The 70,465-nt window shown below is 49.1% G+C and overlaps 2 protein-coding genes across 4 annotated transcripts in view; both read left to right on the top strand.

Moving 5' to 3' along the window:
- The window catches only part of LOC122922148, a 19,913-nt gene extending 4,097 nt beyond the window's left edge, over positions 1-15,816 (top strand). Inside the window, exons 2-9 of the mRNA XM_044272647.1 lie at positions 6,743-7,045; positions 11,327-11,383; positions 11,644-11,751; positions 12,559-12,606; positions 12,745-12,792; positions 13,695-13,740; positions 13,832-13,856; positions 15,397-15,816. Of these exons, the coding sequence (XP_044128582.1) occupies positions 6,743-7,045; positions 11,327-11,383; positions 11,644-11,751; positions 12,559-12,606; positions 12,745-12,792; positions 13,695-13,740; positions 13,832-13,856; positions 15,397-15,453 (692 nt within the window). The 3' untranslated portion in view covers positions 15,454-15,816. The remainder of the gene's footprint in view (positions 1-6,742; positions 7,046-11,326; positions 11,384-11,643; positions 11,752-12,558; positions 12,607-12,744; positions 12,793-13,694; positions 13,741-13,831; positions 13,857-15,396) is intronic.
- A 13,348-nt stretch (positions 15,817-29,164) lies between these two features.
- Positions 29,165-60,122, top strand: LOC122922146. Of its 3 annotated transcripts, XM_044272646.1 has the most exons (10): positions 29,165-29,253; positions 46,622-46,924; positions 50,917-50,970; positions 52,761-52,868; positions 54,256-54,303; positions 54,442-54,489; positions 55,024-55,069; positions 55,166-55,179; positions 56,396-56,436; positions 57,135-57,224. In XM_044272646.1, exons 1-8 carry the CDS (start codon positions 29,199-29,201, stop codon positions 55,176-55,178), a joined length of 675 nt encoding a protein of 224 aa, XP_044128581.1. In that variant the 5' UTR covers positions 29,165-29,198; the 3' UTR covers position 55,179; positions 56,396-56,436; positions 57,135-57,224. The 3 variants fall into 3 exon arrangements, with proteins under 3 accessions (XP_044128581.1, XP_044128579.1, XP_044128580.1); XM_044272644.1 differs by lacking the exon at positions 55,166-55,179 and having other exon boundaries at positions 57,135-60,122; XM_044272645.1 differs by lacking the exons at positions 29,165-29,253; positions 55,166-55,179 and adding an exon at positions 46,280-46,538 and having other exon boundaries at positions 57,135-60,122.
- The last annotated feature ends 10,343 nt before the right edge of the window (positions 60,123-70,465 follow it).

The raw sequence follows: 70,465 nt of genomic DNA on the forward strand, positions 1-70,465 counted from the left end.
CAAAAAAATAAAATATCTATTTCCTAATTTCCTTGGTTCTTTTCTGGCCCTTTGTTTACATGCAATAAAAACAATCTCTGCCCCTCCCCCTGCACTGCTAAGGGAGTGGCTACAAGAGCTGCCCTGAGTGACATGTCTGCCTGCTGGGAGACTCTGCAGCATGCTGTATGTGTAGGACTACAAGTCCCAGCTGTACAATGACACTTCTAAGGAAGTGGATACAAGAGCTGCCCTGAGTGACATGTCTGCCTGCTGGGAGACTCTGCAGCATGTTGTGTGTGTAGAACTACAAGTCCCAGCTGTATAATGACACTGCTAAGGGAGTGGATACAAGAGCTGCTCGGAGTGACACGTCTGCCTGCTGGGAGACTCTGCAGCATGGTGTATGTGTAGGACTACAAGTCCCAGCTGTATAATGACACTGCTAATATACAAAGGATCTTCCCTGTACCTTCTTGTGCAATGCTCTCTAGTCTGTCAGATCCTGTGCCCATAATTGTCACTGCTGAGGCTAGCCAGTATGTGCAGCTGAAGGGGTTAAGAATCTTAGGAGAGAGAGAGAAAGCAGATGGCAGTTAGGGGGGGGGGGGGGGAGCGTGGCCAGCACAGTGACGTCTCGTGTACAGGATTGTAAACGACCTTTATCAGAGCAGGGAGAGAAGCTGACATCACAGGTCATGTGACATCTGAGAAACCAGCCACTGGAGATAAAGTGAGGTAATTGGAAAGCTGTTACATTTGCCCAGTTAGGAACATAGAAAGAACATAAAAATAACTCGGACAACCCTTTTAAGGCTGAGGGGAACCTAGAGCAGAGGTATTAGAGGGGGGTGTAGAGCAGATGTACCACAGGGAGGAGGATCTGGAACAAAGGCACTTGAGGGAAGAGATACTAGAGGGGATCCTGCTGCGGTGGTACTAGGGTGAGCAGTACCTAGTAAAGGCACAACATGTAGGACCACCTTAGAGCAGAGCAACTATAGGTAAGAGGGCCTGAGGTAGAGGGCTATTTAGCAGAGGCATTAGAGGGAGGGGGGCCTGGAGCAGAGGCACTAAAAGGAGATGGAATTGGAGTAGAAAAGCTAGAGGGAAGGGGTCCTGTGTGTGCAGAGGTGCCAGAGGGAGGAGGACATGGAGTAGAGAGAAGGGAGCAGAGGTGCTAGAGAGAGAGGAGCATGCAACACTCAGTTTAGGGGAAAACTTGAAGCAGAAACACTAGAGGGAAATAGTACAAGGGTAGAGGCACTAGAGAGAACAGGACCTGAAGAAGAAGAACCAAAGGCAGGAGGACTGAGCAGAAGCACAAAAAAGGAAGGGTATCTGAGTTCAGGTTCTAGGGCAAGGGGACCTGCTGTAGGTACACTAGACAAAGGTAATCTTGCCGTACAGGCACTAAAAGGACACCATCCTGGAACAGAAGCACAAAACGGATGGGGACCTGGAGCAAAGTAACTCTAGAGCAGAGGCACTGGAGGCAGTGGAACTTGAAGCGGAGGCATGAGAACAATGGGTACCTAGAGCATAGGCGCTCGAGCAAGGTGGTGGTCTTTGGATAGAAACACTAGAGGGAGTAGGTCCTAGAATAGAACCAGGGCTGTGGAGGACTGAGCAGAAGCACAAAAAAAGGAAGGGTATCTGAGTTCAGGTTCTAGGGCAAGGGGACCTGCTGTAGGTACACTAGACAAAGGTAATCTTGCCGTACAGGCACTAAAAGGACACCGTCCTGGAACAGAAGCACAAAACGGATGGGGACCTAGAGCAAAGTAACTCTAGAGCAGAGTGTCACGGCCACGGTTATGGTCGTGACTCCTTGGGAGCCGCATACAGTTGCCCGCGGTTGTGGTTGTTGTGTCAACCGCAGCTGAGGCATAATGTAGTTGGCCTCAGTGCGGTTGCCGCGGACAACAGCTATGTGTGCGATTCCCGGGGAGTTGTGTGCGTGTGTGGATGCACTTTGTTTGTATGTCTGGTGTGCACTTGTTGTTGATTGGTGCGCACGTAAATCTTCCTTTCACTGTGGCTGCCCGTGGCAGCGTCTGGTATGTTGTACATGTGGTGGCAGTGTCCTGGCCTTCGGGCTGTCTTTCTGGACGGCTGCCACCCATGTCATTGCCAGCGGCAACAGCCACAGTGTGATCTGTTGGACACTTCCCCTGTCTGTGACTTTCCCTTCTGTGGTGCTGGAAGGGTTAACTCCCTTCCCAGTATGTGAGTGATGTCACTGGGTGTGTCTGACTGTGGGTGTGGCTTCTTGGCCTATAAAGCCTGAGTGTTTTGCATGGTTCAGTAGGTTGCTTCAGCCCTGCTAGCTGGAGCAGCCTCCTGTGTATTTGACCTGCCTGTGAGAGCCACCCCTGTGGTCATAAAAATTATTGTTCTTGTTGATGTCTTTATGTTGGTGAGGTTTTTTGTTCTTCTGTTGGGAGCTTTCTATGTTTTGGTGCAGCTAATGGTTCTGGATTCCTGTCTCTTGAGGGATCCAGTCAGCAAGGCTGTGGCAGGTTGGTAGAACTACTTAGTTCGCCTGCCATTTCCATTAGTCTGTTAGTGTTCCCCTTTTCCCAACAGCTTGGCCATTGAGACTCCTGCTCCTCTGTGCCAAGGAGGAGTAGGTCGTCTACCCAGCTCCTAGCGCAGGGATCTGCGGAGGGTAAGATAGGGCTCCGAGGTTCCTGCGCATGGGTCCTCCTACCTTAAAGGTCGGCCCATGCTGGTTAAGAGTTAGGGTCAGGTTAGGGATGCTTTGAGGAGGTGACCTGCTGCCTATCCTGTGCTCATGGCCGAGTAGCCACTACAACACCTGGCATCGCACGGCTGAGGGTTTCCCCCATCCGTGACACAGAGGCACTGGAGGCAGTGGAACTTGAAGCGGAGGCATGAGAACAATGGGTACCTAGAGCATAGGCGCTCGAGCAAGGTGGTGGTCTTTGGATAGAAACACTAGAGGGAGTAGGTCCTAGAATAGAACCAGGGCTGTGGAGTCGGTAGATAAATGCTCCGACTCCTCCGTATTTGGTACTTCCGACTTATTTAATATGCACATGTACTTTATACATTCCTTGAAGGAAAGAAAGGCAACATACATGTCATTACCACAGAACTGCTGGCTAGGAAGCTGCTGCCTTCTCCTTTGTGTGCTGATCTTCTGCTGAAGATAGGGCAGTGGGGGGATCCAGGAAGGGGCAGGGGAAGGGGCATTTATTGTAAAACATGATTTCCCTTGTAGAATCCCATAGTCATGTTTAAAAGGGTGATCCGAGTTGATTTTTTTGTTCTTTCTATGTTCCTAAGTAAATGTAACAGCTTTCCAATTAACTCCCTTTATCTGCAGTGGCTGGTTTCTCAGATTTCACTGAGGGTCACATGACCTGTGATGTCAGCTTCTCTCCCTGCTCTGATAAAGGTAATTTACAAGCCTGTACACGAGACGTCACTGTGCTGGCCACGCCCCCCTTTACTGCAGTCTGCTCTCTCTCCTAAGATTCTTAACCCCTTCAGCTGCACATACTGGCTAGCCTCAGCAGTGACAATTATGGGATCTGACAGACTAGAGAGAGCATTGCACAAGAAGGTAGGGGGAAGATCCTGTGTGTATTAGCAGTGTCATTATATAGGTGGGACTTGTAGTTCTACACTTACAAGTTGCTGTTGATTCTCCCAGCAGGCAGACATGTCACTCAGGGCAGCTCTTGTATCCACTCCCTTAGCAGAGCTGGGGGAGGGGCAGAGATTGTTTTTATTGCATGTAAACAAAGGGCCAGGGAAATTAGGAAATATATAAAAAAAATTTTGCATAAAACTTGCTTACCTCAGTTATATATCAGATTTTCAGTGCTATATTATTTTTTTTCATAACTCGGACAACCCCTTTAAGTCTCTGCTGCTTTGTATATAATGTTTCTCCAGGTCCCAATCTCTTTAGTGCCTCTGCACCACTGTCTAGTGTCCCTACCCCAGATCCCCTTCCCTACTATCTCTGCTTCAGGTCCTCTTCCTTCTCATGCCTCTACCCCAGGACCTCTAATCTCTAGCTCCCCTGTTCCAGGTTACAGAAAATACCCCTTATATTGTGCACAGTAAATCCCCTCCCCCCCCCCATTACCTTTAAGAACAAACCGCCATATCAAATCCTCAGATCAGACCCCATATTAAACCTCAGATCAGACCGTCTTTAGACCTCCATGTCAGACCCCTGCATCAGACCTCAGATCAGGCCTCTGTCAGACCTCCGATCAGATCCCCATGTGAGATTCCCCCCTCCCCCACCCCCTTTCAGACAGATCTCTAATCAGATCCCTGTTATAAATTCACTTACCACTCCTGCTTCGCCACTCCTTGCAGTCTCTCTTGCAGTCAGGCACCCTGGTCTTCACTGGGCCTCTGCTGCACTGTGACCTTACTGCGTACATCAGGTAATAGTGCACGCACTAATGGAAGTGCATCCTTTAACCCTTTCTCTACCAGCACCATACATGTACGGCGCTGGAGCAATGTCTAAAACATGGTGCTAACTCGCGCATGCAGCGAGCACCATGGCCAGCAGGTCTATGCTGTTTCAAACAGCAGAGGCCCATGACTAATGACCACGACTGGCAATAATGCCGATTGCGGTCATTACGGCCTTTTAGATGCCATGATAATGGCATCTAAACAGTGGAAAACCTGGAAGCGCACGCTTATGGATTATTTCCGGCATCCCTCTGCAGCCTATGGGGTTGCCAGCAATTCACTTTAATAGGCTGGGTCTCTCTGAAAAGACCCAGCGTACTAGAGCTGCAATTCTTATGTTGGCCATCATGAGAAATCAGCAACTCATGTATTACCAGAATGCTGTATGGAATATGGTAATATTGAATTAAAAAAAATGAGTGAATGTTTAGCCTCCTAGGCTGCCTGCAAAATCATAAAAATCATGGACATCACCACGTCCGAAAAACACTTATACTAGTAAAATATAAAAATATTTACCCTAAAAAATTTATAACGCCCAGTGTTAAAATAGTATAAATAAAAACTACAGATCATCCTGCAACAAAAATTAGCCCCCAAACAGCTCAGTAGACATAACCCTAAAGAAAATGATGGTGATGGGCAAAATATATATTTTTTTTTTTCAAAGTATTAACTTATTCTTACAGTATTTAGACATATATAGGGGGAGATTTATCAAACTCGTGCAAAGGAGAACTAGGTTAGTTGCCTATAGAAACCAATCAGATTTCACCTTTCATTTTCCAGAGGAGCTGTGAAAAATGAAAGGTGGAATCGGATTGGTCGCTTTGGGCAACTAAGCCAGTTCTACTTTACACCAGTTTGATAAATCTCCCCCATAAAACCTATACATATGTGGTATCGTACTCGTACTGACCCCATTTCATCTATTTCACTTAATGTTTGTGTGTGTCGTTAAAAGATAGCTACAGTGTCCCCCATAACAGTAACCTGCATAGCCCCCCACCCCTTAACACTGACCACTGACCCCCTCACAGTGCCCAGCCTTCCTAAAATGGGACCTCCAGAGCAGCCCATTCCCTTAACTTTGACCTTCACAGCAGCCTGCCCCTTTAACAGTGAGTTTCACAGTACCCCACTCCCTAGACAATGACCTTCTCAGGGGCCCGCTCCCTTAACAGTGACCTCTACAGCACCCCGCCCCTTAACACTTAGCTCCATAGGGGACCGTCCCCTTATCAGTGTCCTCCACTGTTCCCTGCCCCTTAAGTGACCTCACAGTACCCTGCTGCCTTAACAGTGACCTCCACAGCAGCTGCTATTTTAATATTGACGCCCGCCCCCTTGGCAGTGACCTCCGCGGTGCCCGCCCCCTTGGCAGTGACCTCCGCTGTGCCCGCCCCCTTGGCAGTGACCTCCGCGGTGCTCTGCCCCTTTAAGGCTAGGGCTACATGACGACGTGTCGCACAACAATTTTTATAATGATAGGCTATGGTGTCACACTGCGACATGCTGCGACTCGACAGTCGCAGAAAAATCCATCCAAGATGGATGCATGTAGCAGTGTCGTTGTGCCCTATGTGTCGTGCAGCCCTAGCCTAAAGCCGACCTACAGCAATGAAGAAAAATGGCTGGGTTGTTATGGAAACCTGGAGTAAAACTGTGTGTATGTGGAGACGAAGAGCCTACGAGCTTCTATTGGCTGATAAGGGTCATGTGACCGTGTGTATGGCAGTTGAGATATGAAGAGAGAGGCTTGTATTGGCTAATGCAGGTAATTTTTGGGGAATATCTCGGGAACGGTATGTCCTAGAGAGCTGAGACCCCCCTTCCCCCCACACAAGAGTTCTTTCCAGGTAGCAAGGGATGTGTATGCCAAGTTTTGTTGAAATCGATGGTTGCGTTCGCGGAACGAACATACATACATACATACATATACACATACATACATACATACATATACACATATATACAGTCCTTTTTTTATATTTTATAGAATTGCGTAGATCACCCAAGTGTTTTGACCAGCTGAGTGCCTTGACCCTAACCAAAGACGTGGGAAAAGTGGATGCCATGTGTAAAATGTGCCGTCTGGTTGTTTCTTTACTGTTTTGCTGGACACCTCTGGTCTTTACCGTGGAAAATAGCACTGTATGGGGCCTGGAGTTATCTATGGCAGAAGACCAAGTTGGCGGACAGAATTGGGAGGTGGTGGCTTTTCAGTAAAGTAGAGAATTACTGTTTTACTGTATGTAAGATCCCTTAACGAATACTTTCTGTTCTGTTGTAGTACAAGCTCCAACTCATAACATATGCGGGCATTTAAATTCCGACATCACGTTGTCTTTTGCATCTTTGGGTATCAAGAGTGAATTCAAGCTTACGTCCCCCAAAAAAGACATGCTGATTGCAAAGACTGAAAATGGCAAAGTGACTTTCATATTGAAGGACAAATACGAGCTTCGTGATAATGGGACGGAAGTGGTCATAGCAAATGTGAATGAAGATGATGCTGGAAGATACACAGTTGACATTACTTTAAATGAAGATGGTGAAATGAGAACTGAGACCTTTAACGTCACCATTTGTGGTGGTATGTTTTCCTGGTTATTGAGTTTAAAGGGCAAACCAAGGGCAAATGAACATTACAGAAAAACAAGTCACGTAGTGTGGATAGTGCTGACCGTACTACAGGGCGGCGGGGGATGTCAGACCCTGAAGATAAGACTCCAGATACCTGCTGTACTGACAGACGGTTTGGTCTCCTGGTTGACCATGTGGTCCCAGTTATGGCTGGGCTCCATTATCAGGTTGAAGCAGAGGCCTACATGAGGAACACCTTGTCTTGTAGGATATGCAAGAACTCTAAATAACCTTTCAGAAACAAATTAAATTGTCCCTGTAGAAGGTCAATGCAATAGGATTCTTTTACTTAAGATTGACCATCTATCATGGACATCAGATTCTACTATACCTAGAAATACAGACACCAGGACCCTGATCATCAGGGTGTGGACAATACTGGAAACCTAGTCCAGAGGATGGAGCCACTAGACCCCCAGGACATGGAATTTGTTCGTATAGTCATGTCTATTTCCATTGTCCACATAAGGATTAAAAACATCAATACAGGGGGTTCAGCTGGAATTGTTGTTCTATAATTCTCCAATTCCTTGTAATGCAGACATGTCTGTATTCTAAAAAATGGTGGTGTCTCAGGACCACCTCCTCCATACCCTTCTGTGCCAGCAAATGTGGGGGTGTCCTAGAGTTAGCAGGATAGTATAAGATTATGTTGGTGTATAGAGCACTGGAAGGTTTTAGGGGACCCTATGGATGTCTTGGTAGTGTATTGGGGTAGGGTTGGGCGATATCAAAAATATTCAGACGATAACATTATTAAGAAATTTATCGCGATAACTATATATATCGCGATAATTACCCGTTTAAAAGAAAAAAACACAAGGAGACATTATACTGTATGGGGGCCACAAGGAGACATTATACTGTATGGGGGCAGCCACAAGGAGACATTATACTGTATGGGGACCACAAGGAGACATTATATACTGTATGGGGACCACAAGGAGACATTATATACTGTATGGGGACCACAAGGAGACATTATATACTGTATGGGGACCACAAGGAGACATTATATACTGTATGGGCAGGCTGCGGGGCACAAGGAGACATTATATACTGTATGGGCAGGCTGCGGGGCACAAGGAGACATTATATACTGTATGGGCAGGCTGCGGGGCACAAGGAGACATATACTGTATGGGCAGGCTGCGGGGCACAAGGAGACATATACCGTATGGGCAGGCTGCGGGGCACAAGGAGACATTATATACTGTATGGGCAGGCTGCGGGGCACAAGGAGACATTATATACTGTATGGGCAGGCTGCGGGGCTCAAGGAGACATTATATACTGTATGGGCAGGCTGCGGGGCACAAGGAGACATTATATACTGTATGGGCAGGCTGCGGGGCACAAGGAGACATTATATACTGTATGGGCAGGCTGCGGGGCACAAGGAGACATTATATACCATATGAGCAGGCTGCTGGGCACAAGGAGACATTATATACTGTATGGGCAGGCTGCGGGGCACAAGGAGACATTATATACCGTATGGGCAGGCTGCGGGGCACAAGGAGACATATGCTGCAGGGCACAAGGAGACATATACTGTATGGGCAGGCTGCAGGGCACAAGGAGACATATACTGTATGGGCAGGCTGCAGGGCACAAGGAGACATATACTGTATGGGCAGGCTGCGGGGCACAAGGAGACATTATATACTGTATGGGCAGGCTGCGGGGCACAAGGAGACATATACTGTATGGGCAGGCTGCAGGGCACAAGGAGACATATACTGTATGGGCAGGCTGCGGGGCACAAGGAGACATATACTGTATGGGCAGGCTGCGGGGCACAAGGAGACATTATATACTGTATGGGCAGGCTGCAGGGCACAAGGAGACATATACTGTATGGGCAGGCTGCGGGGCACAAGGAGACATATACTGTATGGGCAGGCTGCGGGGCACAAGGAGACATTATATACCGTATGGGCAGGCTGCGGGGCACAAGGAGACATTATATACCGTATGGGCAGGCAGCGGGGCACAAGGAGACATTATATACCGTATGGGCAGGCTGCTGGGCACAAGGAGACATTATATACCGTATGGGCAGGCAGCGGGGCACAAGGAGACATCATATACTGTATGGGCAGGCTGCGGGGCACAAGGAGACATATACCGTATGGGCAGGCAGCGGGGCACAAGGAGACATTATATACCGTATGGGCAGGCTGCGGGGCACAAGGAGACATTATATACCGTATGGGCAGGCTGCGGGGCACAAGGAGACATTATATACCGTATGGGCAGGCAGCGGGGCACAAGGAGACATTATATACTGTATGAGCAGGCTGCGGGGCACAAGGAGACATTATATACCGTATGGGCAGGCTGCGGGGCACAAGGAGACATTATATACCGTATGGGCAGGCTGCGGGGCACAAGGAGACATTATATACTGTATGGGCAGGCTGCGGGGCACAAGGAGACATATACTGTATGGGCAGGCTGCGGGGCACAAGGAGACATATACTGTATGGGCAGGCTGCGGGGCACAAGGAGACATTATATACCGTATGGGCAGGCTGCGGGGCACAAAGAGACATTATATACTGTATGGGCAGGCTGCGGGGCACAAGGAGACATTATATACTGTATGAGCAGGCTGCGGGGCACAAGGAGACATTATATACCGTATGGGCAGGCAGCGGGGCACAAGGAGACATTATATACTGTATGGGACCTGGTAACATTATACTGTATGGGACAACAATTTGTAACCCCTCTGCCATCAGTATAATAATGTCTTGTGGCCCCCATACAGCAATGTCTTCTTGTTGCTCCGGTATGGGGGCAACAAGGAGACATTATAGTTTATCAACTGCCATCACCATGGGCCGCAGAAGACATAGACAGTACAACCTTTATTTCTGACACCCGGGCCGTTAGGGTCTCCTCTTCCCCCACCTTGGCTTGGACACGGACTGCTGCCTGACTTTGCGTGCCTCGCTCCTGTGCTCGGCCAGTGGGCGGAGACTTGAATATAGGAGCGAGGAGGATCCGGGGGGCGGCCGCTGCAGGAAGTAATATGTACGGTATGCATATGCACGATGCAGGGGCGGGCTGACACAAATTTAGGAGGGGTCAGCAAGCATATGACTGCCCCTATGATGTCACCAAATACCGTGGTTATTTGGAAACGGCGATATCGCCATATCGCTGTTTTATAATACCGCGGTGTATCGTTGACACCGGTTTACCGCTCAACCCTATATTGGGGACCCTATAGATGTCTTGGCTGAGTATTGGGGGCTCTGTGATTGGTAGCACAGTAGCATGAAAATGAGCGAAACTAAATGTATTTGCAGGCACATATGCACCAACTAAATACCATAGGGTAATCGAATGCGGGCAACAGGGTACTGCTGGCTATAGCTTCTGGCACCAGACAAAGTCTGGGGCTGATGTTTCCTCGCCATGACCTGTTCAGTAAACTGGAGGCCTCTATAGATAAGAGAATGATCCCTGTTGCTTCGTCTTTACACAAAGGGTCTACTGTCTTAAAGTATTTGATACATACCAAAATTGCACTATAGATGTGATATTCTGAAAGAAAATGGGCCGTATGAACAAGGGTCTGTTCACATCATGTTTTTGGTTGGCATTTAGAGCATCTCCCAACTTACACTTTAAACGTGTCCATAGGACTCCAGTAGTCAGGCTGCATTCAATAGACTGTTCTTCTGCCTGGTATACGTCAGATTACCACGAATGAGTAGATATGGGATAGTATGGTGGACTACACTATTTCATCTCTTGAAGGCCAAACAGCTGTTCCCAACGTTATATACAGTTTTAGGTTCTAGTCGCAATGTGTCTGCTGGGTTCTTGCAAAGTTTCCATTAGGAGGATTTCTCTATGGAAGCCTTGGGCATGTACAAATTAATGGATGCCTCCATGACCTATGCTAAAACAAAAATATTTTTTTAAATATCTACTGTAGTGTAACAAGGGTCGTCCTGATGGACACTGCTGAAGGAGGCTTAAAGACCACTTGTCATAATGGGGCCATTATTCACAGCGTAATGAGGGCCTATAGATACTTTTAACATATGCATCAGGGGCTATGGAAAACGTCCACTGCAGACACAGTGTAAAAAGAACCAGAGACAAAAGAACATGATTTGAACATAGCCTAAGATATGATGAAACCAAAAACTGGTCTGGATGTGGTGTGGTCATTTGGAGATGTTCCTCTGTAATCTCTAATTATTTCTAGGTGACCAAGATGATAAGTCTTCATTTTCAACTTCATCTTCTTCGGTTCCAAATACACGTAAGTCATCATGATCATCGATGATATAAAGTATAAATATAGATTATTCTCCCTTGAAAATTACTCTCCATGCCAATGAAGGCCAAAACTGGAAAATTAGATGTTTCCATACGTATAGCTAACTGGGTATCCTTGTTCTGAGGTGGTATTTAAAGGGTACAGTTGTGTCCATTAATACATTGGGGATATTGATGGTCTATTCTGACACAGAGTGTAAGATTTTTAGTAATTCTTCTAACGTCTGGTTTTACTCCTTACAGAAAGGACACATAGATGGATAATCATAGTCTCCTTCATATCGGTGTTGATATTATCTGTGGTGGTGTTGTGGAAGTGTTGGAAGTGGTCATCAGACTCAAGTGGACAAGGTACGTCCATCTCTGGATAAAAATATAATATCTTCTTACAGATGACATACTGTAATTACACATTGAATATAAGTTGCTTAGTCCTTAGTCAGTCCATGGCTTCACCACGGTATACACTCCAAAAGCAAGGGCTGCTGGATAATTTTACATTTTTGAAATATGGGGCAACTGGTATCCAACCTGGGGAGTTATTTTGCCATCCTCTGGATTAACACAGTATTAGAGGTTAGAACTGATGGACCTGTGTCTTTTTGAACTTTTGGAACTATGTAAGATACAGTCTACTCTTCATATATGTTCTCTTGGCATGTAGAGCAAGAGGCCTCTTACTTTTCCTTAATTGAATGCCCCAGTCCTTGGCATTAAGTACTTTGGTAACCAGTCCCTGCCCTCCAGAAGTTTAATACTACAGTTTAATGTGTCTGCAGTTCATGGCAACCAGTGGCCTTACCCTCAGGAGAAGAATCTGTTGGCTTTGCATTTGGCATTAGGCCTTGAGGATGCTGATTCTCCGTGCAGAGAGAGTCACAGCTGACATAGGGAGTCTTAGATGCCATGCAATGTTCCCTGGGAAAAAGGATATGCAGATTAGCTCTCCTCCAAGAGAAAGAAAGTGTGTCTTTGTGGAGCTTCTACTAGAGGTTGCTACCCCTATTGTCCCAGATTTTCACAGGCCTTGCAACATAACGAAGGATAGCAGCCAATCCAAGATTGGTGACTGATCCTCTTAGCTTCCGTCTTTATAGAAAGGGACTACTTTTCGAATAGTCTTCTACACGTATTATAGTAATCTGTTGTTATTTCCAGGTGATCCGAATAATGAAGACCACGTGAATTTTCCCATTCAAGAAACAGGTAAGTCAACTTTATCCCCTATAACCTAGCACTGTAATACAGATTATTCTCACCTCTCTTAGCTTCCGTATTTATAGAAAGGGACTCCTTTTCTAATAGTCTTCTACACATATTATAGTAATCTGTTGTTATTTCCAGGTGACCAGAATAATGAAGACCACGTGAATGTTCCCAGTCAAGAAACATGTAAGTCAACTTTATCCCCTATAACCTAGCACTGTAATACAGATTATTCTCACCTCCAAGTTATGGAGTATCAAGTGATTACACAGCTATAGTCAACTGGGTCTGTAAAGATCTGGGAGGGAAGACTTCAGACTCTTTTTGTGGCCATATCGACTGAGTGACCTAGAACATTGTTGAGGGAACTTTGATCTTCCATCAGGAAATGTCCATCAGTAGAAATGTAAAGAGGGATGCGGTAGACCATGAATGTGGGGTTTCTTGGGCCAACCAGAGAAAATTATTCTCTAGGCCCATGTCATCAATAAAGTTTAATATGTTTTTTTCTCACCTTTTTAGAGACCACTATGGTAGTATAACCTGGACCTTTCAGAGGTCCCTCTGGTTCTGGGGTGGTGCAGTCCAACCCTGTAGTGATGGGTTTATGTCAGTGAAACATACAGTACAATAATAAATTGGTAAAACCGGGTAAAAGTGCCATATTGTTACTGTTTATGCACTTTGAGAAAACTAGACTGTAAACTCATAGGCTAGAGTCCATAGATCATCCATGGTCCGTAGTCCTCTCAAGAACAGTGACCCACAAGGAAAGGGAAAGACCCAATCAATAAAGAAGTTGGCCATTTTGGGCGACCCCTTCCTATATGACAGGTCTCCTGAACATAAGCTGGTCATGGTTCTCTGCTCTGACTTATTGAGTTCCTGAGTGGTGAATCTCACAGGGTATTTAAACAGTAGTTAGATAGGCTTGGCAACTCTCATAATTCTGATCTTTGAAGGTTCTTGGTATCACTCCCATGTGGTTGAATTCCCATTGATGGTCAGGTCATTGGGACACAAGCCAAATCCCTATGATACATTTTATGAACATGATAAAAACTGTTGTTCTTCTGCTCTCTTCTTAGACACTGAAAAATCTTCATTTATCAATATCCATCAAGGAAAGTCTGAGTAAGAAACTTATCTTTGACACTTGTGCTTATTTATGTGATTGGTACAAATATTCAGTCGTTCTAAGGTCACTCTTATTGTCTCTTTATAGAGTCAAAGACCAAGAAGATGATGAGGTAAGTTGAATAAATATATTTACTATTGCTTTTTATGGCTGTTCTTTCTATTATAACTGCTAATACGAAGGTGGTTGGCCATTTTGGAGTTATAGAGCAGAGTCTGGATTATGGGGGGGGGAGGGGAGGTACTATATTCTCCTTGCCAAGTAGGTGTAAGGAATCTTACAGGCCAGACAATACTTCTCTGAGAAAAAGAAATATGTAAACTCACTATAATAACATTATGCAAGAAACTTTCTCTACCGTTGTTCAGCTGACGGTTACTCCTCCCGTTCTCGAACGTGGTCTCAAAAGAGCGAGGAGAGTTTGTTGGTGTCTTAACTTCCCTTGGAGCAAAATAATTGTGCATGTTGAAATCCAACAGCTTGATCCTTCTTTCTCCCAACATCTGCCGTCGATTCTCATTATATGATTGGCCGGTCCCAGATTAGGCCAACCTTTTTAAATATTCATTTATTGCAGAAAGGAGGATGAGGCTAGTTTCTTCAGTGTGAATTGCGGCAAGCTGTTCCAGCAGAGAATTTTGTGTCTGGCCGGATTCCAGCAGACAATGCTGTGGTTTGTGTCCGGTCTATTCCCGGCATTGTCTTCTGGACCATCCTTCCAGAGTTCACACTGCAGGTGCGAAACTAGCCTAAGATCTTCTTGATCATCAACCAAAGAGACCTAGCCTATTCTATAATGATACAAGTGCCTTTTAGGTGATTTGTAGTCCCTATTTACTATTGATTTTCTATCTTGTGTATTGTAGGAGCCTCATCATCAGTGTTTTTTGTTTTTGTTTTCTTTATTTTTCTCAGGGATCTAAGGTTAAAGATGAACCAAGTAATAATCTACTACATCCCGACTGTATATTAGACAATAGTTGGTAGTTACCCTGATAGGCCCAAATAGCCATCAGTATATCAAACTATTATTTATGGGCATGGTCCTGGAAGCTACAGATCTTGACAGAGTATATCTGTTTACACCTCCAACCATATACAGACAGCCTGGAGGACTCCTATTAATTCCCTAGATGAGTAGTTTAAAATGCGCCAATGAATGTGGTACTTGGTTGGTCTGACAGTGGGTGGAGGTTAAGATCTCAAGGCCTCATATGTTCAAGAACACATAACCCAAAGTCATAGAAACCAGCTGAGCTTTCTACCTACCATCCCCAAAGCGATGTGGACACTTTACTTTGTGCCGGGTGGCTGACGTTCTGGGTGCCCATTGGCATCTCCACTCAGATCCAGAATGTTATCACTTGACTATGTCTATGTGACTTTCTAATATCTCATTAAGGAAATAATACACTAAATAGTAAATAGGGAGAAGAGACAGCTATGACATCACACCAGCCCAAGCAGCAGACATGGGGGGGAGGTCATTTTATCCCATTATGTTTGACCAGGGAGACAGTTTGGTTTTTGTTCTGCTCAGTTGTTAGATTACTACAGTGATGTGGAGACAATACTCCATGGACCTTTAGCACCCATCTCTGGACATTTCTGTTTTGTACTTAAGTAATTGCATCTCTTTGTCTATTTTACAGCTCCGTATAGAATCAACTGGAACAGAGAAGATCATCGTGTCTTCCTCTCTTTATTAGGCTTTTTAGGATATGGATAATGTTTTTGCTGCCTAGGCCACTGGTTGAACCGTTTAAACAGTCCTAAGATTTCCCACAAGGCACATATTTTTAAAGACTTTGAGAATGAAAGTTTTTTTACTTTGCACCTTTGACTAAGTGGAAGAGCATACACAGATAACCATTTCAAAGATGTTCAAACTAGTTTAGTGCTCTCATTAAAGGGGTTGTCCGGGTGTGGAGCTTAACCCGGACATAGCCATAATTTCACCCAGGCAGCCCTCTCTGACATGAGCATCGAAGCAGTTCATTCTCTCCCTTGCCCTGCGCAGGATAGAGCAGAGCAAGGGCTCTTTTATTTACTATAACAAGGCTTCCGCCCGGCAGTGTATTCAGTGACATCACCGGCTCTGATGGGCGGGCTTTAGTGCTGCCCTAGCCGTTTTACATCAGTGCCGGTGACGTCACCGGGCTCACTGCTAGGTGAAAGCCTCCGCCTGGCAGCCCGAAGAAGAGCCCAGTACATCACCGATACTCCACAAAATTTCTGATTCAGCGCAGGGCAAAGGAGAGCATCGGAGCATGAACTGCTCCAATGCTCTTGTCAGGGGGCCTGCCTGGGTGAAAATGGGGGTATGTCCGGGGTCAGATCTGAACCCGGACAACCCCTTTAAGAGAAACTAAATAAGAGTATTGCAGGTGTGATACCTTTTAATGGCCAACAAAAATTGAAGTATTGATGTTACATGGCGAGCTTTCGAGACATCACCAGTCCCTTCATCCGGCGTACTACAAGAATATATGAAGAAACAGCAATCAATATATATACACAATAAAAAGAGAGACAAGGGGGAATGAATGGACCTTTGAAAAATAATAGAACAACATATCAAAGATCTTGAGAATGAGTCCTTAATTATATTACAGATAAAGTGTGTGAAAGTTTTATGAGCTCTGAAAGATATTCAAAGAAATCACGTGCCTCATCACATGTGCCTACTGAAACGGGAGCATCACAAATGATCCACCAGCTGCACATTTCTAAGACACAACTTCCTTCATCCTCCTTGGATATGATACTCAAGCTAAAAGTTGCCTCTTTATTAACTTTCATTAAAGTTTCTGTATAAAAGTATTTTTTAGGAGAAACCATTTCATCTAAGAAAGTTTCCCCTTGATTAGTGGATGAAGCCTTGATCAAATTTCAACTTGGAGCCATACTTGGGCAAAGCAATGGTGCCATCCTCGTACCGTGGTCTGAGATGACCATCGCTTGCATCACTGACTATTTTTTCATCCTACTTGGATATGATACTCAAGCTAAAAGCTGCCTCTTTTATTAACTTTAATTGAAGTTTCTGTATAAAAGTATTTTTTAGGAGAAACCATTTCCTCTAAGAATGTTTCCCCTTGATTAGTGGATGAAGCCTTGATCAAATTTCAATTTGGAGCCATACTTGGGCAAGGCAATGGTACCATCCTCATACCGTGGTCTGAGCTGGCCATCGCATGAAACATCACACTAGCAACAGAAGACGCTAAACTGGTCAACAAAGGAGACGGCGTGGAGCAAAATTGTAAATAATCGGCCAGTTTCAGATGAAATTTTCCAACCTGGCCAAACATGTTTTTAGTAGACAGAAGTCTCCCGTTGGCCATCAAGCTAGTTTTTCAAGCAATGGTCAGCTAAAATAGCCAAAGTCAGGTGTTTAGGCCAACGTTTGTCTCATGAATGGGCACCTAAGGAAGTCACTCAAATCATAAGGTGCCCATACAGCCCTTTTTTTGGCTGCTCGTTGTTTGAAAATGCGATCCGCCCATTAGTTGGAAAATGTGGACCATTGAACACTACATGTATATGGTATAACCGCTGGGATTTGTCTGCTCGTTTGCCATTGTGCTAAAAGACCAAGCAGTCTTGCCTTGTATGCTGTTGCATGAATGATCCTACAATGACAGTGGGGACATTCATCCAAGTAGTGTAGATGTCAACATTCATTGTAATGTCAAGAAAGGGGCTGATGGTTCTAGCGGGACAATCTTAGATGAGCTTTAGTTCAGACTAACTCAAGTTTGTTTTTTTTTTTGTTTTTTTTTTACATATCTGATAGCTTTTCTAGTTGTAAAGTCTAAAGCATTAACATAGTCTCTAAAGTAAGTGACCCCTTTCTAATGCCAGCTGTACATGGGATTGTCCTTAGCACAACCTCCATTGGTGCTGTTGTATCTGAGACACATGTTCATCTCAGGGCCAACCCATATTTATCTTTGTCCACCCAAAGTTGAATGATCTTCCCTGCGATGTGCCAAATTGATAAAATGCTGTTTTTATATTTGTATACGTATAAATCTATTTTTATATTTTTTTTAAATGAATAACTTATTATAAAATATTTATTTACTGGCCTCTGGCACTACACGGGTAATGATCAATTTTTTGGGTGTTGATAAGCTAGGTTTCTTGATGATGCGGTCATCAAGTTGTAGGGGAAATGATATGATTGAACGGTTTACACCAAAAGCTTGTCGATTTTCAGGCATTAGATGGAAGAACCTCACAGGAGGGCAGATATATTGCCAAAATATTATGATCCAGCTCCAGTGCCCTTCCATTCCCATGTCTTAAAATTGATGGCTTTAATAGTTAATGTCATGTCATCATATGTATTTATTGCAGGTCCTCCACATTGGGCATTTCAATTTTATTTCTATGCAACTGTTTATGGTTCACCAGTAGGTGGCAGCAAACATGGCAGAGCTACATTTGCAGAGAAGTCTCCCTCTAAGGGAGAGAAGAGACTAGGTAGTTAGAGGTCAGTGTGAGCCTACCCTTTTCCAAGGGAGGTTGTGCAGCAGGTTTGCATCCCTACTGGACCGGCCCTGCCTAAGACAGCTAGAGCACCTTCAGCTCTGCTGGAAATGGAGGCCACAGCCTGGAGCATCTGAAGCCAGGAGGTATACTTCCCTGGTACTACTTAAGAGACAGACTACAGAGAGAAGTTGCAGCACACAGCAAAGGAAAATATTTTATTTAAGCTTGTCAACACAGCAGAGCCAGGGAGCAACAGATGTAGCAGAGTTAAGTTTGTTTGCCTGCCAGTAAATGCTAACACTTGCTGGAAACCAAGAGAAAGCCTGTGAATTGTTTGGAGAAACGTTTATGCCAAGTAAAACTGCTTTGAACTTCATTGCAATGTCTGGACTCAATTATTTCTTCATCCCCTAAGTTAACTGCACCCTTTTTCTGCTACAACGCCTGGGGTCCAGTGTATCCAGGTAGGAGCACCGTGACACATGCACAAAACACGGCTGTGGCATCTAGGCAGTTAGACAGAAGGATGGGTGCCAATACAATGCCATGGCAGCCAATGGCCTAACAACCCCCCCCCCCCCCCAGCCTGTCATGACTGTATGCCTACTAGGCTGTGCCACAGACAGCCGATACAGCGACCTACTAGGTATATCGGTGCATTATAAAAGCCATGTACCCTAGTGGTACAAAAAAAAATAAAAAAATGTTAAACGGTCACTGAGCTTTCCGGTAAACTTTTGATATGTCATAGCCACTTATCAAAGGTGTTGATTGGTAGGGGTCTGAGTGCTGAGACCCCCACCAATCGCTACAACAAGGAGAGAGAAATGCTTCTTATTATTTATCCATCCAGACACTTTAGTAAAGTTTCTACACCCAAGAGATGTTTTCTAACCAGGGCTGCCAGGATTGGGCGAAATTTCTGTGATGGAAATTTTAAAAATGAGGACCTCCTCCCATTGCTGGATGATTTCATTGCTCAGCTCATAGTGGGTTTTTGTGTTGGGTTGTGTGGTGGCTCGAGTGGATAAACTGGATATCTAACAGTGAGATCCTTGGTTCAAATCTGACCACAGATGATATCTGTTGACTGTTAGTAGTAGTAATAATGGTTAGTTTGCAATGAAAATGTGTTTGGAGATAAAAAAATTTGGGGGGGGAAATTACTAAGTGTAGGGAGACCACAACACACAAACCTCTAGGTGAATAAAACCATTGGTTGAATTCAAACCCAGGGCAACATTACCCCAAAACACCAGTGCTAACTACTGAGCCACCGTTCAGCTTAACACTAGCAAGCATGCTGAGGTGAGTGTTGGCATGGACCTGCAACGAGAGGAGGCACCATTGTTTTTGTAATGACATCTCTAATCTTTTCAGTGTTTTCAACATGGTGGTTAGTGCTGGTGTATTACTAGTACTGTGATACTTGGTTCAAATCCCGACTCTTGCCTGAAGATTGTGTGTTCTCACTGGGTTTCTTCTTACACTTGACTATGGCAGTGTAATATCTTGCTGTTATATATGGGTCAGCAAAAATAATTTGCATTTCAACCTCCTCCCATTGCTGGACCATGTCATTGCTCACCTCCGAGTGGTCTCTTCTGTTGGGCAGTGTGGTGGCTCCAGCGGTTGGTGCTGGTGTCTTAGAGCAGTGAGGTCCTTGGTTCAAATCTGACCAAGGATGAGATTTGCATGGAGTGTGAGTTGTAGTAATTTGGTGAGAAATGGTGGTAATGTGTGAGATGGAGAAGTGGTGGTAATGTGTGTAGTGAGATGGAGAAAAGGGAATATGTTTGGATGTCAGCTGTGAGAGGAAAATAAATATGTTTGGACTGGATGTTGGTTGTGAGGTAGGATTTAAAAAAAAGCAAAATGTAACTTTTGGACTTATAATTTTTTTAAAAACTATATTGGATGTTCCTTGGTCTCCACTCAGGGAGACCACTATTAATTATACCTGCATAGCACAAAGAATACTTCCATTCATCTCTTACCACCAAGCTCAGGAAGTGTTGGATCCACATGCATGCTGGGTCCACTCTGCCTTTTACCATTTTTGGTGCCATAATGGCCTCCATTACAAGGGATGCAGGTACCAACATGCATGCCGAGCCCACTCTATACCTTTCCTTGTGCTAGACAGCTTCCAATGAATGTAGTGAGAGCAGGCCACAGCTTTATACTGAAACTAATTAAAATCAGCCTATGGGGCAGACAGGCTAATCAGGAGTGCACGACTCGCTGGAGTGCCACATTGTAAATCTGCAAAAAAAAGGGGGTTAGTCAGCTTCCTGAACTTTATGGCAGCCATTATGGCGCATTACAGGTAGTATTTAGTGTTAGGACCAGTCTTACAGAGATCGCCTTGACGTTTGGCAGACGGGCTCAGATGGTTTTGTACAAATGCATTTGCCAAGCATCTCACTTTATAAATAAGCGTAATATTAGAACTATAATTTTTGTGACTATGGCATTATTGTACTTGATCTGATTTGCAGGTTGCTGTTGCATTGTCTTTTTTTCTCTAGGTCTTTGCCATGGCGGCGTGCACCTGCGCATTGGGATGTGCTGACTAACCCCCTTTTTTTTGCAGATTTACCACCAAGCTGCATCTTTCATGAGAACACAGAACCTCCTTCAGATAACTCACCTCATCCACTTGATCGCGCAGCCGGGATCCTCTTCTTTGTTCTTCTTGAAGGACCTGCAAAAGGACCCTCACTGCTGTCATGTCAGCGCAGGTACTGCTGAATGAAGATAGAAGGACCTTCTATCTTCTGTAGGAAGGCGCAAGGGTCCGTCATTAACGGAAGGTATGTGTCACCGAGATTCCTGGCCTCGGTTAGGTAAGAGTCAGTAATTTCATGTGTCAGCGGCAGCTACTGCTGGCTGACATGGTTTTGCTATTTAATATGGCTGTAAAGCCGATCCGGGCCGGCTCTTACTGGGAGCAGCCAAAGTGCAGGGTGGGTGGCTGTCCCCCACGTTCCAGGCCGGGGTCTTGGTTTGGGCTCTAAAACACAGGCAGCACTGTCAGGTCGAGAGAATGTGCTCCTCTCTGACATTGAAGCTCTGTCAGTCTCTGTGTTGGGACCTGGGAGTTTGGGCCTGCGTAAAGGCCTGCTACCTTGTTGGCATGAGAGCAGGTGGTTTCTGCTATGTCCAAGGTCTTATGTGTTGCTGCATGGTGTGAACAAACACCAGACTCAAGGTGACTGTTTTCCTTGAAACTGATTTATTGTTGGCCTATCCTTATGTGTGAATAAACATCAAACTGTTTAAGTTAAAGACGTTGTCGCTGCCTCTATACTGCGTCCGCAAGCCTGTCTACCACAGCAAATCCCCACATTTGGTGTTGGATGTGGGAAAACGCAGTGAGGCAGGCCTGAAGGTCGAAAAGTTTTAGTTTTCCCCGACACAAGTGTATGTACTACATTTAGCCGGCAAGGTTATGACCCGTGTCCCCTGACAAAATGGAGGCGGTCGTGAAGGCCCTCGTGGAGGCTAACCTGCAGCAGCAGGAGGCTAACAAGCAGCAGGAAACTAACCAGCTGCTATTGTAACATGTGATGGCATTTCAAGCGGCAGGAGCATCCCTGAATGTCCACGATGCCCGGAAAGCTGTCCGTGCAGCAATCCCTCGGATGACGTTGAGACCTATCTGGCGGTGTTCGAAAAGGTGGCCATGAGGGAAAAGTTACCCCGAGAACAGTAGGCTGAGGTCGTTGCTCTTCTCCTGGGGTCTGGGCCCCAGAAAGTTTTTTTCGATCTCCCTGATGATCCATCGGCCGACTATCTGACCGTAAAAGGTAAGATCCTGGCGAGACTGGGGGTGGGTGAATGTGTTGGTCCGGGCCCAGCGAGTGCATCATTGTGAATTTAACCCGGCTGAACCCGCCAGACCGCAATATTATGAACTGTTACACTGTTTGCAAAAATAGCTGCAGCCTGACGTACTGACCCCCACTGCTATGCTGGACCGTCTCTTGGCGGATGTGTTCTGGAGGGTTTTGCCGTACCCCCTCCAGCACTGGATCGGCCAGGTGTCTCCGGGTAATGCCTTGGAGATGGTCGACCTAGTGGGGGGTTCTTTTGGGAAGGGGCCAGTCAAACCCCGGAAATCTCCACCCCAGACCCGGCGGTCAGTGCCAGCCAAACCCGCCCGGGACGTACCCCCTGTAGACCCAGCCCCAGTGGTCTGTTGGCAATGTCAGGAGCCTGGATACATAAGGGCCGACTGTCCCCATCGGGGTGAACCCATGGACACCAACTATGGCTACCACCACTCAATATATGCCAGGAAGTTGTGTGCCACAGGAACCTACGAGACTATAGACAATAGCCACCTGTGCCAAGTGGAAGTGGGGGACACTCTGGCAGTGGCTCTGCTGGATTCAGGGAGCCTGGTGTCCCTGGTAAGAGCTTCCCTGGCACGGCCCACCGAGTATACTGACCGAAAGGTCAGCGCAGTCTGGATCCATGGGGACTTAAAGGACTATCCCACCACCCTGGTCTCTCTATCTACGGTGGCCGGCAGTTGGACTCATGAGGTGGCTGTCACCACAAAATTACAGTATGAACTCATAAATGGGAGAGACTTACGCGTTTTATTCGGCACTATGGCCAGATAGGAAAGTTACTGATACCCGGGAGACAGACATAACCCTAGCAGAGTAGCCCGGCTCAAGGGAGAGACCAGAACCCTGGGAACCTGAGTCCGAAGTGCCAGCGGTAGGGGTGACTGCAATTTCGGTGGAAGAGGGGGAGATAACCCTGTTAAGTGTGATGGTGGGAGACATGGAGGACTTGCCGCCGGGTACGGAGTTGGCAGACCTCAACATCTTCGGAGATAATTTTGGTACAGCACCAGGACCTGACTCTATCCCGAGCCTGGAAGAATGTGGTAGTAGTTGAGGGTGAGCTGCAACAACCGGGGGCCGAGTCTATGTTCCCCGTTTTTTGGTTCAACAGGAGATGCTGTACTGGGTAAATCAACTACGGGGTGAGAATATTGAACAGCTGGTGGTGCCCAAGGCGTATCGGAAGCTCGTGTTGTAGTTAGCCCACCAACGTGTTCTTGGGGGGGCACCTAGGTCAGCCGAAAACGCAGGACCGGATTCTACAGAGGTTCTACTGGCCCAGTGTGTTCATAGAGGTAGAAGAGTATTGCAAGTCTTGCCCAACCTGCCAGATAACCAGCCCCCAGCCACTTTTCCATAGTCATCTGGTACCTCTTCCGATTATTGAGGTTTCAGAGGTCACCAACACATCTTGGTCATCCTCGACTACGCTACTCGGTACACCTCTTCATACATCAGCCAAACTCGTAGCTAAGGAGTTAATGGAGATGTTTTCTCGAGTGGGTCTGCCTGAGGAGGTTCTGACTGACCAGGGGACCCTGTTTATGTACAAGGTCATGGGGGTACTCTGTAAGTTGCTCCACATAAACCAGATACGGACGCCCGTGTATCATCCACAAACAGACGGCCTTAACATTAATATGTTAAAAAGAGCGTTGTCTAAGGATGGGAAGGACTGGGATCTTCTTCTGCCCTATCTCATGTTCGCAGTGAGAGAAGTGCCCCAGGCCTCTACTGGGTTCTTGCCCTTCGAACTGCTATATGGCAGACACCCTTGCGGTCGCCAAAGAGGTATGGGAACACCAACCCACACCGCACAAAAGTGTTGTTGAGTACATCACCCAGGTGCAAGGACGGATGGAAACAGTGGTTTCCATCCGTCCTTGGTTAGGGAGCGTATGGAGGCAGCACAGCGAGCCCAGAGTAGGGTCTATATTCGGCAGGCTCTGGTCCGGAACTTGTGATCGGGTGTTGCTTCTGGTACCGACCATAGACAGTAAGTTCCTAGCTAGGTGGCAGGGGCCCTACGAGGTACTTGAAAAAATTGGAGAGGTAGATTACAAGGTACACCAGCCATGGAGGCGAAAGCCGGAGCAGGTGCAGGACTTTGGTCTCCGCTCAAAAATCATGTTCTGAGCGGACACCGAACGAACCCCATTATAGTCTATGGTGTCTTTAGGCTCCGTTACGCTCAGTTAGGTCTCAGTTATCTGCAGAATCCGCCCTTTCCATGCTCCTGCTCCTCAACAGAGCTTGAGAACGGAAAGGAGAAAAGGTGATGTGAACGAGGCCTTACCAGTAGAATTCATGTCTGCTCTTCCAGATCTTGAAAAGCAAGAGAGTAAACTTTTTAGCAAAAAAATAATAATAATTTATTGTTAAAAAAAATTCTAAGGGGCTGCCCAGATTGACTGAGAGCTTGTAACAGTATTGCAAAATCAAAATCTATAATATATATGTATTATTTCACTAATAAACTGTGAGCAACTCAAACAGTCTCACTTTGAAGGTCCTGTAACAATAGCACCATAGCATGCGGTGATGGGGACAAGCCTCTCTAGCATCGTGGGTGACATTAGGGAGGCTCGTCACCGCCTGCTATTGGCTACAGCCCCCTGACGCCGGATGTTTTCATCCGTGGGACGGGGAGATGCAGCAGTGGCCGTGCGGGCTTCAGAAGTGACATAGATGCTGGGAAACTAGGTAAGTACATTGTGTGTGAGGGGTCCAGGCAAATTAGGAGGCATTTCAGGGGTGGGATAAGCCTTTTAACCACTTTCTGACCAGCGCCGTCTTCTAAGAGCAGAACGGGCACTATAGCCGTGGGGTGCCTGCTGTTTCTTATCGCTGGTTGCTGACATTTTACACTTCAGATGCCGTGGTCAATCCTGCTCAGGCTCCCCCGTGCAGCGATCGGTGGAGCCGGAGCTTGTGTGCAGGAGCCCGAACTTGTGTGCAGGAGCCCCGTCTTTGTGAATGGCAGGAGGCTGCTGCATAGTATTTCCTATGGAGCCCTTGCCTGTAATAGGGCTCCATAGGAAACTAGCAGTTTTCTCATAGACTCCAATGCTAGTGCATTGGAGTCTATGAGAATAGCAATCCAATGATTGCTCGTTATAGGTCCCCATGGGAATTATGAAAGTGTAAAAAAAAAAAGTGTTTTTTTAAATGAAATACAAAAATTCTAATCACCCCCTTTTTAAAATAAAAAGAACTTAAAAAAAATAAAAATAGAGATCATATGTATCGCCATGTGCGAAAACTCCTATACAATAAATGGCTGATTCAACGTTTTTGGTTCCTTCTTTTTCTACAAAAAATTTAATAAGAAAAGTTATCAAAAAGTCATACACACCCCAGAATGGTATCAATGGACAGTACAGATTGCCCTGCAAAAAATGAGCCCCCACACTGCTCCATAACATAATTACCAAAAAGTTATAGGGGGTCAAAATGTGGCGACGAAGAAATAAAACAGATTTTTTTTTTCAAGCTATTATTTTATCACTATGAAAACACAAAAGAAAATGTACATAAAAAGGTATTGCTGGATTCGTACTGACCTGTAGAATTAAAGTAACTGGTCATTTTTATCGCAAAAATAGGGGTAGAAAGGGTTAAAGAGCAGGCGATTGCTGGGAGGGAACGTTTGTTTCCTGACAATCTGCTGCCATATCAGGATGTCTAATAAAGCTTTCCCACCAAGGCCCCAAAAGCTGCTGTGTGCCTCACCATAAGTAACCCACATGTAGTCTTGTGCCTCAACCAGAGGTCCCCCACCCCCAAAAGTCACCATGCACCTCAGCCAAGTCTTCTAAATTTGAAGAGAGGCCATCGACAGACCTAACCTAGACCTCATGTGCCACACCCAACCCTCCAAATGTTGCAATTATTGTTGAGCGAACTTGTAGTTTAAGTTCTGTGTCCAATGTTCGGGTTATCGAAGAATCTCGTTATGGATTCCGCTACCACGGACCATAACGGAATTTGGAATCTATAACGAGATTCTTCGATAACCCGAACCTGAACTTTGGACGCCAAACTTAAACCACAAGTTCGCTCAACACTAGTTGCAATGTATCTCACCCAGTTCCACAAAAGGCAGTGTGCCTCAACCAAGTCCCTCCACATACCTCACCTAGACCCCATGCGCCACACCCGAGCTGCACTAAAGTCACCCTGCCATCAGCAAGCCCCCAAAAAGTCATCATAACATTATCCAGGCCACCAAAAGTCAGTCGTCATCTGTGCTTCTTATCCCAGATCCTCCACAAACTGAAGCCAGACTACATGTTCCACAACTAAGCCCATAAAGCTAATGTGTACAGCCCCAAACGTAAATGGACTTCACCAAAAGTCCATGTGTGCCACACCCAAGACCCCAAACTCATGGAGGCACTAAAACTGCCTTAGTTGCCCATAGCAACCAGAGCTCACCGATTGGTTACTATGGGCAACCAAGACATTTCTCGTTAGTTTTTATAAATATGCCGAACCATGTGTCTCATCAAAGCCACCAAAATCAAACTTGCACCTTGCCCTGACCCACAAAATACATATAGGACACACAGACAATCCACAAACCTCACCCAGACCGCATCACGTGCCACACCCAAGCCCCCCAAACCCACCAGACTCTATATTACACACCTAAGCTCGCCCTGACCTACAAAATACCTATGGGACACACAGAGACACTCCACAAACCTCACCCAGACCGCATCATGTGCCACAACCAAGCCCCCCAAACTCTAGATTACACACTTAAGCTGGCTAAAACTGCCGAGCGGGTCACCCAGGCCTTCACAACTTGCTGGCTCGGCGCAGCGCCGGCACTATAATAAGGCCAAAACAAGCGGCTGCTTTAGGGCGCTCCCGGCACTGAGAAGGGGTGGGCATAAAAACGAAATCATTTGCGGCGAGTTACGCCGCCGCCCGCCCCAGCCTACGTGTGCCTTGCGGCCCCGGACCTCACTCGCAGAGCGGCACAGCAGCACGGTCACTAGGTCAGGCCAGGGGGTGTGACTGGCAAGTGGCGCGGCGGCGGCAGCAGAGGGGCTGGAGCTGTTGTGGTGAGTCACTGTGACTCAAACAGCCAGACTGCCGACTGACTGCCGTAGGTGGTAGGTGAAGGTGATGAGCGCAGAGAGCGCGCATAATGTTTATTACACTGTTAGGCCTCATGCACATGACCGTGATGTTTTTTGCGGTCCGGACAAGAATAGGAAATGCTATACAAAACGGACAAGAATAGGACATGCTATATTTTTTTTGCGGGGCCACGGACCGGTGAAGTGAAGTGAATGGGTCCGCACCCAAGCCGCAAAAAATGTGGCTTGGATGCGGACCACAAAAACGGTCTTGTGCATGAGGCCTTAGGCCCCTTTCACACGGGCGAGTATTCCGCGCGGGTGCGATGCGTGAGGTGAACGCATTGCACCCGCACTGAATCCGGACCCATTCATTTCTATGGGGCTGTGCACATGAGCGGTGATTTTCACGCATCACTTGTGCGTTGTGTGAAAATTGCAGCAAGCTCTATATTGTGCGTTTTTCACGTAACGCAGGCCCCATAGAAATGAATGGGGTTGCGTGAAAATCGCAAGCAAGTGCGGATGCGGTGCGATTTTCACGCACGGTTGCTAGGAGACGATCGGGATGGAGACCCGATCATTATTATTTTCCCTTATAACATGGTTATAAGGGAAAATAATAGCATTCTTAATACAGAACGCATAGTACAATAGCGCTGGAGGGGTAAAAAAATTATTTAACTTAATCCACTTGCTCGCGCAGCCGGCATCTCTTCTGTGCTGTGTGGAGGAACAGGACCTGTGGTGACGTCACTCCGGTCATCACATGATCCATCACCATGGTAAAATATCATGTGATGACCAGAGTGACGTCACCACAGGTCCTGTTACTGCACACAGCTAAGATGAAGACAGAAGGAGATGCCGGCTTCGCGATCAAGTGGATTAAGGTGAGTTAAATTATCTTTTATTTTTTTTAACCCCTCCAGCGCTATTGTACTATGCATTCTGCTATTATTTTCCCTTATAACCATGTTATACGGGGAAATAATACCATCTACAGAACACCGATCCCAAGCCAACAATGTTTTGCAATCGTGCGGGAAAATCGTGCATGTTCCCGCAATGCCCGTGTGAAAGAGGCCTCAGTCTGTTACACAACATTAATGGGGGGGGGCTCTGGATGACATGATGGGAGGGGGGAGTGGAAACAATCATGTCTGTACCATGGGAGAAATGTGACATGGGGGTGGTGGGGATGATGTGCCAATGCAATGGGGGGGGGGGGGTGAATGTGACACAATAGGGGGTCATGATGTGACACGAAGGGGGTGATGTAAACTTAAAAGGAGGGATTATGTGACATTGAGGGGGAGAAATGTGACATGGGGGGTATGATGGCTGACATGGGGGCTGATCTAAGGCATTGGGGGTCTGATTGCTGGTCTGACCTGAGGTGTAATGGAAAATATTTTTTTCTTATTATTCTCCTCTAAAACCTTGGTGCGTCTTATAGGGCGAAATATGCGGTCCTCAAACCGGTGATTGTCTGAAGCAGAGCGAAGATACCAGGACCACACAGAGGAGAAGCCAGCTGCTGCAGACAGGACCTGGGCCAGGTGAGCTGGGGGGGCGCCAAAGTGTAGATTCGCTTGTGTTGGCAAAAATCCTTGCACCGGCCCTGGCTAGGCGCTTAAGCAAGACGCTCAAATGTGACCTGGCACATCAATGGCCAGCAAAGTCCTCATGAGCCAGACCCAATCACACAGAGCTAGATCATCAAAACTCACCCACATGTGCACCCAGGAGCGCTCAGAACTAACAATACGGCACAATACTCAGCAACCTCTATAAACAGACACCCTGCCCTTTCCACAGAGCTGTTCCCGCAGCTCAAAAATTCAACTTACTAGTTGGAAAATGGCCACGCCAGACAGGGAAACTCGCGCTGCCGCATCAAATCATATTTAGGCGCCTGAGTCTCGCGATAGGGGGAATGTCACGTGACCGAGTGACGTCAGAAGGTCCATTTTTAAGTCTGGAGTTTTGCCGCTACCGATGAAGACTGCATGGCTCCTGAGGATCCTCGTGTTGGCACGTCTGCCAGCTATAGGTGAGAAATACTGCATGTGTAGACAGCGGCGTGTCCTGTGCGCTGCATGAACATGTCTGTCACTTTCTAGTAACCCTTCCCCTGCTGCAGGGTACAGGGCAGCCTTTAGGGGTATATTCACACACAGCAGGTTTGTTGTAGCACTTTTCTGCAACTCTCCCGTGTCCATTCTGCATTATATTACCCCATCCGTGTGCATAGACAACCCTATCTATGTTCATTCTGCCCCTCTTCCCTCTGGTGCCTCTGCTCCAGGTGTCCCACCTTCACTCCTGCTTCTCCTCCATCTGGTGCCTCTGCTCCAGGTGTCTCCCTCTTCATTCCTGCTTCCCCTCCCTCTGGTGCCTCTGCTCCACGTGTCCCTCTTCATTCCTGCTTCCCCTCCCTCTGGTGCCTCTGCTCCAGGTGTCCCCCTTCGCTCCTGCTTCTCCTCCCTCTGGTGCCTCTGCTCCAGGTGTCCCACCTTCGTTCCTGCTTCTCCTCCATCTGGTGCCTCTTCTCCAGGTGTCCCACCTTCGCTCCTACTTCCCCTCCCTCTGGTGCCTCTGCTCCAGGGGTCTCCCTTTATTCCTGCTTCCCCTCCCTCTGGTGCCTCTGCTCCAGGTGTCCCACCTTCGTTCCTGCTTCTCCTCCATCTGGTGCCTCTTCTCCAGGTGTCCCACCTTCGCTCCTACTTCCCCTCCCTCTGGTGCCTCTGCTCCAGGGGTCTCCCTTTATTCCTGCTTCCCCTCCCTCTGGTGCCTCTGCTCCAGGTGTCCCCCTTCGCTCCTACGCTCCTACTTCCCCTCCCTCTAGTGCCTCTGCTCCAGGTGTCCCCCTTCGTTCCTGCTTCCCCTCCCTCTGGTGCCTCTGCTCCAGGTGTCCCCCTTTGGTTCTGCTTCCCTTCCCTCTGGTCCCTCTGCTCCAGGTGTCCCCCTTCGTTCGTACTTCCCCTCCCTCTGGTGCCTCTGCTCCAGGTGTCCCCCTTCGCTCCTGCTTCCCCTCCCTCTGGTGCCTCTGCTCCAGGTGTCCCCCTTCGGTTCTGCTTCCCCTCCCTCTGGTGCCTCTGCTCCAGGTGTCCCCCTTCGTTCCTGCTTCCCCTCCCTCTTGTGCCTCTGCTCCTGGTGTCCCCTTCGTTCCTGCTTCTCCTCCCTCTGGTGCCCCTGCTCCAGGTGTCCTCCCTTCGGCTCCTGTTTCCCTCCCTCTGGTGCCTCTGCTCCAGGTGTCCCCCTTCGTTCCTGCTTCCCCTCCCTCTTGTGCCTCTGCTCCAGGTGTCCCACTTTCATTCCTGCTCCCCCTCCCTCTGGTGCCTCTGCTCCAGGTGTCCCCCCTTGTTCCTGCTCCCCCTCCCTCTGGTGCCTCTGCTCCAGGTGTCCCCCTTCGTTCCTGCTTCTCCTCCCTCTGGTGCCCCTGCTCCAGGTGTCCTCCCTTCGGCTCCTGTTTCCCTCCCTCTGGTGCCTCTGCTCCAGGTGTCCCCCTTCGTTCCTGCTTCTCCTCCCTCTGGTGCCCCTGCTCCAGGTGTCCTCCCTTCGGCTCCTGTTTCCCTCCCTCTGGTGCCTCTGCTCCAGGTGTCCCCCTTCGTTCCTGCTTCCCCCTCCCTCTGGTGCCTCTACTCCAGGTGTCCCCCTTCGTTCCTGCTTCCCCTCCCTCTGGTGCCTCTGCTCCAGGTGTCCCCCCTTGTTCCTGCTCCCCCTCCCTCTGGTGCCTCTGCTCCAGGTGTCCCCTTCGTTCCTGCTTCTCCTCCCTCTGGTGCCCCTGCTCCAGGTGTCCTCCCTTCGGCTCCTGTTTCCCTCCCTCTGGTGCCTCTGCTCCAGGTGTCTCCCTTCGTTCCTGCTTCCCCCTCCCTCTGGTGCCTCTACTCCAGGTGTCCCCCTTCGTTCCTGCTTCCCCTCCCTCTTGTGCCTCTGCTCCAGGTGTCCCACTTTCATTCCTGCTCCCCCTCCCTCTGGTGCCTCTGCTCCAGGTGTCCCCCCTTGTTCCTGCTCCCCCTCCCTCTGGTGCCTCTGCTCCAGGTGTCCCCCTTCGTTCCTGCTTCTCCTCCCTCTTGTGCCTCTGCTCCAGGTGTCCCACTTTCATTCCTGCTTCCCCTCCCTCTTGTGCCTCTGCTCCAGGTGTCCCCCCTTGTTCCTGCTCCCCCTCCCTCTGGTGCCTCTGCTACAGGTGTCCCCCTTCGTTCGTACTTCCCCTCCCTCTGGTGCCTCTGCTCCAGGTGTCCCCCTTCGCTCCTGCTTCCCCTCCCTCTGGTGCCTCTGCTCCAGGTGTCCCCCTTTGGTTCTGCTTCCCCTCCCTCTGGTGCCTCTGCTCCAGGTGTCCCCCTTCGTTCCTGCTTCCCCTCCCTCTTGTGCCTCTGCTCCAGGTGTCCCCTTCGTTCCTGCTTCTCCTCCCTCTGGTGCCCCTGCTCCAGGTGTCCTCCCTTCGGCTCCTGTTTCCCTCCCTCTGGTGCCTCTGCTCCAGGTGTCCCCCTTCGTTCCTGCTTCCCCTCCCTCTTGTGCCTCTGCTCCAGGTGTCCCACTTTCATTCCTGCTCCCCCTCCCTCTGGTGCCTCTGCTCCAGGTGTCCCCCCTTGTTCCTGCTCCCCCTCCCTCTGGTGCCTCTGCTCCAGGTGTCCCCCTTCGTTCCTGCTTCTCCTCCCTCTGGTGCCCCTGCTCCAGGTGTCCTCCCTTCGGCTCCTGTTTCCCTCCCTCTGGTGCCTCTGCTCCAGGTGTCCCCCTTCGTTCCTGCTTCTCCTCCCTCTGGTGCCCCTGCTCCAGGTGTCCTCCCTTCGGCTCCTGTTTCCCTCCCTCTGGTGCCTCTGCTCCAGGTGTCCCCCTTCGTTCCTGCTTCCCCCTCCCTCTGGTGCCTCTACTCCAGGTGTCCCCCTTCGTTCCTGCTTCCCCTCCCTCTGGTGCCTCTGCTCCAGGTGTCCCCCCTTGTTCCTGCTCCCCCTCCCTCTGGTGCCTCTGCTCCAGGTGTCCCCTTCGTTCCTGCTTCTCCTCCCTCTGGTGCCCCTGCTCCAGGTGTCCTCCCTTCGGCTCCTGTTTCCCTCCCTCTGGTGCCTCTGCTCCAGGTGTCTCCCTTCGTTCCTGCTTCCCCCTCCCTCTGGTGCCTCTACTCCAGGTGTCCCCCTTCGTTCCTGCTTCCCCTCCCTCTTGTGCCTCTGCTCCAGGTGTCCCACTTTCATTCCTGCTCCCCCTCCCTCTGGTGCCTCTGCTCCAGGTGTCCCCCCTTGTTCCTGCTCCCCCTCCCTCTGGTGCCTCTGCTCCAGGTGTCCCCCTTCGTTCCTGCTTCTCCTCCCTCTGGTGCCTCTGCTCCAGGTGTCCCCCTTTCATTCCTGCTTCCCCTCCCTCTAGTGCCTCTGCTCCAGGTGTCCCCCCTTGTTCCTGCTCCCCCTCCCTCTGGTGCCTCTGCTACAGGTGTCCCCCTTCGCTTCTGCTTCTCCTCTTTCTGGTGCCTCTGCTCCAGGTGTCCCCCTTCGCTCCTGCTTCCCCTCCCTCTGGTGCCTCTGCTCCAGGTGTCCCCCTTCGCTCCTGCTTCTCCTCCCTCTGGTGCCTCTGCTCCAGGTGTCCCACCTTCGTTCCTGCTTCTCCTCCATCTGGTGCCTCTTCTCCAGGTGTCCCCCCTTCGTTCCTGCTTCCCCTCCCTCTTGTGCCTCTGCTCCAGGTGTCCCCTTCGTTCCTGCTTCTCCTCCCTCTGGTGCCCCTGCTCCAGGTGTCCTCCCTTCGGCTCCTGTTTCCCTCCCTCTGGTGCCTCTGCTCCAGGTGTCCCCCTTCGTTCCTGCTTCCCCTCCCTCTTGTGCCTCTGCTCCAGGTGTCCCACTTTCATTCCTGCTCCCCCTCCCTCTGGTGCCTCTGCTCCAGGTGTCCCCCTTGTTCCTGCTCCCCCTCCCTCTGGTGCCTCTGCTCCAGGTGTCCCCCTTCGTTCCTGCTTCTCCTCCCTCTGGTGCCCCTGCTCCAGGTGTCCTCCCTTCGGCTCCTGTTTCCCTCCCTCTGGTGCCTCTGCTCCAGGTGTCCCCCTTCGTTCCTGCTTCTCCTCCCTCTGGTGCCCCTGCTCCAGGTGTCCTCCCTTCGGCTCCTGTTTCCCTCCCTCTGGTGCCTCTGCTCCAGGTGTCCCCCTTCGTTCCTGCTTCCCCCTCCCTCTGGTGCCTCTGCTCCAGGTGTCCCCCTTCGTTCCTGCTTCCCCTCCCTCTGGTGCCTCTGCTCCAGGTGTCCCCCCTTGTTCCTGCTCCCCCTCCCTCTGGTGCCTCTGCTCCAGGTGTCCCCTTCGTTCCTGCTTCTCCTCCCTCTGGTGCCCCTGCTCCAGGTGTCCTCCCTTCGGCTCCTGTTTCCCTCCCTCTGGTGCCTCTGCTCCAGGTGTCCCCCTTCGTTCCTGCTTCCCCCTCCCTCAGGTGCCTCTACTCCAGGTGTCCCCCTTCGTTCCTGCTTCCCCTCCCTCTTGTGCCTCTGCTCCAGGTGTCCCACTTTCATTCCTGCTCCCCCTCCCTCTGGTGCCTCTGCTCCAGGTGTCCCCCCTTGTTCCTGCTCCCCCTCCCTCTGGTGCCTCTGCTCCAGGTGTCCCCCTTCGTTCCTGCTTCTCCTCCCTCTGGTGCCTCTGCTCCAGGTGTCCCCCTTTCATTCCTGCTTCCCCTCCCTCTAGTGCCTCTGCTCCAGGTGTCCCCCCTTGTTCCTGCTCCCCCTCCCTCTGGTGCCTCTGCTACAGGTGTCCCCCTTCGCTTCTGCTTCTCCTCTTTCTGGTGCCTCTGCTCCAGGTGTCCCCCTTCGCTCCTGCTTCCCCTCCCTCTGGTGCCTCTGCTCCAGGTGTCCCCCTTCGCTCCTACGCTCCTACTTCCCCTCCCTCTAGTGCCTCTGCTCCAGGTGTCCCCCTTCGTTCCTGCTTCCCCTCCCTCTGGTGCCTCTGCTCCAGGTGTCCCCCTTTGGTTCTGCTTCCCCTCCCTCTGGTCCCTCTGCTCCAGGTGTCCCCCTTCGTTCCTACTTCCCCTCCCTCTGGTGCCTCTGCTCCAGGTGTCCCCCTTCGCTCCTGCTTCCCCTCCCTCTGGTGCCTCTGCTCCAGGTGTCCCCCTTTGGTTCTGCTTCCCCTCCCTCTGGTGCCTCTGCTCCAGGTGTCCCCCTTCGTTCCTGCTTCCCCTCCCTCTTGTGCCTCTGCTCCAGGTGTCCCCTTCGTTCCTGCTTCTCCTCCCTCTGGTGCCCCTGCTCCAGGTGTCCTCCCTTCGGCTCCTGTTTCCCTCCCTCTGGTGCCTCTGCTTCAGGTGTCCCCCTTCGTTCCTGCTTCCCCCTCCCTCTGGTGCCTCTACTCCAGGTGTCCCCCTTCGTTCCTGCTTCCCCTCCCTCTTGTGCCTCTGCTCCAGGTGTCCCACTTTCATTCCTGCTCCCCCTCCCTCTGGTGCCTCTGCTCCAGGTGTCCCCCCTTGTTCCTGCTCCCCCTCCCTCTGGTGCCTCTGCTCCAGGTGTCCCCCTTCGTTCCTGCTTCTCCTCCCTCTGGTGCCTCTGCTCCAGGTGTCCCCCTTTCATTCCTGCTTCCCCTCCCTCTAGTGCCTCTGCTCCAGGTGTCCCCCCTTGTTCCTGCTCCCCCTCCCTCTGGTGCCTCTGCTACAGGTGTCCCCCTTCGCTTCTGCTTCTCCTCTTTCTGGTGCCTCTGCTCCAGGTGTCCCCCTTCGCTCCTGCTTCCCCTCCCTCTGGTGCCTCTGCTCCAGGTGTCCCACCTTCGTTCCTGCTTCTCCTCCATCTGGTGCCTCTTCTCCAGGTGTCCCACCTTCGCTCCTACTTCCCCTCCCTCTGGTGCCTCTGCTCCAGGGGTCTCCCTTTATTCCTGCTTCCCCTCCCTCTGGTGCCTCTGCTCCAGGTGTCCCCCTTCGCTCCTACGCTCCTACTTCCCCTCCCTCTAGTGCCTCTGCTCCAGGTATCCCCCTTCGTTCCTGCTTCCCCTCCCTCTGGTGCCTCTGCTCCAGGTGTCCCCCTTTGGTTCTGCTTCCCCTCCCTCTGGTCCCTCTGCTCCAGGTGTCCCCCTTCGTTCCTACTTCCCCTCCCTCTGGTGCCTCTGCTCCAGGTGTCCCCCTTCGCTCCTGCTTCCCCTCCCTCTGGTGCCTCTGCTCCAGGTGTCCCCCTTTGGTTCTGCTTCCCCTCCCTCTGGTGCCTCTGCTCCAGGTGTCCCCCTTGTTCCTGCTTCCCCTCCATCTGGTGCCTCTGCTCCAGGTGTCCCCCCTTCGTTCCTGCTTCCCCTCCCTCTTGTGCCTCTGCTCCAGGTGTCCCCTTTGTTCCTGCTTCTCCTCCCTCTGGTGCCCCTGCTCCAGGTGTCCTCCCTTCGGCTCCTGTTTCCCTCCCTCTGGTGCCTCTGCTCCAGGTGTCCCCCTTCGTTTCTGCTTCCCCCTCCCTCTGGTGCCTCTACTCCAGGTGTCCCCCTTCGTTCCTGCTTCCCCTCCCTCTTGTGCCTCTGCTCCAGGTGTCCCACTTTCATTCCTGCTCCCCCTCCCTCTGGTGCCTCTGCTCCAGGTGTCCCCCCTTGTTCCTGCTCCCCCTCCCTCTGGTGCCTCTGCTCCAGGTGTGCCCCTTCGTTCCTGCTTCTCCTCCCTCTGGTGCCTCTGCTCCAGGTGTCCCACTTTCATTCCTGCTCCCCCTCCCTCTGGTGCCTCTGCTCCAGGTGTCCCCCCTTGTTCCTGCTCCCCCTCCCTCTGGTGCCTCTACTCCAGGTGTCCCCCCTTCGTTCCTGCTTCCCCTCCCTCTTGTGCCTCTGCTCCAGGTGTCCCCCTTTCATTCCTGCTTCCCCTCCCTCTAGTGCCTCTGCTCCAGGTGTCCCTCCTTGTTCCTGCTCCCCCTCCCTCTGGTGCCTCTGCTACAGGTGTCCCCCTTCGCTTCTGCTTCTCCTCGTTCTGGTGCCTCTGCTCCAGGTGTCCCCCTTCGCTCCTGCTTCCCCTCCCTCTGGTGCCTCTGCTCCAGGTGTCCCCCTTCGCTCCTGCTTCTCCTCCCTCTGGTGCCTCTGCTCCAGGTGTCCCACCTTCGTTCCTGCTTCTCCTCCATCTGGTGCCTCTTCTCCAGGTGTCCCACCTTCGCTCCTACTTCCCCTCCCTCTGGTGCCTCTGCTCCAGGGGTCTCCCTTTATTCCTGCTTCCCCTCCCTCTGGTGCCTCTGTTCCAGGTGTCCCCCTTCGCTCCTACGCTCCTACTTCCCCTCCCTCTAGTGCCTCTGCTCCAGGTGTCCCCCTTCGTTCCTGCTTCCCCTCCCTCTGGTGCCTCTGCTCCAGGTGTCCCCCTTTGGTTCTGCTTCCCCTCCCTCTGGTCCCTCTGCTCCAGGTGTCCCCCTTCGTTCCTACTTCCCCTCCCTCTGGTGCCTCTGCTCCAGGTGTCCCCCTTCACTCCTGCTTCCCCTCCCTCTGGTGCCTCTGCTCCAGGTGTCCCCCTTTGGTTCTGCTTCCCCTCCCTCTGGTGCCTCTGCTCCAGGTGTCCCCCTTCGTTCCTGCTTCCCCTCCCTCTTGTGCCTCTGCTCCAGGTGGCCCCTTCGTTCCTGCTTCTCCTCCCTCTGGTGCCCCTGCTCCAGGTGTCCTCCCTTCGGCTCCTGTTTCCCTCCCTCTGGTGCCTCTGCTCCAGGTGTCCCCCTTCGTTCCTGCTTCCCCCCTCCCTCTGGTGCCTCTACTCCAGGTGTCCCCCTTCGTTCCTGCTTCCCCTCCCTCTTGTGCCTCTGCTCCAGGTGTCCCACTTTCATTCCTGCTCCCCCTCCCTCTGGTGCCTCTGCTCCAGGTGTCCCCCCTTGTTCCTGCTCCCCCTCCCTCTGGTGCCTCTGCTCCAGGTGTCCCCCTTCGTTCCTGCTTCTCCTCCCTCTGGTGCCTCTGCTCCAGGTGTCCCCCTTTCATTCCTGCTTCCCCTCCCTCTAGTGCCTCTGCTCCAGGTGTCCCCCCCTTGTTCCTGCTCCCCCTCCCTCTGGTGCCTCTGCTACAGGTGTCCCCCTTCGCTTCTGCTTCTCCTCTTTCTGGTGCCTCTGCTCCAGGTGTCCCCCTTCGCTCCTGCTTCCCCTCCCTCTGGTGCCTCTGCTCCAGGTGTCCCACCTTCGTTCCTGCTTCTCCTCCATCTGGTGCCTCTTCTCCAGGTGTCCCACCTTCGCTACTACTTCCCCTCCCTCTGGTGCCTCTGCTCCAGGGGTCTCCCTTTATTCCTGCTTCCCCTCCCTCTGGTGCCTCTGCTCCAGGTGTCCCCCTTCGCTCCTACGCTCCTACTTCCCCTCCCTCTAGTGCCTCTGCTCCAGGTGTCCCCCTTCGTTCCTGCTTCCCCTCCCTCTGGTGCCTCTGCTCCAGGTGTCCCCCTTTGGTTCTGCTTCCCCTCCCTCTGGTGCCTCTGCTCCAGGTGTCCCCCTTCGTTCCTACTTCCCCTCCCTCTGGTGCCTCTGCTCCAGGTGTCCCCCTTCGCTCCTGCTTCCCCTCCCTCTGGTGCCTCTGCTCCAGGTGTCCCCCTTTGGTTCTGCTTCCCCTCCCTCTGGTGCCTCTGCTCCAGGTGTCCCCTTTGTTCCTGCTTCTCCTCCCTCTAGTGCCCCTGCTCCAGGTGTCCTCCCTTCGGCTCCTGTTTCCCTCCCTCTGGTGCCTCTGCTCCAGGTGTCCCCCTTCGTTCCTGCTTCCCCCTCCCTCTGGTGCCTCTACTCCAGGTGTCCCCCTTCGTTCCTGCTTCCCCTCCCTCTTGTGCCTCTGCTCCAGGTGTCCCACTTTCATTCCTGCTCCCCCTCCCTCTGGTGCCTCTGCTCCAGGTGTCCCCCTTCGTTCCTGCTTCCCCTCCCTCTAGTGCCTCTGCTCCAGGTGTCCCCCCTTGTTCCTGCTCCCCCTCCCTCTGGTGCCTCTGCTACAGGTGTCCCCCTTCGCTTCTGCTTCTCCTCTTTCTGGTGCCTCTGCTCCAGGTGTCCCCCTTCGCTCCTGCTTCCCCTCCCTCTGGTGCCTCTGCTCCAGGTGTCCCCCTTTCATTCCTGCTTCCCCTCCCTCTAGTGCCTCTGCTCCAGGTGTCCCCCCTTGTTCCTGCTCCCCCTCCCTCTGGTGCCTCTGCTACAGGTGTCCCCCTTCGTTCCTGCTTCCCTCCCTCTGGTGCCTCTGCTCCAGGTGTCCCCCTTCGTTCCTGCTTCTCCTCCCTCTGGTGCCCCTGCTCCAGGTGTCCTCCCTTCGCTCCTGCTTTCCCTCCCTCTGGTGCCTCTGCTCCAGGTGTCCCCCTTCGCTCCTGCTTCCCCTCCCTCTGGTGCCTCTGCTCCAGGTGCCCCCCTTCATTCCTGCTTCTCCTCCCTCTGGTGCCTCTGCTCCAGGTGTTCCCCCTTAGTTCCTGCTTCTCCTCTCTCTGGTGCCTCTGCTCCAGGTGTCCCCCTTTGGTTCTGCTTCCCCTCCCTCTGGTGCCTCTGCTCCAGGTGTCCCCCTTCGTTCCTGCTTCCCCTCCCTCTTGTGCCTCTGCTCCAGGTGTCCCCCCTTTGTTCCTGCTTCTCCTCCCTCTGGTGCCCCTTCTCCAGGTGTCCTCCCTTCGGCTCCTGTTTCCCTCCCTCTGGTGCCTCTGCTCCAGGTGTCCCCCTTCGTTCCTGCTTCCCCCTCCCTCTGGTGCCTCTACTCCAGGTGTCCCACTTCGTTCCTGCTTCCCCTCCCTCTTGTGCCTCTGCTCCAGGTGTCCCACTTTCATTCCTGCTCCCCCTCCCTCTGGTGCCTCTGCTCCAGGTGTCCCCTCTTGTTCCTGCTCCTCCTCCCTCTGGTGCCTCTGCTCCAGGTGTCCCCCTTCGTTCCTGCTTCTCCTCCCTCTGGTGCCTCTGCTCCAGGTGTCCCCCCTTGTTCCTGCTCCCCCTCCCTCTGGTGCCTCTGCTACAGGTGTCCCCCTTCGCTTCTGCTTCTCCTCTTTCTGGTGCCTCTGCTCCAGGTGTCCCCCTTTGCTCCTGCTTCCCCTCCCTCTGGTGCCTCTGCTCCAGGTGTCCCACCTTCGTTCCTGCTTCTCCTCCATCTGGTGCCTCTTCTCCAGGTGTCCCACCTTCGCTCCTACTTCCCCTCCCTCTGGTGCCTCTGCTCCAGGGGTCTCCCTTTATTCCTGCTTCCCCTCCCTCTGGTGCCTCTGCTCCAGGTGTCCCCCTTCGCTCCTACGCTCCTACTTCCCCTCCCTCTAGTGCCTCTGCTCCAGGTGTCCCCCTTCGTTCCTGCTTCCCCTCCCTCTGGTGCCTCTGCTCCAGGTGTCCCCCTTTGGTTCTGCTTCCCCTCCCTCTGGTCCCTCTGCTCCAGGTGTCCCCCTTCGTTCCTACTTCCCCTCCCTCTGGTGCCTCTGCTCCAGGTGTCCCCCTTCGCTCCTGCTTCCCCTCCCTCTGGTGCCTCTGCTCCAGGTGTCCCCCTTTGGTTCTGCTTCCCCTCCCTCTGGTGCCTCTGCTCCAGGTGTCCCCCTTGTTCCTGCTTCCCCTCCATCTGGTGCCTCTGCTCCAGGTGTCCCCCCTTCGTTCCTGCTTCCCCTCCCTCTTGTGCCTCTGCTCCAGGTGTCCCCTTTGTTCCTGCTTCTACTCCCTCTGGTGCCCCTGCTCCAGGTGTCCTCCCTTCGGCTCCTGTTTCCCTCCCTCTGGTGCCTCTGCTCCAGGTGTCCCCCTTCGTTTCTGCTTCCCCCTCCCTCTGGTGCCTCTACTCCAGGTGTCCCCCTTCGTTCCTGCTTCCCCTCCCTCTTGTGCCTCTGCTCCAGGTGTCCCACTTTCATTCCTGCTCCCCCTCCCTCTAGTGCCTCTGCTCCAGGTGTCCCCCCTTGTTCCTGCTCCCCCTCCCTCTGGTGCCTCTGCTCCAGGTGTGCCCCTTCGTTCCTGCTTCTCCTCCCTCTGGTGCCTCTGCTCCAGGTGTCCCCCTTTCATTCCTGCTTCCCCTCCCTCTAGTGCCTCTGCTCCAGGTGTCCCTCCTTGTTCCTGCTCCCCCTCCCTCTGGTGCCTCTGCTACAGGTGTCCCCCTTCGCTTCTGCTTCTCCTCTTTCTGGTGCCTCTGCTCCAGGTGTCCCCCTTCGCTCCTGCTTCCCCTCCCTCTGGTGCCTCTGCTCCAGGTGTCCCCCTTCGCTCCTGCTTCTCCTCCCTCTGGTGCCTCTGCTCCAGGTGTCCCACCTTCGTTCCTGCTTCTCCTCCATCTGGTGCCTCTTCTCCAGGTGTCCCACCTTCGCTCCTACTTCCCCTCCCTCTGGTGCCTCTGCTCCAGGGGTCTCCCTTTATTCCTGCTTCCCCTCCCTCTGGTGCCTCTGCTCCAGGTGTCCCCCTTCGCTCCTACGCTCCTACTTCCCCTCCCTCTCGTGCCTCTGCTCCAGGTGTCCCCCTTCGTTCCTGCTTCCCCTCCCTCTGGTGCCTCTGCTCCAGGTGTCCCCCTTTGGTTCTGCTTCCACTCCCTCTGGTCCCTCTGCTCCAGGTGTCCCCCTTCGTTCCTACTTCCCCTCCCTCTGGTGCCTCTGCTCCAGGTGTCCCCCTTCACTCCTGCTTCCCCTCCCTCTGGTGCCTCTGCTCCAGGTGTCCCCCTTTGGTTCTGCTTCCCCTCCCTCTGGTGCCTCTGCTCCAGGTGTCCCCCTTCGTTCCTGCTTCCCCTCCCTCTTGTGCCTCTGCTCCAGGTGGCCCCTTCGTTCCTGCTTCTCCTCCCTCTGGTGCCCCTGCTCCAGGTGTCCTCCCTTCGGCTCCTGTTTCCCTCCCTCTGGTGCCTCTGCTCCAGGTGTCCCCCTTCGTTCCTGCTTCCCCCTCCCTCTGGTGCCTCTACTCCAGGTGTCCCCCTTCGTTCCTGCTTCCCCTCCCTCTTGTGCCTCTGCTCCAGGTGTCCCACTTTCATTCCTGCTCCCCCTCCCTCTGGCGCCTCTGCTCCAGGTGTCCCCCCTTGTTCCTGCTCCCCCTCCCTCTGGTGCCTCTGCTCCAGGTGTCCCCCTTCGTTCCTGCTTCTCCTCCCTCTGGTGCCTCTGCTCCAGGTGTCCCCCTTTCATTCCTGCTTCCCCTCCCTCTGGTGCCTCTGCTCCAGGTGTCCCCCTTTCATTCCTGCTCCCCCTCCCTCTGGTGCCTCTGCTCCAGGTGTCCCCCTTCGTTCCTGCTTCTCCTCCCTCTGGTGCCTCTGCTCCAGGTGTCCCCCTTCGCTCCTGCTTCCCCTCCCTCTGGTGCCTCTGCTCCAGGTGTCCCACCTTCGTTCCTGCTTCTCCTCCATCTGGTGCCTCTTCTCCAGGTGTCCCACCTTCGCTACTACTTCCCCTCCCTCTGGTGCCTCTGCTCCAGGGGTCTCCCTTTATTCCTGCTTCCCCTCCCTCTGGTGCCTCTGCTCCAGGTGTCCCCCTTCGCTCCTACGCTCCTACTTCCCCTCCCTCTAGTGCCTCTGCTCCAGGTGTCCCCCTTCGTTCCTGCTTCCCCTCCCTCTGGTGCCTCTGCTCCAGGTGTCCCCCTTTGGTTCTGCTTCCCCTCCCTCTGGTCCCTCTGCTCCAGGTGTCCCCCTTCGTTCCTACTTCCCCTCCCTCTGGTGCCTCTGCTCCAGGTGTCCCCCTTCGCTCCTGCTTCCCCTCCCTCTGGTGCCTCTGCTCCAGGTGTCCCCCTTTGGTTCTGCTTCCCCTCCCTCTGGTGCCTCTGCTCCAGGTGTCCCCCTTCATTCCTGCTTCCCCTCCCTCTTGTGCCTCTGCTCCAGGTGTCCCCTTTGTTCCTGCTTCTCCTCCCTCTAGTGCCCCTGCTCCAGGTGTCCTCCCTTCGGCTCCTGTTTCCCTCCCTCTGGTGCCTCTGCTCCAGGTGTCCCCCTTCGTTCCTGCTTCCCCCTCCCTCTGGTGCCTCTTCTCCAGGTGTCCCCCTTCGTTCCTGCTTCCCCTCCCTCTTGTGCCTCTGCTCCAGGTGTCCCACTTTCATTCCTGCTCCCCCTCCCTCTGGTGCCTCTGCTCCAGGTGTCCCCCTTCGTTCCTGCTTCCCCTCCCTCTAGTGCCTCTGCTCCAGGTGTCCCCCCTTGTTCCTGCTCCCCCTCCCTCTGGTGCCTCTGCTACAGGTGTCCCCCTTCGCTTCTGCTTCTCCTCTTTCTGGTGCCTCTGCTCCAGGTGTCCCCCTTCGCTCCTGCTTCCCCTCCCTCTGGTGCCTCTGCTCCAGGTGTCCCCCTTTCATTCCTGCTTCCCCTCCCTCTGGTGCCTCTGCTCCAGGTGTCCCCCCTTGTTCCTGCTCCCCCTCCCTCTGGTGCCTCTGCTACAGGTGTCCCCCTTCGTTCCTGCTTCCCTCCCTCTGGTGCCTCTGCTCCAGGTGTCCCCCTTCGTTCCTGCTTCTCCTCCCTCTGGTGCCCCTGCTCCAGGTGTCCTCCCTTCGCTCCTGCTTTCCCTCCCTCTGGTGCCTCTGCTCCAGGTGTCCCCCTTCGCTCCTGCTTCCCCTCCCTCTGGTGCCTCTGCTCCAGGTGCCCCCCTTCATTCCTGCTTCTCCTCCCTCTGGTGCCTCTGCTCCAGGTGTCCCCCCTTAGTTCCTGCTTCTCCTCTCTCTGGTGCCTCTGCTCCAGGTGTCCCCCTTTGGTTCTGCTTCCCCTCCCTCTGGTGCCTCTGCTCCAGGTGTCCCCCTTCGTTCCTGCTTCCCCTCCCTCTTGTGCCTCTGCTCCAGGTGTCCCCCCTTTGTTCCTGCTTCTCCTCCCTCTGGTGCCCCTGCTCCAGGTGTCCTCCCTTCGGCTCCTGTTTCCCTCCCTCTGGTGCCTCTGCTCCAGGTGTCCCCCTTCGTTCCTGCTTCCCCCTCCCTCTGGTGCCTCTACTCCAGGTGTCCCCCTTCGTTCCTGCTTCCCCTCCCTCTTGTGCCTCTGCTCCAGGTGTCCCCCTTCGTTCCTGCTTCTCCTCCCTCTGGTGCCTCTGCTCCAGGTGTCCCCCTTTCATTCCTGCTTCCCCTCCCTCTAGTGCCTCTGCTCCAGGTGTCCCCCCTTGTTCCTGCTCCCCCTCCCTCTGGTGCCTCTGCTACAGGTGTCCCCCTTCGCTTCTGCTTCTCCTCTTTCTGGTGCCTCTGCTCCAGGTGTCCCCCTTCGCTCCTGCTTCCCCTCCCTCTGGTGCCTCTGCTCCAGGTGTCCCCCTTTCATTCCTGCTTCCCCTCCCTCTAGTGCCTCTGCTCCAGGTGTCCCCCCTTGTTCCTGCTCCCCCTCCCTCTGGTGCCTCTGCTACAGGTGTCCCCCTTCGTTCCTGCTTCCCTCCCTCTGGTGCCTCTGCTCCAGGTGTCCCCCTTCGTTCCTGCTTTCCCTCCCTCTGGTGCCTCTGCTCCAGGTATCCCCTTTCGCTCCTGCTTCCCCTCCCTCTGGTGCCTCTGCTCCAGGTGCCCCCCCCCCCTTTTGTTCCTGCTTCCCCTCCCTCTGGTGCCTTTGTTCCAGGTGTCCCCCCCCCCCTTGTTCCTGCTTCTCCTCCCTCTGGTGCCTCTGCTCCAGGTGTCCCCCCTCTTCGTTCCTGCTTCCCCTCCATCTGGTGCCTCTGCTCCAGGTGTCCCCCTTCATTCCTGCTTCTCCTCCCTCTGGTGCCTCTGCTCCAGGTGTCCCCCTTCATTCCTGCTTCTCCTCCCTCTGGTGCCTCTGCTCCAGGTGTCCCTTTTCGCTCCTGCTTCTCCTCTCTCTGGTGCCTCTGCTCCAGGTGTCCCCCTTCGTTCCTGCTTCTCCTCCCTCTGGTGCCTCTGCTCCAGGTGTCTCCCCTTGTTCCTGCTTCCCCTCCATCTGGTGCCTCTGCTCTAGGTGCCCCCCTTCGTTCCTGCTTCCCCTCCATCTGGTGCCTCTTCTCCAGGTGTGCTCCCTTCGTTCCTGCTTCTCCTCCCTCTGGTGCCTCTGCTCCAGGTGTCCCCCCTTGTTCCTGCTTCTCTCCCTCTGGTGCCTCTGCTCCAGGTGTCCCCCTTCATTCCTGCTTTCCCTGCCTCTGCTCCAGGTGTCCCCCCTTCGTTCCTGCTTCCCCTCCCTCTGGTGCCTCTGCTCCAGGTGTCCCCCCTCTTCGTTCCTGCTTCCCCTCCATCTGGTGCCTCTGCTCCAGGTGTCCCCATTCATTCCTGCTTTCCCTGCCTCTGCTCCAGGTGTCCCCCTTCGCTCCTGCTTCTCCTCTCTCTGGTGCCTCTGCTCCAGGTGTCCCCCCTTGTTCCTGCTTCCCCTCCATCTGGTGCCTCTGCTCTTGGTGCCCCCCTTCGTTCCTGCTTCCCCTCCATCTGGTGCCTCTTCTCCAGGTGTGCTCCCTTCGTTCCTGCTTCTCCTCCCTCTGGTGCCTCTGCTCCAGGTGTCCCCCCTCTTCGTTCCTGCTTCCCCTCCATCTGGTGCCTCTTCTCCAGGTGTGCTCCCTTCGTTCCTGCTTCCCCTCCATCTGGTGCCTCTGCTCCAGGTGTCCCCATTCATTCCTGCTTTCCCTGCCTCTGCTCCAGGTGTCCCCCCTTCGTTCCTGCTTCTCCTCCCTCTGGTGCCTCTGCTCCAGGTGTCCTCCCTTTGTAGTGTCCCACTAGGTAAATGTGGGCACTACACAATGGTTAATCTGACTATTGTATTGATATGTTGTTTTATGCATATTTTTCTGTTTATCTGGGTAGCAGGCCTATTAGAGTGTAGTTCAGCCTCCTAGACACTAGAGGGAGATAGGGAGCCCCTAGTATATATATTCAGGCCCAGACAGGAAGGGGAAGGGTTGTCCAGGAGGCTAGGGGAAGGAGTCTAGCCTGCCTGAAGTTCTTGAGCCAGAGTTAGCTCAGAAGATTTACCCCAGGAGAAGGGTTTGCCTCCTGGGAGAAACCAAGTTCCCACAGAGCAAAGAGCAGAGCAGAAGAGTATTCCAGCCAGACAAGTAAGCTGAAGGGCAGAAGGATCTTTAACCTAAAGCAAGGATATATACCTGAGGAAGTTTGTTACCAAGGATAAAGCCAGCATTAGGGCAAACGGGCCTTGGGATTGGGACAGCCAGGAGTTCTGAGGAATAGTGAACAGGATTTCTAAAGAAGAGTGCAGCCTGGTCTGTGAGTGTTGTTCTTACCCTCTGAGTATCTTGCAAAGAACATTGTACCTGCCATTGTTGTGTAAGCCTGCTTATATCTGCTGCTGCCAAGTGGAACTGAACTTAAACTGTACAAAGTTGATATTTCCAGTAAAAGGAAGGAAGTTTTTGGTTCACAACCACAGCGTGTTCCTCAATTATTACCACTATCAATCGGTGTGCCACCGTTACAGGCACTGGCGTCACAAATCTTAAAGGGACCTTGCCCTAGGCACATTAAACACCTGCAACATCCAGGGCACCTCATCCACCATCAGGCCTGGTCCCTAAATACAGAGAGTGCCCCAGAGGACCCCTGTGCCAGCCTCTCTATCACTGCTGTACACCTGCCCCAGGGTCTCCCTACAAACTGTGAGTAACCCTCATTTGCCCATTAACCGTGACCTCACATCGCAATACCCTGCAGGTCTGCGTACTGCACCTTTGTTCCTGGTTCTCCTCCCTCTGGTGCCTTTACTCCAGGTGTCCCCCTTCGTTCCTACTAAACCTCCCTCTGGTGCCTCTGCTCGAGGGGTCTCCCTTCGTTCCTGCTTCCCCTCCCTCTGGTGCCTCTACTCCAGGTGTCCCCCTTCGTTCCTGCTTCCCCTCCCTCTGGTGCCTCTGCTCCAGGTGTCACCCTTTCATTCCTGCTTCCCCTCCCTCTGGTGCCTCTGCTCCAGGTGTCCCCCCTTTGTTCCTGCTTCTTCTCTCTCTGGTGCCTCTGCTCCAGGTGTCCCCCCTTTGTTCCTGCTTCCCCTCCCTCTGGTGCCTCTGCTCCAGGTGTCCCCCCTTTGTTCCTGCTTCTCCTCCCTCTGGTGCCCCTGCTCCAGGTGTCTCCCTTTCATTCCTGCTTCCCTCCCTCTGGTGCCTCTGCTCCAGGTGTCCCCCTTCGTTCCTACTTCCCCTCCCTCTGGTGCCTCTGCTCCAGGTGTCCCCCTTCGTTCCTACTTCCCCTCCCTCTGGTGCCTCTGCTCCAGGGGTCTCCCTTTTATTCCTGCTTCCCCTCCCTCTGGTGCCTCTTCTCCAGGTGTCCCCCCTTCGTTCCTGCTTCCCCTCCCTCTGGTGCCTCTACTCCAGGTGTCCCCCTTCGTTCCTGCTTCCCCTCCCTCTGGTGCCTCTGCTCCAGGTGTCCCCCTTTCATTCCTGCTTCCCCTCCCTCTGGTGCCTCTGCTCCAGGTGTCCCCCCTTTGTTCCTGCTTCTTCTCTCTCTGGTGCCCCTGCTCCAGGTGTCCCTCTTTAATTCCTGCTTCCCCTCCCTCTGATGCCTCTGCTCCAGGTGTCCCCCTTTCATTCCTGCTTCTTCTCTCTCAGGTGCTTATGCTCCAGGTCCCCTCTCTAGGGCCTCTGCTCCAGGTGGACACCTCTGGTCTTTACAATGGCAAATAGCACTGTATGGGGCCTGGAGTTATCTATGGCAGAAGACCAAGTTGGCGGACAGAATTGGGAGGTGGTGGCTTTTCAGTAAAGTAGAGAATTACTGTTTTACTGTAGGTAGGATCCCTTAACGAATACTTTCCTGTTCTGTTGTAGTACAAGCTCCAACTCATAACATATGCGGGGCTTTAAATTCCGACATCACGTTGTCTTTGGCATCTTTGGGTATCAAGAGTGAATTCAAGCTTACATCCCCCAAAAAAGACATGCTGATTGCGAAGACTGAAAATGGCACAGTGACTTTCATGTTGAACGGCAAATACGAGCTTCATGATAATGGGAAAAAACTGGTCATAAAAAATGTGACTGAAGACGATGCTGGAATATACACAGTTGACATTACTTTAAATGAAGATGGTGAAATGAGAACTGAGACCTTTAACGTCACCATTTGTGGTGGTATGTATTCCTGGTTATTGAGTTTAAAGGGCAAACCAAGAGTAAATTAACATTACAGAAAAACAAGTCACGTAGTGTGGATAGTGCTGACCGTACTACAGGGCGGCGGGGGATGTCAGACCCTGAAGATAAGACTCCAGATACCTGCTGTACTGACAGACGGTTTGGTCTCCTGGTTGACCATGTGGTCCCAGTTATGGCTGTGTTCCTCTATCAGGTTGAAGCAGAGGCCTACATGAGGAACACCTGGTCTTGTAGGATATGCAAGAACTCTTAATAACATTTCAGAAACAAATGAAATTGTCCCTGTAGAAGGTCAATGCAATAGGATTCTTTTACTTAAGATTGACTCTCTATTAGGGTTGTTTCGATACCACGCAAAAAAAAAAAAACGCCAAAAAAGCAGCGTGCATTCCGTATATTATGGAACGTCCGGCCCATAGTAGAACAGTCCGATCCTGTTTTTTGGGCAGACAAGGTGACTAAAAAATGGCGAATAGCACAGTTTTTAGTTAAAATCCTCTGAAACACTACTGATAACGTTATTCCCTCCGATAGAGCAAGTTCTATAAGACCACAAGGAAGGGACTTATCAATTTTTTTATGTAATACACAATAGTGCAGTGCAATACAAAAAGAAAGTGTCAGATAAAAGATAAAAATATACATACAATAACAATGCAGTAAAACAGATCAAATAAAAGGGATAAAATACGGAATATTGGCTTACTGAGATGCAGCAGTTATATTCCGGCTGTGGGGACAGCTGAAGATATGGGCAGTCACTCCAAACGATGTGGCTGACAATTACCTGTTCCCAAACACCAATTTTTTATCCCACCTCAGCCGAGGGGTGGGCTGTGAGGGAACCTCCCTCCTTTCGGTCCGGCCTTCTGGGACGTCTGATATTATTCAGGTTCCAACTTCCCAGAAGACTGACTGAGGTGGCAATATGAATCATGACGATTCCTCGCTGTATGACAGGGACTGCGGGTACAGGTAAGATCCCATAATCTGAGTCGCCTCGTCCCGGTCATACAGACACCAAATAAGATCGAGTTATGATTTCCAGAAGGCCATATCCTGAATACAGAGACATGCCTCCTGTCCAGTATGGCGCGCATAGACTCTGCCCGAAGCCCATGTCAGGCTGAACACAATCCTAAGGGTTCTGAGGCTGTGGGTGCCAGGAGGTCGGAGTTATGGCTTCTGATATTATTTCATTCATCTACTGAATGGCTTAGACCACCCACTGGTCTAGCAGCCAACATGTCTAGGGTGGCTGTGCATTTTAAGTATCCCCTTCCCAGGTCTTCATTAGGGTGCCCAAATGGTTTTCAATTAGCAGGCCAGTGCTACATGGGGGCTTCCTCTGATAATGTGGAGTGTCTCACCTAGTCTTCAGACGGGCTGGCATCTAGAGGCACCATTTGCATTTGCTTAATAGATCAATTAGCCACTGCTATACAATTAGCTATTGATAATGTAAGTTTAGGAGAATATGAGATCTATCTATCTGTCTATTCACCTCAGATTTCATTACAGATGTCTTGGTAGTGTATTGGTGACCCTATGGATGTCTTGGTAGTGTATTGGGGATCCTCTCACACCCCCTTCTACCGCGCGCTAAACACACAGCAGCAGCATCCATTTCATTAATTATGAAAAGGGTGGTGTGCGCGCCGCCACCCGCGCCATTGCTGACGAAGGGAAAGCATGGCGGGAAAGGAGCCTCTGCTGAGCAAAGACAATGAGAGAAGTGTCAGGCTTGTGCCCAGGTGATGTCACACCAGAAGTGCCCTGCAGGCTTCTATCTGCTGCTGGGAGCTCCATGTGGAGGGTTATCAATGGAAAACGAATAGCCAAGAGGCTAAACAAAACCCGGCTTCAGATGTTAAATCAGAACTTTCATTTGATTGCTCTACTACCTAAACACCAAAAGGAAAAAAAGAATTTGAGAAAACTGCTGTTTCTCTAGATGACCTTATGTTGATAGTACTGTTAATGGAGTCTCAAGGGTCTGTAAAACCAGGTACCCTACTTCTATAAGGCTTTGGGACTCTATTAACACTACTCTCAACATAAGGTCATCCAGAGAAACAGCAGGTTTTTTAAATTATTTTTTTCTTTTGGTGTTTAGGTATTGGAGCAATCAAATGAAAGTTCTGATTTACCATAGGAAGCCGGGTTTTCTTCAGCCTCTTGGCTATTAGTTTCTCTATGTAAGTACCCTGGACCAGAGGTCTATTTTCCCATATGGAGCACACTTTCCAGAGATCACAGAGAAGACTATAGGGTACATTATACTGGCTACAGTCCGATATATTGTGTATAAGACTGTCCTAGACCCCACCAGTGCTCCCTGCCACAACCACCAGACGGCCCTGTTCAATTCTTATTGCATGGTAGTGTATTGGGGACCCTATGGTTGTCTTGGTAGTGTATTAGGGACCCTATGGATGTCTTGGTAGTCTATTGGGGACCCCTGTGGATTTCTTGGTAGTGTATTGTGGACCCTATACTTGTCTTGGTAGTGTATTGTGGACCCTATGGATGTACTGGTAGTGTATTGGGGGCCCTATGCATGTCTTGGCTGAGTATTGGGGGCCCTATGGATGTCTTGGCTGAGTATTGGGGGCCCTATGGATGTCTTGGCTGAGTATTGGGGGCCCTATGGTTGTCTTGGCTGAGTATTGGGGACCCTATGGTTGTCTTGGTAGTGTATTAGGGACCCTATGGATGTCTTGGTAGTCTATTGGGGACCCCTGTGGATTTCTTGGTAGTGTATTGTGGACCCTATGGATGTCTTAGTAGTGTATTGGGGACCCTATAGATGGCTTGGTAGTGTATTGGGAACCTTATGTATGTCTTGGTAGTGTATTAGGGGCCCTATGGTTGTTTTGGTAGTGTATTGTGGACCCTATGGATGTACTGGTAGTGTATTGGGGGCCCTATGCATGTCTTGGCTGAGTATTGGGGGCCCTATGGATGTCTTGGCTGAGTATTGGGGACACTACGGATGTTTTGGCTGAGTATTGGGGGCTCTGTGATTGGTAGTACAGTAGCATGAAAATGAGCAAAACTAAATGTATTTGCAGGCACATATGCACCAACTAAATACCATAGGGTAATCGAATGTGGGCAACAGGGTACTGCTGGCTATAGCTTCTGGCACCAGACAAAGTCTGGGGCTGATGTTTCCTCGCCATGACCTGTTCAGTAAACTGGAGGCCTCTATAGATAAGAGAATGATCCCTGTTGCTTCGTCTTTACACAAAGGGTCTACTGTCTTAAAGTATTTGATACATACCAAAATTGCACTCTAGGTGTGATCTTCTGAAAGAAAATGGGCAGTATAAACAAGGGTTTGTTCACATCATGTTTTTGGTTGGCATTTAGAGCATCTCCCAACTTACACTTTAAACGTGTCCATAGGACTCCAGTAGTCAGGCTGCATTGAATAGACTGTTCTTCTGCCCGGTATACGTCAGATTACCACGAATGAGTAGATATGGGATAGTATGGTGGACTACACAATTCCATCTCTTGAAGGCCAAACAGCTGTTCCCAACGTTATATACAGTTTTAGGTTCTAGTCACAATGTGTCTGCAAAGTTTCCATTAGGAGGATTTCTCTATGGAAGCCTTGGGCATGTGCCGTTAATGGATGCCTCCATCACCTATGCGAAAACAATTTTATTTTTTTTAAATATCTACTGTAGTGCAAAAAGGGTCGTCCTGATGGACACTGCTGAAGGAGACTAAAAAACCACTTGCCATAATGGGGCCATTATTCACAGCGTAATGAGGGCCTATAGATACTTTTAACATCTGCATCAGGGGCTATGGTAAACGTCCACTGCAGACAAAGTGTAAAAAGAGACAAAAGAACATGATGTGAACATAGCCTAAAATATGATGAAACCAAAAACTGGTCTGGATGTGGGTTGGTCTTTTGGAGATGTTCCTCTGTAATCTTTAATTATTTCTAGGTGACCAAGATAAGTCTTCATTTCCAACGCCATCTCCTTCGGATCCAATTACACGTAAGTCATCATGATCATCGATGATATATTGTACAAATATAGATTATTCTCCCTTAACAATTACTCTCCATGTCTTTTGAAGGCCAAAACTGGAAAATTTGATGTTTCCATACGTATAGCTAACTGGGTATCCTTGTTCTGAGGTGGTATTTAAAGGGTACAGTTGTGTCCATTAATACATTGGGGATATTGATAATCTATTCTGACACAGAGTGTAAGATCAGTGATGAGTGGCAAGGGCAATATTCGAATTCGCAATATTTCGGGAATATTTGGGCGAATATTCGTCATATATTTGCAAATTCGAGAATTTGTGATCTCCAAAAATCGGCAATCGGAAAATTCCCGATCAACACTACTCCTAGTCCTATAGGCAACTTTCTTATTGGTTGCTAGGGATGTTGCTAAGTGCCGATATTTACGATAAATCCGCAATTAGAATATTCATGAATACGTATATATATAGCACTATATTCTAAATATTTGCGAATTCTCGAAGTGCCGATATTCACGACAAAAATTAGCGATTCGAATATTCGCGCTCAAGTTGCAAGAAACAGTATGTGAACCCTTTGGAATGATATGGATTTCTGCACATATTGGTCATAAAATGTGATCTGATCTTCATCTAAGTCACAACAATAGACAATCACAGTCTGCTTAAACTAATAACACACAAAGAATTAAATGTTACCATGTTTTTATTGAACACACCATGTAAACATTCACAGTGCAGGTGGAAAAAGTATGTGAACCCCTAGACTAATGACATCTCCAAGAGCTAATTGGAGTGAGGTGTCAGCCAACTGGAGTCCAATCAATGAGATGAGATTGGGTATGTTGGTTACAGCTTCCCTGTCCTATAAAACACACACCAGTTCTGGGTTTGCTTTTCACAAGAAGCATTGCCTGGTGTGAATGATGCCTCGCACAAAAGAGCTCTCAGAAGACCTACGATTAAGAATTGTTGACTTTCATAAAGCTGGAAAGGGTTATAAAAGTATCTCCAAAAGCCTTGCTGTTCATCAGTCCACGGTAAGACAAATTGTCTATAAATGGAGAAAGTTCAGCGCTGCTGCTACTCTCCCTAGGAGTGGCCGTCCTGTAAAGATGACTGCAAGAGCACAGCGCAGACTGCTCAATGAGGTGAAGAAGAATCCTAGAGTGTCAGCTAAAGACTTACAAAAGTCTCTGGCATATACTAACATCTCTGTTAGCGAATCTACGATACATAAAACACTAAGCAACAATGGATTTCATGGGAGGATACCACAGAGGAAGCCACTGCTGTCCAAAAAAAGTGGAGTGGCCCAGTCAGAGTCCTGACCTCAACCCGATTGAGATGCTGTGGCATGACCTCAAGAAAGCGATTCACACCAGACATCCCAAGAATATTGCTGAACTGAAACAGTTCTGGAAAGAGGAATGGTCAAGAATTACTCCTGACCGTTGTGCACGTCTGATCTGCAACTACAGGAAACGTCTGGTGGAAGTTATTGCTGCCAAAGGAGGTTCAACCAGTTATTAAATCCAAGGGTTCACATACTTTTTCCACCTGCACTGTGAACGTTTACATGGTGTGTTCAATAAAAACATGGTAACATTTTATTCTTTGTGCATTTTTAGTTTAAGCAGACTGTAATTGTTGTGACTTAGATGAAGATCAGATCACATTTTATGACCAATTTGTGCAGAAATCCATATCATTCCAAAGGGTTCACATACTTTTTCTTGCAACTGTATGTAAGATTTTTAGTAATTCTTCTAACGTCTGGTTTTACTAATTACAGAAAGGAAACATAGATGGATAATCATAGTCTTCTTCATAACTGTGTTGATATTATCTGTGGTGGTGTTGTGGAAGTGTTGGAAGAGGTCATCATACCCAAGTGGACAAGGTATCTCTATCTCTGGATAAAAATAACCTAATATCTTCTTACAGATGACATAATTACATATTGAATATAAGTTGCTTAGTCCTTAGTCAGTCCATCACTATAGATAGCGATTTACTGATTTCCTACTGACCATCCCCTATACACAGGGAGAGGAGACAAAGTCAACGCTGGTGGCAGCTTATTTCTTCCATAAATTAATAGGTCAGGCAAATTGAGTTCCAACATGCCTGATCCTTCTTAGAATCTTGTATTTTACTTGAGCTGTATTCACAGTTCTGCTGTTAGATCTTCTGAGCCCCTTTAGCACAATACCACGGACTGCATATTACTGTGCAATTTATGGTTTGGCATCACCACGGTATACACTGCAAAAGCAAGGGATGCTGGATAATTTGACATTTTTGAAATATGGGGCAACTGGTATCCAACCTAGGGAGGTCTTTTGCCATCCTCTGGATTAACACAGTAGTAGAGGTTAGAACTTATCAGTGATGGTCAGTTTGCAGTGTTCCCAAGCGAAAACATGCGGGCTGCCATCTTGACTCACCCATCCGGCGATGCATAGGTAAACCCTTGCCTGTACCGGGAGCCGGTCTGAAATTAAATGTGGTCACCGGGAGAAGGCAGTTTTGAAAACAGCTGCCGGGGGCCTTCATCGGGCTGTTCTCGGAACTGCCTGCTCCCAGTGACCGCATTTGATTTCAGACTGGCTCCCGACACAGGTAAGGGCTTACCTGTGCATCGCCGGACGGGTGAGTCAAGATGGCAGCCCGCATGTGTACGCTGGCGAACACTGCGAAGTGACCATCACTGGAACTGATAGACCTGTGTCTTTTTGAACTTTTGGAACTATGTAAGATACAGTCTACTCTTTATATATGTTCTCTTGGCATGTAGAGCAAGAGGCCTCTTACTTTTCCTTAATTGAATGCCCCAGTCCTTGGCATTAAGTACTTTGGTAACCAGTCCCTGCCCTCCAGAAGTTTAATACTACAGTTTAATGTGTCTGCAGTTCATGGCAACCAGTGGCCTTACCCTCAGGAGAAGAATCTGCTGGCTTTGCATTAGGCATCAGGCCTTGAGGATGCTGATTCTCCGTGCAGAGAGAGTCACAGCTGACATAGGGAGTCTTAGATGCCATGCAATGTTCCCTGGGAAAAAGGATATGCAGATTAGCTCTCCTCCAAGAGAAAGAGAGTTTGTCTTTGTGGAGCTTCTACTAGAGGTTGCTACCCTATTGTCCCAGCTTTTCACAGGCCTTGCAACATAACGAAGGATAGCAGCCAATCCAAGATTGGTGACTGATCCTCTTAGCTTCCGTCTTTATAGAAAGGGACTACTTTTCGAATAGTCTTCTACACGTATTATAGTAATCTGTTATTTCCAGGTGACCAGAATAATGAAGACCACGTGAATGTTCCTATTCAAGAAGCACGTAAGTCAACTTTATCACCTATAACCTAGCACTGTGATACAGATTATTCTCACCTCTCTTAGCTTCCGTATTTATAGAAAGAGACTCCTTTTCTAATAGTCTTCTACACGTATTATAGTAATCTGTTGTTATTTCCAGGTGACCAGAATAATGAAGACGACGTGAATGTTCCCATTCAAGAAGCACGTAAGTCAACTTTATCACCTATAACCTAGCCCTGTAATACAGATTATTCTCACCTCTAAGTTATGGAGTATCAAGTGATTACACAGCTATAGTCAACTGGGTCTGTAAAGATCTTGGAGGGAAGACTTCAGACTCTTTTTGTGGCCATATCAACTGAGCGACCTAGAATGTTGTTGAAGGAAATGTCCTTCTTTGATCAGTAGAAATGTAAAGAAGGATGCAGTAGACCATGGATGCATAAAGAAGTTGGCCGTTTTGGGCGACCCCTTCCTATATGACAGGTCTCCTGAACAAAAGCTGGTCATGGTTCTCCGCTCTGACTTATTGAGTTCCTGAGTGGTGAATCTCACAGGGTATTTAAACAGTAGTTAGATAGGCTTGGCGACTCTCATAATTATGATCTTTGAAAGTTCTTGGTATCACTCCCATGTGGTTGAATTCCCATTGATGGTCAGGTCATCGGGATACAAGCCAAATCCCTACGATACATTTTATGAACATGATAAAACTGTTGTTCTTCTGCTCTCTTCTTAGACACTGAAGAGTCTTCATTTATCAATATCCATCAAGGGAAGTCTGAGTAAGAAACTTATCTTTGACACTTGTGCTTATATATGTCATTGGTACAAATATTCAGTCATTCTAAGGTCACTCTTATTGTCTCTTCTCTTCGAAGACCAAGAAGATGAGGTAAGTTGAATGAATATATTTACTATTGCTTTTTATGGCTGTTCTTTCTATTATAACTGCTAATACGAAGGTGGTTGGCCATTTTGGAGTTATAGAGCAGTGTCTGGATTATGGGGGGGGTACTATTTTCTCCTTGCCAAGTAGGTGTAAGGAATCTTACAGGCCAGACAATGCTCCTCTGAGAAAAATAAATATGGAAACTCTCTATAATAACTAATTATTTAATTGTACCTTAAAGGTAATACAGACAGCCACATTGTGTGTGCACCTAGTGAATTGAGCAGAAAACTGCCAAGTAGTGTTGCGCAGACTTATAATAAACAGTGTGGCTGCTCCATATAACACAATGCGGTAATAATATCCATAAACGCACAGATAAATAAAGCACCCACTCAGTCCTACCAGCAATTCTAAGACTACAAGTGACATATTGCCAGTCCCTGATAGTTTTAATTGTTCAAGATCTGTCGTCTGTAGGTTTAATTTTAAAGGTACAATTAAAGAATTAGTTTTATATACATTAAACTTTTTTTGTTCGGACCCCTAAATGAATTTTTGGGTCTGGATGACCTTTTGTATAATAAGTGAATTTTCATCCCGAGGGCTCGAACCTAGGGCTCATTTTGTTGTTTCTCTATAATAACATTATACAAAAAACTTTCTCTATCGTTGTTCAGCTGACGGTTACTCCTCCCGTTCTCGAACGTGGTCTCAAAAGAGCGAGGAGAGTTTGTCGGTGTCTTAACTTCCCTTGGAGCAAAATAATTGTGCATGTTGAAATCCAACAGCCTGATCCTTCTTTCTCCCAACATCTGCCGTCGATTCTCATTATATGATTGGCCGGTCCCAGATTAGGCCAACCTTTTTAAATATTCATTTATTGCAGAAAAGAGGGTGAGGCTAGTTTCTTCAGTGTGAATTGCAGGAAGCTGTTCCAGCAGAGAATTTTGTGTCTGGCCGGATTCCAGCAGACAATGCTGTGATTTGTGTCCGGCCTATTCCCGGCATTGTTTTCCGGACCATCCTTCCAGAATTCACACTGCAGGTGCGAAACTAGCCTAAGATCTTCTTGACCATCAACCAAAGGGACCTAGCCTATTCTAGAAGGATACAAGTGCCTTTTAGGTAATTTGTAGTCCCTATTTACTATTGATTTTCTATCTTGTGTATTGTAGGAGCCTCATCATCAGTGTTTTTTTTTCTTTAATTTTCACAGTGATCCAAGGTCAAAGACAAACCAAGCTGCGACGACCACAAGTAATAATCTACTACATCCCGACTGTATATTAGACAATAGTTGGTAGATACCCTGATAGGCCTAAATAGCCATCGGTATATCAAATAATTATTTATGGGCTTCGTCCTGGAAGCTACAGATCTTGACTCCTGTTAATTCCCTAGATGAATAGGTTAAAATTCACCAATGAATGTAGTACTTGGTTGGTCTGACGGTGGGTGGAGGTTAAGATCTCAGACTAATTAACTGGAGGCATTGTCAATTTCAAGGCCTCATATGTTTAAGCACACATAACCCAAAGTCATAGAAACCAGCTGAGCTTTCTACCTACCATCCCCAAAGCGAGTTGGGCACTTTACTTCGTGCCGGGTGGTTGACGTTCTGGGTGCCCATTGGCATCTCCGCTCAGATTCAGACTTGACTATGTCTGTGACTTTCTAATATCTCCTTAAGGAAATAATACACTAAATAGTCAATGGGGAGAAGGGGGAGCAGCTGGAAGAGACAGCTATGACATCACACCAGCCCAAGCAGCAGACATGGGGGGAGGTCATTTTATCCCATTATGTTTGACCAGGGAGACAGTTTGCTATTTGTTCTGCTCAGTTGTTAGATTACTACAGTGATGTGGAGACAATACTCCATGGACCTTTAGCACCCATCTCTGGATATTATTGTTTTGTACATAAGTAATTGCTTCTCTTTGTCTATTTTACAGCTCCGTATATTGAAGTAGAATCAACTGGAACAGAGAAGATCATTGTGTCTTCCTCTCTTTATTAGGCTTTTTAGGCTATGGGTAATGTTTTTGCTGCCTAGGCCACTGATTGGACCATTAAACAGTGACGTTTGTGATGGAGAGCACTAAGATTTTCCACGAGGAACATATTTTTCAAGATTTATACAATGAAAGTTTTTTAGTTTGCACCATTTCATCAAATAATGTTTCCCCTTGATTAGTGGATGAAGCCTTGATCAAATTTCAACTTGGAGCCATACTTGGGAAAGGCAATGGTGCCATCCTCATACCGTGGTCTGAGCTGACCATCACTTGCATCACTGACCATTTCTTCTTCCTCCTTGGATATGATACTTGAGTATAAAGTTGCCTATTTATTACCTTTCATTGAAGTTTCTGTATAATAGTATTTTTTAGGAGAAACCATTTCATGAAAGGATGTTTCTTCTTGATTAGTGGATGAAGCATTGATCAAATTTTAACTTGAAGCCATAATTGGCAAAAGCAATGGTGCCATCTTCTGTGTCATGCTTCGTACCATGGTCTGAGCTGGCAACTCTTATCTATGGTGCCTTACATTCTGTGTGTTCATGTTTTATCAGTCATTTTAGCCAAGATTTAAACATTGTGGCTAGAGATGAGTGAAGTTTGACAAGAAATTTGATTAATTACAAATTAATTTATCATGAATCGCTATTTTAAAACCCTATTCAGCCTATAGACCAATGGGACCAATTTTTAATGGCCACTTACAGAGAAGTGCACCCGTTTATTGGCCGTTAAAACAGTAATAAACTCGGGCAATATGGCCTTTTGAGTTAAAAAAATAAAAATAAAAAAAATCACTCCCCTCATCCACTTGCTCGCGCAGAGGCAGTATGCTCCTCTCCTGAGTGGAGAAGACCTGCCGTAGGACCTGCACTGAGCGCAATTATGTCACCATGTGATCATCTTGGGAGAGCTTGGGGACGTCATCACGCTCAGTTAATGTCCTTTGGCAGGTCTTTTCTACTCAAGGAGCAAGTGGATGAGGTGAGTATTGTCTTTTTTCTAAGACAACTCTAGCCACCATTTTAGGAAAAAATTATTCATTACCACGAAGCTCAAGAAAATTCGGCCTCGTGGCAAATCAAATTTTGCCTAAACTTCAAATAAAATTCTACTTTAGATGCTTCAATTTGCCCACCACTAACTGTGGCCAATGAGTCCACCATGAGACAGTTCATATGAAACATCCCACTAGCAACAGAAGACACTAAACTGGTCAACAAAAGAGACAGGCCAGTTTCAGATGAAAATTTCCAACCTGGCCAAACACGTTTTTGGTAGACAGAAGTCTGCTGTTGGCCATCAGGCTAGTTTTTCAAATAATGGTCAGCTAAAATAGCCAAAGTCAGGAGTTCCGGCCAACATTTGTCTCATGAATGGGCGCCTAAGGATGTCACTCAAATCGTAAGATACCCAAACATACTGTTTGTTGTTTGAAAATGCGAAAATTTGGACCATTAAATGCAAAACTACATGTACTGTATATGGCACATGACCGCTGGACTTTGCTCATTTGCCATTGTGCTGAAAGACCAGGGAGTCAGGATAACCAATTTTGTCTTGCCTGTTGTATGAATGATCCTACAGTTGACTAATCGGCCATGACAATGAGAATGGAGACATTCATCATCATTGTCATGTCAAGAAAGTGGCTGATGGTTCTGGTGGGACAATCTTAGATGAACTTTAGCTCAGACTTACTCAAGTTTTTGGTTATAGGTCCTATATCTGATAGCCTTTCTAGTTGTAAAGTTTAAAGCATTAACATAGTCTCTAAAGTAAGTGACCCCTTTCTAATGCCAGCTGTACATGGGATTCTCCTTAGCACAACATCCATTGGTGCTGTTGTATCTGAGACACATGTTCATCTCATGGTCAACCTATATTTATCTTTGTCCACCCAAAGTTGAACGATCTTCCCTGCGATGTGCCAAATTCATCAAATGTTGTTTACATATTTTTATATGTATAAATCTATTTTTCAAATTTATTTAAATTAATAACTTATTGATATAAAATATTTATTAACTGCCCTTCAGGACTATACGGGTAATAATGAATTTTTTGTGTGTTGATAAGCTAGGTTTCTTGATGATGGGGTCATCAAGTTGTATGGGAAATTATATGATTTAACGGTTTTCACCAAAAGCTTGTGGGTTTTCATAAATTTAGAACAATTAGATGGAAGAACCTCACAGGAGGGCAGATATATGGGCAAAATATTATGATCCAGATCCAGTGCCCTTCCATTCCCATGTCTTAAAATTGATGGCTTTAATAGTTAATGTCATGTCATCATATGTATTTATTGCAGGTCCTCCACATTGTGCATTTCAATTTCTATGCAACTGTTTATGGTTCACCAGTAGGTGGCAGCAAACATGGCAGAGCTACAGCTACAATATATATAATAAAGTATTTTTGCATACATATACTTTTTATTATTATATAAACCGCTATCACATTTATAAAAAGTTAAAATCCTATTATTTCATATATAATATTTTCATTAATCTCTTCCAGCATTAATGTACATAAAAAATGTGGAGCTCACGCATATAATTAAATAAAATATGAGTTTGGAGTACTCTAATAATAATGGATTACAATATTCACAGAGTGGTATATATCACACTGTAATACAGAGATCATTATATCTTATTAGTCTCTCTAATGAGGTATATTGAGTCCTTTAATAAACTATATTGACTCCGGTAATTACATGTGGCTACTTTGTTACACTTACCGCTTGTTGGAACCCTCCTGGTTCAGATAGTTATAATGGCGCCCAATCCTCCTCGCTTGTGGGTGCTCGATCCTCCTCTTTAGTGGCCTCAATGCCAAACCTCGCTATTTTAGCGTATTATATTATACGGAGTATACAGTTTCTTATAGATATGTAGGAAAATGTGTTGTAGTTTTTTGCTGTCCTTTTATTCTTTTATTATAAAAAATTTTATCTTAAAAAAACACACCGTGTCTTCATCTGTTTTCTTTCGACATTTCTTGGGTTACCCTGTCTCTTAGGCGGTTTAGCGCCTGTATATAGTTTGGTTGTAGGCATCTCTTGGCTATCAACAGGAAAACATGAACCACTGATCCACCTTGCTGTATCCTAGAGTCAAAGTGGATCTGATATTTAGATTGTTAGAATTCATTCAAGATCTAGTATCCTCACATCACCTGGGAATCCTCCATCTTCCTTTTGGCTTTCTCCAAATCAAACTGGCTCTCACCAATTTGGAAGGAGGACTTGAGCAGCCTGAGGGATTTCCATTCATGCCTACAGTAGAGTTGCGCCCGCCTTAACACAAAGATACCAGTTATGCCCCTTCTTGCAGGGGAATGGGATTTGGCTCCTTTGTCTTCTACCTAAATCTGTAGAACCTTCTGTAACAGAGTGCCGTATTTTGTCTTCTACCTAAATCTGTAACAGAGTGCCGTATTTTGTCTTCCACCTAAATCTGTAAAACCTTCTGTAACAGAGTGCCGTATTTTGTCTTCCACCTAAATCTGTAAAACCTTCTGTAACAGAGTGCCGTATTTTGTCTTCCACCTAAATCTGTAAAACCTTCTGTAACAGAGTGCCGTATTTTGTCTTCCACCTAAATCTGTAGAACCTTCTGTAACAGAGTGCCGTATTTTGTCTTCCACCTAAATCTGTAGAACCTTCTGTAACAGAGTGCCGTATTTTGTCTTCTCCTAAATCTGTAGAACCTTCTGTAACAGAGTGTCGTCCATTTTTCCTAGTTTCTCAGAGAAATGTCTTGCTCGTGACTCCTTTTTCTGTCTAGTGTGTCAGAGAAGGGTGCAAAACACACAAGTTCCTCCATATACTCCTCACTCTGTCTTTATGGAGATCACTTTGTACCCAGGAACATATTATACTGGAACGGGAAAGGGTCTTCCCCAAAATGTTCAATGGATCAGTTTCATTCAGTCCCCTCTTCTTATTCGCCTGATAAGTCAAAGCCATTGACTCCATAGACTCAGCACAAAGCCAGCCTCTTACTGTAATGGCCAGGATCGGAGATAACTCCAATCCTGGACATTTAACTCTCTAGATGCCGCAGTCAATAACGACTGTGGCATCTAGGCAGTTACACAGAAGGATGGGTGGCAATGCAATGCCAAGGGCCTAACAACCTGCCCCAAGCCTATCATGACTGTATGCCTACTAGGCTGTGCCACAGCCAGCCAATACAGTGACCTACTAGGTATACCGGTGCATTATAAAAGCCATGTACCCTAGTGGTACCAAAAATAAATGTGTTAAAGGGTCACTAAGCTTTCCAGTAAACTTTGGATATGTCATAATCACATATCAACGGTGTTGATCGGTACAACAAGGAGAGAGAAGTGCTTCTTATTTCTCTGTCACGCTGCCGCCTCGCACACAGTTCAGCTCACCACCCCTGTCCACAAATTGTGTGGGGTAGTAACGCTCAGTCCCATCCACTTCAATAAAGCCGCAATACCACATATGACCATGATCAGGCGTGGCGCTATTCCTGGAAGAAAGCATCTGTGTGTTTTCCTATCCTGTACAACACATTCCAGTTTTAACTTTCACATGGAGAATGACAAATCATCACCAGGCAGATCTGTTGCTCAGGGCTTTAGGAAAGCCATGTGAAGTCACCTATGGGAGCTGCTATTGAGCGGTCACCCAGCTTTTCTAGAGTCCTGAATGGTAAAAGGGCCTGGTTATGCAGCGATAGAGATGTACCAGTACAGAAGAAAAGCTGGGTGACAACCCCTGTGGGCAGGGGAGGGCTGGCAGCCTTAGTTCTGGGGACAAATCCAGTCAAGTGGCCCATATTAGCCCTGTCCATTATTAAAAGCCCCTCCTACATATAACAGGCCACTCCCAACACACACTGTACAGCTGACATTCTATAGTTGCGGTCTGTCTCTACACATCATACGGAGAGAGGGGAGGTCTGTCCTGGCTGCACTGCCTGCTTCACATCATACAATAAACTGCAGGCTACAGCCAGGAAGCTCCTCCGCTCTCCTCCCTCCCCAGATCCTGCTCAAGGCCTGTGGTTCCCCCCACCATCTGCCACCGCCCGTGGCCTGCTGCCCCCTTTGGCCGTCCTCACCCAGCTCTGAATCCTCCTTCTGCAAATGGCAGGGGGGGAGCCGGAGCCTCTCCTCTCCTACATAGCGCCACCTACCTCTTACATCCAGTGATGTCACCTTTGTTGTAGACGTTTTCTTTCCTCATCTTCTCCATTCAGACCAGACCGCCATGATGATTTGTCAGCCATCTCCCGTCTCTGCAGAGATTGACAAACAGACATTAGTTTCCCACATTTGCATCATCTTCACATCTTCTGAACACCCTTTCCTGCCACCCCCAATACTGTGCCCACTGTGCCCCCAATACTATACTGCAGAAACAGTCCCCCTGGAAATACTACTACCACACAGATAGTGCCCCAATACTGTGCCCGCTGTGTCCCCAATACTATACTGCAGAAACAGTCCCCCTGGAAATACTACTACCACACAGATAGTGCCCGCTGTGCCCCCAATACTATACTGTAGAAACAGTCCCCCTGGAAATACTGCTACCACACAGATAGTGCCCCAATACTGTGTCCCTAATACTATACTGCAGAAACAGTCCCCCTGGAAATACTGCTACCACACAGATAGTGCCCCCAATACTGTGCCCGCTGTGCTCCCCAATACTATACTGCAGAAACAGTCCCCCTGGAAATACTACTACCACACAGATAGTGCCCCCAATACTGTGCCCGCTGTGCCCCAATACTATACTGCAGAAACAGTCCCCCTGGAAATACTACTACCACACAGATAGTGCCCCAATACTGTGCCCGCTGTGCCCCTAATACTATACTGCAGAAACAGTCCCCCTGGAAATACTGCTACCACACAGATAGTGCCCCCAATACTGTGCCCGCTGTGCCCCCAATACTATACTGCAGAAACAGTCCCCCGGGAAATACTACTACCACACAGATAGTGCCCCTTCAACAATTATTGGCACACAGTGCTCTAAAAAATAACTGCGCCCAGACACTAATAGTATAAAGATAATGTCCCCAAAAAATAATTGTGCTAAGCTGATACTATGCCAGGGTGCCCCCCAAAGTAACAGTGCTCCCCAAAATCCCACCAATAGAAATAATTATCTGCCAGAGCACACTTAGTAGTAATAATACCCCTATAGTGCCCATACTAGTAATCATGTTCCTCATAGCACCCGAGTAGTAGTAAAGCTCTGCATAATACCCCCTAGTACTAATAATTCTCCCTACAATATGACAGTACCCGCTTAGTGCCCGCAGTTGAGCTAATGTCCCCATAATGTATGCCAGTATAAAATACCCCTATATAGTGCCCCAGTAAATGCCCTCATAGTGCTCCTCTCCCCCTTCCCCATAGTGTCCCCTATAATATGCCAGTAAAAAAATGCCCCTTCTTAGTGCCCCGAGCAGATGCTCCTATAGTGCTCCACTCCCCCATAATGTGCCAGTAAAAAATGCCCCCTTAGTGCCACCAGATGCTATAGTGCCCCCCATAATGTGCCAATAAAAAAAATCCCCTTTAGAACCCCCATATGCCCCATAGTGCTCCTCTCCCCCATGGTCCCCCCTCCTCATTATGTGCCAGTAAGAAATGCCCCCATAGTGCCCCCTCAAAAAATGGGCAAGAAATAAATGCCCCCAGAGTGCCACCCCAAAAAAAATGGGGCTGTAAGAAATGCCAGATGCCCCATAGTGCCAGCTCCCCCGCCAAGAAAAAAACAAAACACACTATTACTTACCTCCATCAGCAGCAATGCAGCCTCTTCCGGCCTGTGTCCCCCACTGTGTGCTGCCCGCCACAGGCGGCGCGATGATAATGACGTCATTGCTCTGCCTGAGCCAGCCTCTGATAGGCCGCAGGCATTAGTGCCTGCGGCCTATCAGAAGAACAGGGAAGGGACACGCCTCCCTCTCCCCTGCCGCAGCACAGCCATCTGTATCGGTGTCCTGAGGACGGCAATACAGATGAATATGGAGATGAGCGCTTCTAAATTGGAAGCGCTCATCTCCTACTGCCCCCCACCTGTGGTGATCAGCGGTGCGGCCCTTAGGAATAAAAAAATATAAAAAATGTTTTGTTAAAAACAGCCCAGTGGCCATTTTTAACATGCTTTAGGGCAGCCTGGGGGGCAATTGCCTCCCTACCCCCCTTCCCAGCCCTCCCCTGCCTGTGGGTGCTGCTGTTGAGATGGCACCCTGGGTTCTGTACCCGTTCACCCCTCCGTCTTGAGAAGAGACATGTGATATAACACAGCTGGGGTCTTAGTCGGCATCATTTTGCAGTACTGTCTGTCCAATCATCTTCACATTCATGTGGGAGTTCCTCAAGAGCCCATCCCCGGGGATCACATCTAGGCACTTCAGTAAAGTTTCTACACCCAAGAGATGTTTTCTAACCAGGACTTCCACCTTGAGTGCCAGGATCGGGCGACATTTCTGTGGTCCCGTCCTAAGGACCCGGATTAGTCAGCAGCAAAGCTGATGTCAGTGACCCCTGTAAGAAGCCCCCTACTCATTTATGGGGTATGATACCCTGGGTACCATCTCTTGTTCATTGTCAGTGGGCACAAGGAGCAATGACGAGGACCTCCACTCATACAGCAGATGAATGGTCCTGCCAGGAGGAGCAGACAGTCACAGATACAGCACGCAGTACAACCCTTGAACTAAAAATCAATCCTTGCAGACCATTCTCAAGACCTCTGCTTGCTGTGCTTGACAGGAAAGAAGCCAGAACAAGGTTGGGTACAATGTATCCTCTGCGGCTTCCAAACCGATATAGCTTTCTGGACTGATACATTGTAACAAACAAGTCAAAAAAGTTTGTGTTTAATACAAGTGGACTATCAGAGGCTCATCCTCTGGAGAGAAGAGTGCCTTCATTCCCTGACAGCAAGCAGAGGAATTGAAGCAAGTCAAGCTGAAAGTTGCAGAACTTCAGTCCAGAGGTGTTGACAACCACACTGTCCCCTATCTCAAGGATGATGGCAGAGGATGATGAGGGGGGGCACATGACTTTTCCTCAAAGAATCCAAACCAATCAAAGAAGCTCCATGTCAACAACCATTTCAGGCCCGGGAGAGGATGACTGTAGGACCGGAGAATACAACTGGCCTAGACCCTACAGGGAAATTTCCCAGTGGGCCGATGCCCAGGGGGTCACCCGAGACTTCCTCACAGCTGCCTGACTGGTCCATAATGATCTGATGGACCTGGCCAAAGGCCACAAGTGCCCTCCTGAACTCAACTGTATTACCGTCCTCAGGACGGTAGCAGAGATGAATCCTGTGGTTAGGGAGGTAGTATTTTGTGTTGCACTGTATTATTTAGTTTTGCTTGGGCGGTATTTTGTGCTGCACTTACCTTACATTTTTCAAAAATCATGTCCCCTTTTTCGTTACTTTAATTTTTTATGTAGCTTGTAGGACTTTTTCCCTGTCTAAAATAACATATCTCTGAAGGAAATGGCTGAAACGGATGCTAAATGTGCAGAATGGATGCTCAGGGTCGTTGTGTTTTTTGTAGGATCAGTTTTTTTTCTTTAGTTATTTTTCTGATCCATCAGAAGAACAGAAAAATAAATTACTTTACATAATGTACATCAGCCTCTGCCAGGGAGACCTGAGGTTATTTTACTGACATAGCAGGAACATATTACACACAGCTCCTTACAGGTATCATTGTCACTTACAATCAAGAGTCCTCGAAATGTGTGAGGAAACCCAGGGAGAACATACAATCTCTATACAGGGGTCACCCTTGGACCAAAGACCCCACTGCTGTGAGATGTCAGTGCTAACCACCATGCTGTCCAATGCTTGAAAGCACTATGAGGTAATGGAGATGTCATACTAAAAACACATCGGAGACTCCTGCCCTTCCTCGGCCATGTCATCACTCTCCTCATAGTGCTAGCTATGGTGGTGGGTCAGTAGCTAGCGTTGGTATCTTGGGTGTGAATTCGCATGAGACTGATATCTGCTAGTACTGGGGTCCTTGGTTCAATACTGATCAAGAACAACACTTTCTTGGAGATTGTATGTTCTCCCTGGGCTTCTTCTTACATTTGACTGAGTAGTGACTATGGCTAATAAAAGAGCATAATTAAAGTGGATTGGAACCAAGGAACCACAACCTCAGTGCCATTCACTGACCCACCATGCTGTGCAAGGCGCAAAGATATTTTAGAAAAAACTATGGGGTGATGGAAATTTTCAAAAATCAGGACCTCCTCCCATTGCTGGATCATGTCATTGCTCAGCTCATAGGGGGGGGTTTTGTGTTGGGGTTTGTGGTGGCTCCAGTGGTTAGGGTGGATATCTAACAACAGTGAGTTCCTTGGTTCAAATCTGATCAAGGATGATATCTGTTGACTGTTAGTAGTAACAATGGTTTTACAGTAATTTTGTTTGCAATGAAAATGTGTTTGGAGATAAATTTTGAAGAAGTGTTTATTGGTCTCTACTTAGGGAGACCGCCATACACAAACCTCTAGGTAGATAAAACAATTGGCTGGATTCAAACCCAGGGCAACATTCCTCAAAAACACCAGTGCTAACTACTGAGCCACCGTTCAGCTTAACACTAGCAAGCATGCTGAGGTGAGTGTTGGCATGGACCTGCAACGAGAGGAGGCACCATTGTTTTTGTAATGACATTTTTATCTCTACATAGTGTTGTCAACATGGTGGTTTGGTGATTTGGTGTATTACTAGTACTGTGATACTTGGTTCAAATCCCAACACTTGCCTGAAGATTGTGTGTTCTCATTGGGTTTCTTCTTACACTTCTTAATTTGCATTTCAACCTCCTCCCATTGCTGGACCATGTCATTGCTCACCTCCGAGTGGTCTCATGTGTTGGGCAGTGTGGTGGCTCCAGTGGTTGGTGCTGGTGTGTTAGAGCAGTGAGGTCCTTGGTTCAAATCTGACCATGGGTGAGAGCTGTATGGAGAGTGTGTGCTGTCTGGTAATTGGTGTGAGTGGTAGTACTGTATGTGTGAGATGGAGAAGAGGTGGTAATGTGTGTAGTGAGATAGAGAAAGGGTGTGTGAGATGAAGTGGTGGTAATGTGTGTAGTGAGATGGAGAAAGGGTGAGTGGTAGTAATTTGGTGAGAAATGGTGGTAATGTGTCAAGTAATTTAGTGTGAAATGGAGAAGTGGGAATATGTGTGAGATGAAGAAAGGGAATATGTCTCAAGGTTGGTTGTGAGAGGATAATAAATATGTTAGGATTAAAAAAAAAGTAACTTTTGGACTTAGGTTTTTAAAAAATATATACTGGTCTCCCCCACCCCAGGGAGACCACAATTAATTATACTTGTAATCGCACAAAGAATCCTTTCCTTCATCTCTTACCACCAATCTGCATCTTTCAGGAGAACACAGAACCTCCATCAGATAACAGCATTGGGTGGATTTGAACCAGGGAGCCTCACAACTGAAAGACACCTGTGCTGACCGCTGAGCCACCACTCAGCTCAGTACTAGTAAGTCCGAGGAGGTGAGCAATGACATCTACCGGCAATGGGAGGGCAATGGGAGGGCAATGCGAGGGCAATGCGAGGGCAATGGGGGGAGAGCCTTTATGTCAGAGATCAGCAACCTCCAGCTGTTCAGAAACTACAACTCCCAGAATCCTCCTTTCACTTCAATAGTAGTGTTGGGCACAAATATTTGAGTCGCGAATATCGCCACTTTGATAATTCGCGAATATTAAGAATGTAGTCCTATATATTCGTATTCTTGAATATTGCCTACCCCTTACTATATAAGAACCTCCCCAGCAGCCATTTTCCATAGTTTTATGGAGTCCTGAGAGAGAGAGAGAGAGAGAGAGAGAGAGCAGTGACATTGCTGTGCTCTGTGCTTTCATCTGGATCCTATTCCTTATCCAATCACATTAGATAGTTAGTTAGCTCCTATATATAATACAGATAGTTAGTGGTTAGATAGGGATATAGTGTAGCTGATAGGTCCCAGTGCAAGGTGTTAGGTAGTGTGATAGGAATTACTGTTTCTCTGCTGTCCATACATACATGCTACAGACATAGTGCTGTGATGTCACAACAATACTTAGTGCACCAATCAGTAATATCTACTCAGACCTGATAAAATGTGAATTTGCACGTATTGCGCAAAAATATGCGCATCATTAATTGCCGATTTTCGCAATCGCAAATATATTGGAGCACTATCTGCATATAAAGCTATTGTAACGATCTGCCGTGCCCACCATTTTCTCCAGTCTCAGTCTCAGGAAACTCCTAGCAGCTTGAAAAATGCTCCATCACTTCTTAGGCCCCTTTCACACGGGCGAGTATACCGCACGGGTGCGATGCGTGAGGTGAACGCATTGCACCCGCACTGAATCCGGACCCATTCATTTCAATGGGGCTATGAACATGAGCAATGTTTTTCACGCATCACCTGTGCGTTGCGTGACAATCGCAGCATGCTCTATTATCTAAGGTTTTTTACGCAACGCAGGCCCCATAGAAATGAATGGGGCTGCGTCAAAATCACAAGCATCCGCAAGCAAGGTCCTTCTATAGTCATTCAGCAGGACCTGCACCGACGTCACCGCGCTTACCACATGGTGAGCGCGATTACGTCAGCGAAGGTCCTTTTGCAGGTCCTGAAAGAAGAACAAAGAAGACGATGCCGGCTGCACGAAGAAGAGGATGAGGTGAGATAATTATTATTTTTTTAACCCCTTAAGCCACGTTTTTGTAAGCATTCTGTATTAAGAATTCTATTATTTTCCCTTATAACCATGTGATGTGAGAAGGGAAAATAATACAGTGAATTTACTTTAATGGGGTCATCTCCTAGCAACCATGCGTGAAAATCGCACCGCATCCGCACTTGCTTGCGGATGCGATTTTCACGCATCCCCATTTATTTCTATGGGGCCTGCGTTGCGTGAAAAATGCTGAATATAGAACATGCTGCGATTTTCACGCAACGCACAAGTGATGCGTGAAAAATCACTGCTCATCTGCACAGCGTCAACGAAGTGAATGGGTCCGGATTCAGTGCGGGTGCAATGCGTTCACCTCACGCATTGCACCTGGGCGGAAAACTTGCTTGTGTGAAAGAGGCCTAAGGCCTCTTTCACACGGCCGTTGCGGAAACATGTGCGGGTGCGTTGCGGGAACACCCGCGATTTTTCTGCACGAGTGCAAAACAAACATTGTCATGCGTTTTGCACTCGCGTGAGAAAAAATAAATAAAAAAATTATTTAACTCACCTTAGTCCACTTGCTCGCGTAGCCGGCATCTCCTTCTGTCTTCATCTTAGCTTTGTGTAGCAACAAGGACCTTTGGTGACATCACAGTCATCACATGATCCATCACCATAGTAAAAGATCACGTGATGGATCATGTGATGACCGGAGTGACATCACCAAAGGTCCTTGTTGCTATACAAAGCTAAGATGAAGACAGAAGGCGATGCCGGCTACGCGAGCAAGTGGACTAAGGCGAGTCAAATTATTTTTTTATTTTTTTTTAACCCCTCCAGCGCTATTTTACTATGCATTCTGTATTCAGAATGCTATTATTTTACCTTATAACCATGTTATAAGGGGAAATAATATTGATCGGGTCTCCATCCCGATCGTCTCCTAGCAACTGTGCGTGAAAATCTATTCATTTCTATGGGGCCTGCGTTACATGAAAAACGCAGAATATAGAACATGCTGCGATTTTCACGCAACGCAGTGATGCGTGAAAATCACCGCTCATGTGAACAGCCCCATAGAAATGAATGGGTCGGTATTCAGTGCGGGTGCAATGCGTTCAACTCACGCATCGCATCCGCGCGGAGTACTCGCCCGTGTGAAAGGGGCCTTAGTGTTTTCTAAAATGCTTGACAGTCTTGGGCAGAATGATGGCTCAGGGGTTAACACTTGTGTCTTGTAGTGGTTGTGTCCTTCGTGTAGTGGGTCAAACCTGACCAAGAGGGACATGAGATTGGCGACTGTATGTCTTCTCCCTGGGGTTCCTCCCACAATCCAAGGACAATTGACTGTAGGAGATGACAATGCCTGTAAGCTGCTGTGGAATATGTTGTTGTTATATGAGCAAGGAAACCAAATTGCAGTCTATTTAAAATAAGACCAACAAATATTACCTTTGAAAAGTAATATTTCTTCATCTTCTCTTAAAGAGACCTGTATTCTACTTCCACCGCAAAGA

This window comes from Bufo gargarizans, chromosome 11, assembly GCF_014858855.1.
Source record: "Bufo gargarizans isolate SCDJY-AF-19 chromosome 11, ASM1485885v1, whole genome shotgun sequence".
In the NCBI taxonomy this organism is placed as follows: domain Eukaryota; kingdom Metazoa; phylum Chordata; class Amphibia; order Anura; family Bufonidae; genus Bufo; species Bufo gargarizans.

Coding starts and splice junctions, on each gene's coding strand:
- LOC122922146 (XM_044272644.1), top strand. CDS start 29,199: ATGAAGACTGCATGGCTCCTGAGGATCCTCGTGTTGGCACGTCTGCCA. Junction 46,925..50,916: donor TAACGTCACCATTTGTGGTG/GTATGTATTCCT, acceptor AATTATTTCTAG/GTGACCAAGATAAGTCTTCA. Junction 54,304..54,441: donor TGTTCCTATTCAAGAAGCAC/GTAAGTCAACTT, acceptor TGTTATTTCCAG/GTGACCAGAATAATGAAGAC.